Here is a 71,905-nt window from a genome sequence, read left to right as displayed (position 1 = left end):
TAAAACTTGAATGGTAATCCTCCGATCGGACGACAAAAGTTAGTGCTGGCAACCTAAATAACACAGGCGACTGCTCCGTGATGCAGGTCTGAACTGTCAGTCCGGCAGTAGCATAGTTCTATTATTATTATTATTATTATTATTATTATTATATGTCTTCACCAGCTGGATACACATATATATCAAAGCCACGTCTCACAGGGAAAGGTGGAGGTCTCGCTGCAGTTTTCCGATGTGGTTTGAAACTTAAAGAGATTGTTTTTCATGATGTCACATCCTGTGAATATCTGGCTTTGAAAACCTCCACTCCCACACCGATGTTGCTGATCTTAATCTATCGACCTCCCAAATCATCACCATCTCTTTTTCTGTCTGAACTGAATGAGCTGCTAACTGTCGCCTCATCTGTCTGTCCTGCTGTCATTCTTCTGGGTGACTTTAATATTCATGTTGACGCTAGTTGCTCCCTGACTGATGAGCTCTTGACTGTCTTTGAATGTTTTGGTTGAACTCAGCATGTTGACTTTCCCACACATAATCCTGGTCATATACTTGACTCGCTTCGCTCTACTGGTATAAAAATTGTATCTGTATCAGATTCTGATGGAGGTTTTACTGACCACAAGTTGATTGAGTGTTGTCTCAGTGTGCCTTCTTCTAAACTTCCTCTGCGTTCTACTGTCTCTTTCCGTAATCTTTCTTCTATTGATGTGCATTCTTTCTCTGCCTCTCTCCTCTCTTCTTTTTGTAAATTTGCTGAGGTTTCCTCTCCTATAGATGAAAGTCTTCCGGATTTACCCGGAAATCCGGATATTTGACAAAACTCTTGAAAATCTCCGGTTTTCCAAATGGAGAAATTTATTTTTCGGATTTTTCGCGTTCCATTTCATAGAAATTCGGTTTTGCGATCGCACGGCTTGTTTACGTTCGGCGACAGGTCGTTGCCGTTTTTGTAGTCTCACAATGCTTGCTGGTGTGTACGAGACCTTATATGCTTATATACATACCTCATGTCATGTGAACAAGATTTTATCGCGATATCGTGCTTTAGAAAATGCGGTCTTTCTTTTGTGTACCTTTCTATTGAGTGAGACAATTGAAGAGCCTCCTCTATTGAAATGTGTTTACCGATTCAGCAATAATAATGTACAAACAAGTTGACAGGTCGGCGGATATCCATAGCATAGAAGGAAAGGTAAAGAACAAGTTCAAATGGTCGTGGCTGGAGGAGAAAGATGCAAACGGTGACTTTTTATCGGACTGTGTGAGGAAAGTGGACAGGCCAGGATATGCATTATGCACGTGGTAAGTAATTTTTTCTTATTCTTAATTTGTTGGACTTGAGATCCATGTTGAGATTTAGAAAACTGTGAATGAATTCTTATTGACTTGACGTGACTGATAATGACCGCAAATAAAAGTAGTTATCAGTGAGCATGCGTGATATTGTAAACCATATCGGAGTATTGAAGTGTTAATGTTAGTAAAAATAAAAAATGAACCACACACTCAATATAAATGATATTATAATTCATTAGTATGCCATTTATTGGGATATAATTGGTTAGCTATATTTAATGAGTCATTTATGAATTTGTATACCTCTAAATATTAACATTTTAAGTGTGAGAGAATATATTTTTTCCATTTTTTGTTTTGAGCTGCTTAAATACGAGTCATCTGGGAAGAAAGACCTCCGAAGCCACAGTAAGCGTAAGAAGCACATTGAAGCTCGTAGACTGAAGAGAACAAACCAGACTCTTCCCGCAGTATTTCACAATGTAAATGCAATGGAGAAAGGAGCCACCAGTACTACTTGCACGATGCCTTCTGAGAATGTTCACAGTGCTGCTTCTTGCTCAGCCAGTCAGACGACTCCAGCAAAACCAATCATTAGTTTTCTTGATTGGAAATCAGACCAGGAGGCTTCTTTATTATCATTCATGGCAGAACATTCCCTACCACTGTCCATGTCTCCACATCTAATAAAGTTTGCTCAAGAGTTCTCTCGTGACACAAGAGTCACAAATGCCATGCCTATGGAACGAACCTTTTGGGGAAAGCGTAGGAGAAAACAAAACAGCTGTAAGGCTGTGGAACAACCGAAGAAGAAGAAGAGGGTCTAGATTTAATGGTGTCCGTTTCACAGCTGGTTTTCACTTACCCTAGCAGACTGTCTTCTTTGGCTTTTACAAAACTATGAACTTTGCAGTGCATTCCATGTCTCTCACTCACACACACACACACACACACACACACACACACACACACACACACACACACACACACACAGTTCAAACCAGTTAAGTTTTAGTGCATTATTAATAGTTTGAAATCTTTAAAGTGGCATGATAATAAGAAAATATTCTTTTTGATAATAGTTTGTGTTGAATAAGCTCAATTTTACAAGATAATGTGGCTGATTTATCTTTTCTGTTCTGAATGAGTTTACTGTTACAATTAATATATATCTGATTAATAAGACTGTTTTGATATTGAATCAATTCAATTTCATGAAAGTGTGAACTATTTAATATCAGTTTAATTATTATTTTCTAAACATATATGCAGTATTGCACATAAGATGTGACAGCATCACTTTATATAAGTTTTGACATCCAATAGTGAAAATTCTGAATTTAGAACAATGCACTCCTGAAAATTATTCATTAACTAAGGGAATAAAATTTTATATTTTTGACATGTTAATCATTAATGTACATGAAAGAAAAAGGCTTAAAAGTTATAACTTGTTTTAGTGAAAATAAGTACTAAAATGCACTAGAATGCAGGGGTTTGCGTGTTATGTTATTAAAATTTTTTTCGGGGGATGTTGCCCCCCCCCCCCCAATCTTAGTTTGACTTTCAGAAGTTCAGGATTTTTTTCTTTGCTCCACTTTCATCTCTACTCTCCTGATGATACAGTTTCTATTTATAATAATACTATATCTAACACACTTAATACTTTCACTCCCCTTAAAACTAGACAGGTCTCCGCAAATCGTGCCTCTCCTTGGTTCACCTCTGAGCTTAGGGCCATGAAGGCCAAGGGAAGGCGGCTAGAGCGCCTTTATAAGAAAACTGGCCTTACTATTCATCTTTCACTCTTCTCTGAACACATCGCAAAGTATAAGGATGCTGTTAATGCTGCCCGATCCTCTTACTACGCTAACATCATTAAGAGTGGCAGCTATAGACCCAAAACTCTGTTTAAAACAATAAATAAACTTCTTCAGCGTCCTTCCTCAACCACTCCCAGCTCCCCTGCTCAGTGTCAGGCTTTTTTGGATTTTTTCAAGTATAAAATTGACAGTATTTACCAACACTTTCATTCTGAAATTCATTCTTCTGTCTCGCAAGTAGCTCTTTCTCATAAAGCTGACTGCTGTCTCTCTGCTTTCTCTCCTGTTGATTCTTCTAAAGTATCGGAAATTATGACTCAGTCCTCCTCCTCCTCATGTCTGCTGGACCCTGCACCCACTGTACTTCTTAAATCCTGTGTATCTGCTATCTCCCCTTATATTGCTCATATGATTAATCAGTATTTTGCTTTAGGCACTGTTCCCATCTCCCTCAAAATTGCTTCTGTTACACCAATACTAAAGAAACCTGGTCTAGATTCTCTTTCACTGTCCAATTACAGACCCATTTCAAATCTCCCTTTCCTAGCTAAAGTAACAGCGAGTTGTAGCCTCTCAGCTTCATACTTTCCTTGCTCGTAATGATCTCTATGAACCCTTTCAGTCAGGCTTTCGCAATCTGCACAGCACTGAATCTGCTCTCTAAAGAGTTGTTAATGACCTCCTGCTCTCAACTGATGCTGGTCATCTCAATGTCCTTGCTCTCTTGGACCTCACAGCTGCCTTTGACACTGTACATCATGAGAGACTCATTTCCAGACTATCTTCTTTTGGTATTACTGGCTTAGCTTTAGCCTGGTTTCAGTCATATCTAGCAAACAGGCAACAGTTCATCTCTATTGGTGTTCATAAATCATCCACTGCTACTGTTGCTCAAGGTGTGCCTCAGGGTTCTGTCCTTGGTCCCCTTCTTTTTATATGTTTCTCCTATAGGCCAGATTATTTGTAACCATGGCCTTAACTTTCATTGTTATGCTGATGACATTCAAATCTACATCACTATCACCCCTTCCATACCCTCTGTCCAGCTGCTAAGGACTTGCATCACTGACCTTAAGCAATGGCTGCATAAGAACTGCCTTAAACTTAATGCTAGCAAAACGGAGGTTCTATTAGTAGGTACCAAAAGACAGGTTCTGAACTTCTCCAGTTTTACTATTGATGTTGATGGTGTGTCTATTAGTCCTTCCCAAGTTATAAAAAACCTTGGAGTTCTCTTTGACTCCACCCTTACTTTTGAACCCCATCTTGAACTAATTACTAAGAATGCTTTCTTTCACCTCCGCAATATTGCACATCTCCGCCCTTTTCTCTTGGAAACTGATGCCAAAATGTTGGTCAATGCGTTTATTTTTTCTCGTCTTGACTATTGCAGTTCTCTCTTTTATGGTCTCCCTGCCACATTGCTCAATCGCCTGCAGTCCATCCAAAACTCAGCAGCTAGAGTCCTCACACTCCCCAATCGCACTGCTCACATCACTCCTGTTTTACAGCAACTGCATTGGTTGCCAGCAGGGGCGATTTCTCAGAGACAACAAGGGAAGCCGAGCTTCCCCTTAAATTCTCTCCCCAAACTGCGGCATCTACGACGTTGAATTCTCATTAAAACAACAACTTGCATAACATAATATATGCCCAAGATTGTATTTACGTTCATAACTATCCTGTAACTTATTTGAGTGATGTCTGACGAACTTGCAGTTCGCTATGAGAATCACCTTTGCTGCCAGGCTGTAACCAGCGTTGCCAGATACTGCTGACATTTTCCAGCCAAAATATGTTCAAAACCCGCCAAAATCCACTTAAAACCGCCCAATCTGGCAACACTGGCTGTAACCTTTCTTATTTCAATGGGCTCTATGGCTGGCAGCCGGGTATCCGTTGCAGTCTATGAGAGGGCTCTGAACAGCCAATTTCGGCTAGTTGTTATTGGTTAAAATCGACAAAATCGTCACTTCCAGGGAACCCGGGCTTCTCTGGGACTAAACGAGACAGTGGGAGGGGCAAGAAGCCAGGCTGATGAAGGATTATTGGAGGTAGTGTTTGAAAGACATGAGGAGGGCGGGCTCTGTACTTCGGCGTCGGCGAGGAACACGGAAGTATGATCAGTCCCTAGCGGATGTCGAGAAAGTATAGTCGTGTGCCAAAGTGCTGTCCGAATTTCTTTTCATATAAACGTTTCTTCTCATTGATGTCTCTGTACATTACTCTGTAAATAAATGTAAATATTACTCGTTGTGCTCCATTAACTTTCATCCATTCTATCAGTTTGATCATTCGTGAATTCACTCGTTTCTTTCATTTGTAGTTCAATCTGGTTGTAGGCTAGCTTGAGCCTTATTGGGATCTGCAGTGCTTGCTGCTAACAGAAATTGGTGATGTCTCTGGAAAGCACAACCAACTGGCATGACAGGGTCACAGACCATTTTCTGGAAAAGGAGCGGAGGGCCGAATTTGTGTATAAATAGTGTTCATGTTCATGAATCTGAAGTGTGTATATTGTTCAGTAATGTTAAGAGAATGGTGGGCTCTGTGTTATAGGTTATACCTGGGTATAATATTCAAGGTTCTGTGTGTTGCATAGCCTACCTGGTTATGAATTTCCAGACTGTGTTGCAGAAGATGTTCAAGGATGTGTTGCACAGCTGGGTGTTGTGTTAAAGACTCTGTGTTGCATATCAGGGTATGATGTTCAAGGCTCTTCGTTGAATAGCCAGTGATTTTTGGATGTTTGATATTTTTGATTAAGGATATGAGGCACTAGCCTGGCAAGCCAGACTATAACATGAAATGTACAAGCAAAAATACTTTCTGCCACTAGGTAGGGTTGTCTAGTTCACTATGCTAATGGGGCACACCTTTCTATGCTTTGATATCCGGCCTACAGGTTTTACGATGAATGCGTAAAATGGGCTTCCCCTGTTTTAAAAACCAGCAGCTGCCACTGGTTGCCAGTTATCTCTCGGATCAAATACAAAATCTTGCTTTTAACCTATAAAGCTCTTCATGGTTTCGCCCCTTCCTATCTCTGTGAGCTAATTCATTTGTACTGTCCCTCCCGCTCCCTCAGATCTTCTGTCTGTGGACTTCTGACTGTCCCACGTATTAAACTGGCATCTATGGGTGGCAGATCATTCAGTGTTGCTGCTACTAAACTTTGGAACTCGTTACCACAATCGCTTCGTGACTGTTCCACTCTCTCTTCCTTCAAAGCTAACTTGAAAACTTTTCTCTTTTCCTCACACTACTCTTCCGAGTGTGGCTTTTTTTTTTGGTAACTCTTGTGTAAAGCATCCTTGGGTTTGTGAAAGGCGCTATATAAATTTAACTTTATTATTATTATTATTATTATGCAAAGTGAATCACGCATCGTGACATCTGACTCCTCCTCAAAACAAAGTTCACCTGTGTATATTGAAAATCGTGTTTTCCTGAACTGGTTCCTGAATAAAATGAATCCTACCAAGCGTCAGAGACATGGGCCCTGTACTACGAAGCGTGTTTTCTGGCTTACCAGGGTAACTTCGAGAGTAACTTGATCACGTGCAGCGTAACTTCCCGATTAACCCATACTACGAAAGTTGGCTATGTTCAAACCGAGGTATGCTGCCATGGCAACTTACGCTGCATCTCAAACCTGCTCATCTCAGGTTATGTTCTTGGTTAACCCGAGGTTTCCGATTAACCACACCCTTTTTAAACACCACCTCTCCACCAACATTTCCTCTAGAGACAATGCCAGCGTACCTGGATGACCCGTGCGATATTGGAGCGCAGATTAGAGATGGGATTTATGGCTCTTTGATCGCATCTTTGTGATCCGTTCTTTGAAAAGAGCCGTTCAAAAGACTGGCTCATTTGGCTCTTTTAAAATATTTATTCAGTTTTAAGAAGACAGCGTCTAAAGAAGCCAGATCCCTCTGCTTAGACAGTGACATCAATATTTCTGGACATACCTTTTATATAAAGCAACCTAGACTTACATTATTGTAACCCCTAAACGCTCATAAATAACCATTAAAAAACAATGAGGGCTTCAATGAATGTCCATGCAGAACGGCTTTTCTGTAAAAAAAAAAAGAACCCACCCAAGAACATAGTTACCAAGAACGCAAAAATATTTTATAAAAAACACTTGTTTTACAAAAATATTTAAGTCTGAGATACAAAATAGATACAACTACAATAAATATAACACAAGAACTAGTTATCACACAAGAACATTTTAATAGAAAAAAACAAACTTTCTATATTAAAAATATTGAAATTGTAACAAAAATAGATACAACTAAACAGTCAGATAAATAGATAAAGTTATAACAAGAACACAAGATTATTTTAATAGGAAAAAACAAACTATTAATGCAAAAAATATTATTATTAGAAAAATAGATACAACTAGACAAACAGATAAATAAATAAAATACACAAAAATAGAACAAACAAAATGACGATAGAATAAATTAAATGAACATCCGTGCAAAGTAGTTTTCCCACAATATTATCATTAATATCACACAACAACATTATAAACTATATACAAAACAATTTGAACTATTAGGCAAACAGATAAAACTTGAATAAATAAAAGGCAAATGAATGCTTGCTTGCACGCGCGCACACACCCCATTATGAATGATGTTTTTATATTTCATTTTCACCTGTTGCCAGGTGCGTTTGGCACTGCTGTTGCCTCTGAAATGTTCACAGGACATACACCAACTTAGTCAAAGGGACTGAACAGTCAGTCATCCTAATTCATGTGACTCTGTGCACATATCAGCTTAAGTAGGCGACTCCATGAATTTACCATACCAAATTTTATTCAGGATTTTTCGGACATTAAACAAGCTATATATGACTGGGGCCACGTCGAAGGACCATTTTCTGTGACTTGTGATTGATCATGAAGCTTTCTCTCATCCTATACTTCTGTTCTGGAACATGTAGAAGGGAGAATGTACTTACGCATTTACCCGATCGGCAATTCGTTGCCAACATGCTTGCCGCTCCTTATTGGCAGCCGCTGTGTTAGATTTTGCTCTTAATGTTGTTTTGAACTCCTCGTAGCTTTGCATGATGACAGCACATTCTTCCTCCGTGAAGTACGGCGACCGTGCCATTGTGAACAGTGGTGATTTGCGCTGATAACCTCCCCTTTAACGTGAACGCGCATTAACCCTGATTAGGTTAAACCAGGTTCAACAAATCAACTTCATAATTGGCGTCGTAGTACCGTTTAACCCCAAACAAGATAACCAGGTTTTGTAAACCCCGGTTTAGCGGGGGAACCCTGGGTTACTTCTGGGTAGGTTAACCTCCGTTCGTAGTACAGGGCCATGGACTGTATCCTCACTCTGCACTAAGAGAGCAGGGAACCAGTCTAAAGTAGCTCGTCTCGTTTCACGGGAAATGTGTTTAAGTTTTATTCATCAACATGACAATATATAAAAGTACAAAAAAGGTGTCGTAATTATACCAATTGGCTCAGGGCGACGAGGGTCAAGGACATCGTGTGCCAGCAGCGCGGTTGAAGTGGGCAGGTGTCAAACTTGAAACTTTTATATCACGATTGGAGTTAATAATAAACGATATCACTGAATAATGTTCCTTACCTCTAACCAGTATATATATTACCATTTTTTGTTGTTTTTGATGGTTTCATATATTTCGTAATAATATTTTTATTTTCTAAATATTTATCAACAAATTGCCATTGTGGCATGGGAGCCTGTGATTGGTGGACAGCCGACAAAGGGAGTCTCCCATTGGTTGTAAATCGTGGCATAAAAATCATAGATATCAAATATAAAAATCAGATATACACTGTTAATGAGAATAAACAGGTGATATTAAATCCTCATGACATTCTGAATAATAAAATTAATTTTACACTCATCATCTTTAAAGTCAGTATTAAACCAAGATGGGAATCTGTTGATGAAGTGTGTGTCATTGTGTCTCTGCAGGTTGTGTGATTGTGGTGTCTCAGATGAAGGCTGTGCTGCTCTGAGTTCAGCTCTGAGATCAAACCCCTCACACCTGAGAGACCTGAATCTGTCCTCTAATAAACTCAGAGACTCAGCAGTGAAGCGTCTCTGTGCTGTACTGAAGAATCCTCACTGTAAACTGGAGACACTGGGGTAAGATCATCTCTCTGAGAGTCACATGACCTGCTCCTCAGTAAGACCCATTCTCTAATAGTGAGACTGAAGCAGAGGTTTTAGCTTCATCATCACTGTCCTGAGGAGGAAGATTGTTTCTGTTCACTGCACACTGATGATTTGTCACAGAGTCTTTGGGTCAGATGGACGTATGTGAGAAGCTGCAGCACAAAATGGGACTTGATCCGACTGCGATGTGTCTGAACTCACTGTGAAATTTACTACAACACTGTAACGAATCCCACAAACTGCACCTGAGACTCAAACTAACTGCCCTCTGTGTGAGCTGCAGTGACATGGTGGAAATGATCTCAGGAATATAGAGTTTGAAACGAAAATGAGACGTTAATGCCAGAGAACTGATGCAGGAACAAAAATAAAGAGAGAAAAAAATTACATATAAATAAAAATGAAAAAGGAGCAGAAAAGAACTTCCAATAAATTCAAAACCATGGCAACAATACAGTTATTATTACAACCCCGATTCCAAAAAAGTTGGGACAAAGTACAAATTGTAAATAAAAACGGAATGCCATAATTTACAAATCTCAAAAACTGATATTGTATTCACAATAGAACATAGACAACATATCAAATGTCGAAAGTGAGACATTTTAAAATTTCATGCCAAATATTGACTCATTTGAAATTTCATGACAGCAACACATCTCAAAAAAGTTGGGACAGGGCAATAAGAGGCTGGAAAAGTTAAAGGTACAAAAAAGGAACAGCTGGAGGACCAAATTGCAACTCATTAGGTCAATTGGCAATAGGTCATTAACATGGCTGGGTATAAAAAGAGCGTCTTGGAGTGGCAGCGGCTCTCAGAAGTAAAGGTGGGAAGAGGATCACCAATCCCCCTAATTCTGCGCCAACAAATAGTGGCGCAATATCAGAAAGGAGTTCGACAGTGTAAAGTTACAAAGAGTTTGAACATATCATCATCTACAGTGCATAATATCATCAAAAGATTCAGAGAATCTGGAAGAATCTCTGTGCGTAAGGGTCAAGGCCGGAAAACCATACTGGGTGCCCATGATCTTCGGGCCCTTAGACGGCACTGCATCACATACAGGCATGCTTCTGTATTGGAAATCACAAAATGGGCTCAGGAATATTTCCAGAGAATATTATCTGTGAACACAATTCACCGTGCCATCCGCTGTTGCCAGCTAAAACTCTATAGTTCAAAGAAGAAGCCGTATCTAAACATGATCCAGAAGCGCAGACGTCTTCTCTGGGCCAAGGCTCATTTAAAATGGACTGTGGCAAAGTGGAAAACTGTTCTGTGGTCAGACAAATCAAAATTTGAAGTTCTTTATGGAAATCAGGGACGCCGTGTCATTCGGACTAAAGAGGAGAAGGACGACCCAAGTTGTTATCAGCGCTCAGTTCAGAAGCCTGCATCTCTGATGGTATGGGGTTGCATTAGTGCGTGTGGCATGGGCAGCTTACACATCTGGAAAGACACCATCAATACTGAAAGGCATATCCAGGTTCTAGAGCAACATATGCTCCCATCCAGATGACGTCTCTTTCAGGGAAGACCTTGCATTTTCCAACATGACAATGCCAAACCACATACTGCATCAATTACAGCATCATGGCTGCATAGAAGAAGGGTCCGGGTACTGAACTGGCCAGCCTGCAGTCCAGATCTTTCACCCATAGAAAACATTTGGCGCATCATAAAACGGAAGATACGACAAAAAAGACCTAAGACAGTTGAGCAACTAGAATCCTACATTAGACAAGAATGGGTTAACATTCCTATCCCTAAACTTGAGCAACTTGTCTCCTCAGTCCCCAGACGTTTACAGACTGTTGTAAAGAGAAAAGGGGATGTCTCACAGTGGGAAACATGGCCTTGTCCCAACTTTTTTGAGATGTGTTGTTGTCATGAAATTTAAAATCACCTAATTTTTCTCTTTAAATGATACATTTTCTCAGTTTAAACATTTGATATGTCATCTATGTTCTATTCTGAATAAAATATGGAATTTTGAAACTTCCACATCATTGCATTCTGTTTTTATTTACAGTTTGTACTTTGTCCCAACTTTTTTGGAATCGGGGTTGTAGTTAATAATAATAATAATTATAATAATAATAATAATAATAAATGTTAAAACAGTCAGTAATGTTTGAGTCCATCTCTGTCAGTGGTGATCGCTTTAAGACGCCACTGGAAGTCCAGCTTCCCCGAACATTTCATTCAAATGCAGCAATGAAACGTTTCCCAAAGTGTCGATTTTATTCCTCCGTCTTGGTGTAATTCAGTATCTGAGTGAATCAGATTGATGAAGGATCTCACTGCAGTGTGGCGCTGTTTGTTCATTAAACTCACACTGTTTCGTGGTGAACAGTGCAGTCTGTGTGAAAAGCCCCTGACACACACACACACACAGCTAACAGACCCCCACTAGAGCCTCGGCATCTATTAGTGTCTGTTAGGGCTTTGTGTACTCGCTGTTTTAATGGGCAGAAAGATGAAAGCTCATTGGACAACAGGCTTTAAACGTGTCGTTTTGAGCCCCGCCCAGACGCACGGCTTCACTGGGAGGGAATGGAGTGTGGGCGGGTCCGTTTTACACAGGAAAAAAACACATCTCTGTGGTTATTGGACAGTGTGCTTTTCCTTTGTCCCGCCTGGACACACGGCTTCTCCTTATTATGATTGGTAGATCTCTCAAATGGGCGGAACCTCATAACCAACTGCCAATCAGTAAATCAGGAATGAACATGATTGACATCTCAAACCTGAACATATTGGAGTCTGCAGTGGTGGAATAATTTGTAAATACTGCAAATAAATTGTACGTATAAAGTTCTGTTTGATTATTTGTATTTATTTCTGAAATTTGTTTCTGATTACAATGAGCGAGCGGTCACTTCCTCCTTCAGCAAGCAGCTTACACACACACACACACACACACACACACCCCTCTAATTTAAAGACACACAAAGTAAATCTTGATGTTCATAAACTGAGGCAGTGAAGTGTGTGTCATTGTGTCTCTGCAGGTTGTGGGGTTGTGGTGTCTCAGATGACGGCTGTGCTGCTCTCGCTTCAGCTCTGAGATCAAACCCCTCACACCTGAGAGAACTGAATCTGTCCGGAAATGAAATAAGCAACTCAGGAAAGAAGCTGCTCTCTGCTCTTAAGGATGATGAACATTACAAACTACAGACACTGAGGTGAGTCATCACCTTTTTTAGATAAATGTCGAAAAAAAGAATAATCATTTCAGCTTATTGTTATTTTTCTTTAATGTCAGTAAATATCACATGACCAGGCCATGGAATGAAACCAGTGTGAGAAATGTTCACCCTGCTGTCTCTGACTTCATCCTGCTGCTTTTGTCTGAATAAGATGATCTCGGCTTTTCCCTGTTTCTGATCAGCAGCACACTTTCTTCTCAACTCTCCTCTAAACTCAGTAAAATGATCATCTTTAATGCCACACGGCCACAAATATGTGATTTAAGGAGCCACTTGACTCACTCTGACACTCCTTCCTGCTCTCCACCTCCACACCGTGTCTTCTGTCGTTCCTGTAAACTTCACCTCGGCTTCTTCTTAAAGTCTGCACTTAAATCTACATGTAGAACAAGAGATCAAACCCACCGCAGTGTGAGTTACTGTTTAAAAAGCTCCAAAGCCTGTGATTGGAAAAGAGCAGTGATGGGAAACGTCTGCTCACTTTCCTGTTAGATCTTGTGGAAGTTCTCATTTGTTGGAGCTCAGTGTTAGAACACATATTATATAAGACTAAATAAATGTTGAATTAAATTATAAACAGGAGATAATAATGTTTCTCTTGGAGCAGAGATGATTCCATGCTGTTGGTCATGAAGTACCACAGTCCAGTGTGTGGGGATTAATCCAGATGTTTTTCTTTTATTTTCAGTGTGTGATGAACATCTGTGTGTGTGATGAAGACTCTGGTGTTCCTGCATTTCCATGTTGGGGAACAGACAGCACATTCATAAACACATCAGTCATTTAGTTCTAACAAATGAAAGCGACTCGGAGACGTGGTCAGTGTGTGTTCATGGTGCACAGTGAATCAGAAGGCACACAATTCTACACTGAATGTGGAACAACTTGTGATCTGCATGAAACTGCCTGGACCTCAGTCCCTTAAAAACCCTGAAAGAGCAGGTGGAAAAGCACAGGGACTCGATCTGAACCCAGTCAGTGGAAGAGGGAGCTGAAATGGACAGGAACAGTTTCAGGACATTGGTGGGATTCTCACCTGACAGGATCAGCATTTGGGGAGTTAATCTGAGGCCCCGAGGAGACTCACTACAAGGCACATTTATCACTTTGTCCTTTGGTTGGTGTTTAATGTAGTTTAGATCTTTTTGAAACAGGATCAGACCAAATCTGTTCATTTACTCTGATATCAGATGATCGAACCTGATATGGGATCAGTGCCATCCCTTTTACTGAAGTATACACTACTTCCAATCTATTGTATAATTGTATCAGTCATATACAATTTGAAGAACTGAATATATCCAGTGTAATTATTTGTGTTGTATCAAATTAGTTTATTGATTTAAAATGAAATTTTTTCACACACACAAAACAATCAACAGTTACTGAAAATAAACTCATGTCCAGCAACAAAATATATAAAAACTGATTTGGGTGCCGTGTTTATTTCTCGGTATTTCAGGTGTAATGGTGTTTTAAAACATATTCATTTAATTTTATATACAGTACAGTGAGATAATGTGAGGGCTTTGTGTGAATTCATCAAGTTTTCAAACAAAGTTATCGCCAAACGCCGTCTGGCATTGTGCGGCCATGTGTTTCGTCATGATCAACCTGCCACACAAGTTCTCTTGTGGGAGCCTGAGGCGAAGCACAAAGTCGGTCGACCATGTACCACCCTGAAAACGGTCCTCGAGCAAGAGACGGGGTTGAAGGAAGAACAACTCAGAGCAGCTATGCTCGACCAGCGGGTCTGGGATAGGATATCTTACCAAGTCACCGGCCCGCCGGATGACAGATGATGATGGTGTGAATTAATAGAAATTCAGTCCTAAAGTTGTCAGGGTGATTGTAGTCCTAAACAATCAGAATAAAATCGTTTGTATTAAGTGTCCTGAGCCATCTTCTAAGTGTATGTTTGTGCTGTCTTTAGTTGGGGCCGTCCTCCACAGGAGCCAAGTCATGAGAACCTCAGCTAGAAGTAGAGCATCAGAATGGATCAGTCAGGTCTGGAGAGCAGGAGATGCCGACATCACTCGCATCTCAGGAGTGACATGTAACTTGAGAGAAACAGAAACACAGATTGTTCGGTCTGTGCATCATCATGTCATGGTTAAAAACAGTGTATATTGTGTGCTGAGTGCAAGCAGGGATTCCAGCATGGCTAACTGTGGCAGTATAACTAAAACGGAGAGCCAGAAGGAAACACAGACATGACGGAGCCCTGGGACACAAAGCAGCCAGTCACTCCACCATCACGTGTGTGTGTGTGTGTGTGTGTGTGTGTACATACACTGCATGAGGTCTTGGCTGTTCCTGCCAGGTTATGTGCCAGAGCCAATCAGAGCAGCTCCAGTTTTGTGGACTTGACATCATCATCCTAAAACACACACAGCCATGGGCATAGCGGACACGGAGTACGTGGGGGACATGTCCCCCGCACTTCCCGTATTTGTGCCCTCTGTCCCCCGCACTTTTTACAGCCATTACAGCCACTCAATTCATGTTTAACACGTGGAAACGCGTTTTTCCGAGCCGCCTCTAAACGCATCATGAGCAGGCGGAGCTGAGGCGGCAAACAAACCCCGCTGTGGTGATCAGAGACGCTTTAGTAAATATTGTATGAGTATCTTTGGTATGATTCAGATCTGGGCAGCGCTTCTGTATGTTCAGCAAACCAGCCAAGAGGCTAAAGACTTTACACAGTTTTTTCCAAATAAACCGTGTAAGTTGAGTAATGCTGTTGAATGGAGATAATGTTGAGCTAAAAGATGACAAATAGATGTCAGTTTAGTTAGTTAAGCTAGCTAGCTAACTTAGAGGCGGTAGTAACTAGTTACATTTACTTGAGTAACTTTTTGGATAAATTGTACTCTTAAGAGTTGTTTTGTTGCAAAATACGTTTGACTTTTACTTGAGTAATATTATTCTAAAGTAACAATACTCTTACTTGAGTAACGTTACTATTTTGGCTACTCTAAGATGACTCACTTCTGGGTAGAAAATAAGAATATAAATGTATTTGTGTTCCTTTGACTTATTTTTGTAAAGATTTAATTTATTTTTGTGGTAGTTAAAGTTTAAAGTACATGAATTTGCTGATTATTATTACTGTATTCCTAATTCTATTTCAAAATGTTGCTTTCCACATATTTTTTAATCTTTATTGCCACAACAGAAAGAGCAGGGTGAGAGAGGAGACAGTGGACCAGAGGCCAACAGGAATGATTATGCAGGGTCACAGGTGAGAAGAGAATATAACTAGCTATGTCACTACTACTATTTTTAATTCTATTTATAAATTTTACTTTATAGGATTTATAGATTTTGATAGTATATAATTTTAAAGAACTAAAGTCGGTTCCCTGGTGCTGTGCTGTTTGTGGTTATGTGGTTCTTTAGCTGCTAAGGAGAGGTGCAACTGAATGCGACAGGATGATAAATCACTCAATAGACCTCTGAACAATTTGTCCCCCTCACTTCTAAAAATGATGGCTACGCCCCTGCACACAGCGTTTCGTAGACCGTATACTACAGATCTTATTCAGGTCTGGATTCTGACTGGTCAGAAGGGGTTGATTAATTTTCTATAAGAGCAGCTCTAAACCTGTGCTAGATGATGGAGTTTGAGCTCAGTTTTTTCAGAGGTCAGCACTTCCAGACAGAACACGAAATCATGGGTCTCATCCACCAAAAAGTTCTCCTACACACCAGGGATTACTACCGATCAATTCTATACAAATATCATGACAATCTCACCCTTTAAAGCTGCAGTCAGTAGGATTGAGAAGACAGTGGACTTGGCTTGAAAATTTGAACGAGGGCCACTTCCAGGTCTCTCCCCCTCCCTCTAATTTGCTTTGTATAAATGAAGTTGTCTGTAAATGAAAATAGGCACAGTTGCTTAGAAGGATGAACCATCTCGGTTTCACGGTGGTCCTTAAAAAACACACACACCAAAAAAAAAAAAAAATCAACATGAATACACACAGACAAAAGCTCTCCTGGTCCTAGCCACTCCCACTGACTTCCCAGTGATACCAGAACACATCCAGTAAATGTCCACACACCCATACACAGCAATAAACATGCATTAACATGCATCTGCACATTAGAGATCAATTATTACCAAATCTCAGGTGTAATTAGAATCAAGAGGAAGTTACTTGCAAATAAGTAAAAAGAGATGCCTTAAAGCGATGAACCAAAGTAACCGATCGAAGTGAAGGGGGCAGGTTAGTCCAGTCTGATGGAGATGTCAGTTTAAAGGCACTTCACCCAATTTCTTTAGACATTTTAGGAACAAAGAAAAAGATGCTCATGCCGATATGCCTTAGCCGATATGAAGACCTTTATTGAATTAAAAAAATGTTTAGATAAGCGGGATAGTTAAAGAAAATACATTTAAAAATAAGTTGCCAAATAATTTGCAACCAGCTTCACCAATAAAGTGGTGTTAACCAATTTAGCGTCTCATACGTGTAACAATGATGGGTTCGAACAGGACTTCTCAAAACAAATCTCCAGAGACTACAACTTCAAATTTAAAAAAAATTGGGACAGTATAGAAAATGCAAATTTAAAAAAGAAGTAATTTCTTAATGTACTTTGACTTGTATTTCATTGCAGACAGAATGAACCTGAGATATTTCATGGTTTGTTGGTCAACTTTATTTCATTTGTTAATATACATCCATTCCTGCATTTCAGACCTGCAACACATTCCAAAAAAAGCTGTGGCAGGGGCAATTCAGGGCTCGTAACAAGGTAACACAAATAATTATGTGATTTGAAACCAGTGATGACAACAGGTGACTGTAATCATGATTTGGTACAAAATCAGTATCCATGAAAGGCCAAGTCTTTTATGAGCCGAAATGGGCCGAGGATCTCCAGTTTGTCAACAAATGTGTGTGTCAAGGGTAAGGGCTGAAGCCTAAGCTGAACAGGTCTCCAATCCTTCAGATGGTACTGAATCAAGAACTGTCATTCATCTATAGCGGATAGAACCACATGGGCTCAGGATTACTCTGGCAAATCTTTGTCAAGCTCTACAATTATATCCACAGAGTTACATCTACAACTGCAAGGTTAAACTTTACTGTGTAAAAAGAAAGTCGTATGTTAATTGTGTCCAGAAGCGTCATTGACTTCTCTGGGCTCGGAAGCATCTGTGATGGATCATCACACAGCAGAAACATGTATTGTGGTCAGATGAATCAGTATTTCAGGTCTTTTTTGTAAGAAATGGACGCCATGTGCTCTGGACCAAAGACGAAAAGGACCATCTAGGCTGCTACCAGCAACAAGTCCAAAAGCCAGGGTGTGTCATGGTATGGCGTTGGGTCAGTGCCCTTGGCAAAGGTAACTTACACTTCTGTGATGGAGCATTAATGCAGAAAAGTCCACTGAAATTTTGGAGCAACATCTGCTGCCTTGAAGACGACATCTTTACCAGGGAGACTTCAACAGGACAATGCAAAACCACATTCTGCTCACATTACAAAAGGTGTGTGTGGCAGTGGGGGTGTGGCCTAGCATCAGTCTGTGAATGGAGGGCGTGGCCAGGAAAGGTGAGTGACAAAGTCAATGCACCTGTGGTCAATTAAGACACGAGGTGGTGCTCAAGCACCTGCCCCTCTGCCCTCTGTCCAAAAAAGTGCCCTTTTGAATTTGTTTTTTTTTTTTTTTTACAGTTTACTGAGGCCAATGTCGACATGATCTTTTAGAAAAGCTGCGGCATTAAAAGCGTGTGTGAAAATAATGTCCCGATGTGTGCCCCCTCCGCACACACACTGGACCTCTGTCTCTCTTGCTCTGTCACGTGAACAAGCGTGCAGTGCATGCAACGTGAGGTTACAGCAGCATAGCGTCCTGGAAGCCACGGCCTTGTCTAAGCGCAGACAACACATCGGGCAGTCAGTCAGCTCTTCCCCTGCCCCACCATAAGCTTGAGACAACAATGCCATTGCCACCAAAAAAGAAACGGGACATTGGAAGTTATTTCACCACCGCGACAGTAAGTATAGTGCGCCCAGAAGTTTGATATTTAGCTGTGTCACGCAACACAACTATTGCAGCGTTCAGTGAAGGCTTAGCTAAGTGTTCTATTTCCTCCTCCCCTCCCGTGTCTTTTTGGAGTGCTAGTTTTAACTCTCTGTAGTAGCCAACAGAATAAAGCCCTGGCAGATACATGCAATAAACACGGGAAGTCATGGAAAGATGCTGATAGCTCCCGTTTTCATTAGTTAGTTCGTGCTAGTGTAGCCTGGTGGCTATAAAGCTTGCCAGTTGTTGTCGCTAATTAATGAAAACTCTGTGCATGAAATTAGACAACAGAAGACAGATGCAAGCCTTGTGCAGGTTAAGAATCTGTGCTTTTGTCACTATAGTTTTCTTTTTGTCCAGTTTGAACTCAGTCATAGCATAATTTCTTTTCACCTGAGCTAAATACATCATGGCAACATGTAGGCGATATTCCAGCCCTCATGTTTGTTAAAAATGGGTTCATGAATCTTTTTCATGAACATTTTGTTTGATTACATAGGACACAAAGAAGTGTGGTGCCAACCAGGAGGAGGTTTCGACAGAGGAAGCAGAACCTACAGGTGGTCAGGTGAGGTGTAAAGTTAAGAACAAGCATAAGTAGGTCAGCAATGACACTGAATGTGATGTAGAATAGGTCGACTAATGTGTTTGGTGTATTTAAATAACATTACAGACATTCATACCCCTGTAAAAATCTGCAGATTACACTGCATTTAGATGGGTATAAAAGTTCTAAGCACTTATGTTTACATATTTAGTTTTGCCAGTTGATAAACACAGATGCACATAAGCATGCAACCAACACTGCAATAGAGATTTTTATTTAATTTTTATATAGTGCAAGATATTTGTTCTTTTCTGGATATTTTTCTCTTAAAAATGCACAATATCCCAATAATGTAGAGATTGCATCATTTACCTGAAGTGCAAGAAGTTCTTTGTTCTTATCTGGATTTGTGTTTGCTGTATAATACAGAAGATCCCAATAATAGTTATTTATTTTGATCTTACCTGGAATGTTTCTCTTAACTGCATAAGAGGACAAAATGCAAAATGTATGCTGAATTTGGAAAAGGAATGAGTAAAGTGTTCTTGAACTGTTCCGCTGAGTAGGAGTGTGATTGTGTACATGTAATGTATGATCAAGTTATGGGTGGATTGGGGGGGGGGGGGGGGGGGAGTAAGTTGTAATGTCCCTACCAAAGCTTAGACCAAACCTACGCCCTTGACTTCAATGGAATTTGGGAGCTATGCGCTTTCAATATCAAAAGTGCAAGACGGTTATTGGACAAATACTGCGAAAAAGCCCACCTACGGACTCCGAGCCTCACAGTGGGAGGGACATGGCAGTTTTTCTTTGATTGACAGCTCGTTTCAAATATAGACAGGCAGCGGTGAATCTCAGTTCAGGCCCATGCGGATTCGCAAGTGCTGTGGTGTATTGTAAGAGATCGGCTTACATTTCGATTTCATTCATTACATATGGTTTCTACCAGCTTTTTTAGTTTGTATATATTTTCATTGTAAATAAAGTGTAAATATAGGTGTTGTCAAATTTGCTATCTTAGTTCCAGAAATTTCGTTTATTTGAGTGACTGAACTTGAACTTGAGGGGGCTAGTCAGCTAGCAAGAAAGCTGTGCACGGATGCCAAGCATTGCTGATTTAATTTTGGCAAAGCCATTTGCCAGTCTTCCTTTCGAGGAAAAAATTAAAATTAAAGAGCAGGGTAGACCAACGCCTCAAATTGACTTGGTGAAAAAGGTAGGGAATAATACTCGTTCCTTTCAGCTCTCCTGGTACGAGAAAGTGAATTGGCTAACAGCAAGTGACCCACATCAACAACAGCAAATAGGCTACTTTAGTAATATGTCATGGATGGACCAAAAATATAGAATCTATTTAAAATGTTTATGCTGAGTATATTATATTGGAATATATATTTCTCTGGATATGAATTAAACACAGCTACAATTTGGAAAACATTTTTAAACAAAAACACAGCCGAGAACATTTCACACTACAGACCTGGATTAAATGTGAAGGGTTATCAAAATTGTCAATAGAACATTTCTCAGTCAAAATAAGTAAAAAATAGGGAAAGTGTCATTGAATGAAATGTGTGGCACCCAGCTCTATGTTTGGCTCCCCAAGGTCAGTGCTTGTGCTTATTCCAGAACACTCTGCTGTTACTGCTGAGGTTCCTGACAAAGAGCTGCTTTCAATAATGATCAATTTTTAAACAACATGCCACAATTTTAAAATATAAAATGTTAAAATATACACCCCCCCCAACACCACCATCATGTATATTGGACAGTAGGCTAATGGGCCAAAAGAACCTGTTATTTCACAGTTTGTGACACTGCCAACAATCAGCCAGATCAGAGGCAAGAGTATGGGCAAAATTTATGTGTTTTTTTCTTTTTTCTTTTAAAATCTGGAAATATCGTAACCGACCAGCCTCCCCTGTTTGAGAGACTACCAGCCACCACTGCTGCATACTTAGAAACTAGACAGTCTCTAATGTTTAAAATGGCTATGCCTAGCCCTACTACCCTGGCCTAGTCTATGACAGTGTTTTATCTTTCTGGCTCATATATGCCTTTGAAAGGCCAATCCATAGTAGGGATGGCGAAAACTAAAAAAAAATCTTGACCGACCACCGAGCCTCATTAGCCGGTTAAAGTCAGTTAACCTATGAGTTTAAACAGCGATGCAAACGGCAGATGCCGCTTTTTTCACGACTGAATCGCGCAGATCCGATTTTTTTTTTTTTAGGGGGGGCGTTGGAGTGTTTACTGTTTTTCAGACAAAAACATCAGAGACTCAGATTGTTTTGCAGGTCAAGGGGCCCACAGGGCCCCTCCTGGGAAAAAAAACAGGGGCCCATTTCTACAATGGGGGGCCCAGTGATTATCCTTCAGTTGAAGCGACCCTAGTGAGCGAAGCGAGCCCAATGAACAGCTGGGGCAGCCCAGGGGCTGTTTTTTTCTTCTCAGTTCTGTTTTTTTTGGTATTAGGAGCCATATGAAGCAATGTAGATGACAAAAATCAATGCTTCAACCAAATATATTGAGATATTGTTTAATCAGTGGCAATATTTTGGAATTCAACCACAGGCCACTATATATCACATCTATATTATCTCATCTCATCTCATCATCTCTAGCCGCTTTATCCTTCTACAGGGTCGCAGGCGAGCTGGAGCCTATCCCAGCTGACTACGGGCGAAAGGCGGGGTACACCCTGGACAAGTCGCCAGGTCATCACAGGGCTGACACATAGACACAGACAACCATTCACACTCACATTCACACCTACGGTCAATTTAGAGTCACCAGTTAACCTAACCTGCATGTCTTTGGACTGTGGGGGAAACCGGAGCACCCGGAGGAAACCCACGCGGACACGGGGAGAACATGCAAACTCCGCACAGAAAGGCCCTCGCCAGCCACGGGGCTCGAACCCGGACCTTCTTGCTGTGAGGCGACAGCGCTAACCACTACACCACCGTGCCGCCCTATATTATCTCCTCCTTGTAAATTATAATTGATTTTATTAACTTGTTTTCAGTTTGGTGTAGGTCTATAGTAGTAGTAGTAGTAGTCACCAGTGGCAGTAGTAGTAGCTGTTGTAGTAGTTGATGTTGCAGTAGTAGTAGTCACCAGTGGCAGTAGTAGTAGCTGTTGTAGTAGTTGATGTTGCAATAGTAGTAGTCACCAGTGGCAGTAGTAGTAGCTGTTGTAGTAGGTGATGTTGCAGTAGTAGTCACCAGTGGCAGTAGTAGTACAGTGGTGCTTGAAAGTTTGTGAACCCTTTAGAATTTTCTATATTTCTGCATAAATATGACCTAAAACATCATCAGATTTTCACACAAGTCCTAAAAGTCGATAAAGAGAACTCAGTTAAACAAATGAGACAAAAATATTATACTTGGTCATTTATTTATTGAGGAAAATGATCCAATATTACATATCTGTGAGTGGCAAAAGTATGTGAACCTTTGCTTTCAGTATCTGGTGTGACCCCCTTGTGCAGCAATAACTGCAACTAAACGTTTCCAGTAACTGTTGATCAGTCCTGCACACCGGCTTGGAGGAATTTTAGCCCGTTCCTCCGTACAGAACAGCTTCAACTCTGGGATGTTGGTGGGTTTCCTCACATGAACTGCTCGCTTCAGGTCCGTCCACAACATTTCGATTGGATTAAGGTCAGGACTTTGACTTGGCCATTCCAAAACATTAACTTTATTCTTCTTTAATCATTCTTTGGTAGAACAACTTGTGTGCTTAGGGTCGTTGTCTTGCTGCATGACCCACCTTCTCTTGAGATTCAGTTCATGGACAGATGTCCTGACATTTTCCTTTAGAATTCGCTGGTATAATTTAGAATTCATTGTTCCATCAATGATGGCAAGCCATCCTGGCCCAGATGCAGCAAGACAGGCCCAAACCATGATACTACCACCACCATGTTTCACAGATGGGATAAGGTTCTTATGCTGGAATGCAGTGTTTTCCTTTCTCCAAACATAATGCTTCTCATTTAAACCAAAAAATTCTGTTTTGGTCTCATCCATCCACAAAACATTTTTCCAATAGCCTTCTGGCTTGTCCATGTGATCTTTAGCAAACTGCAGACGAGCAGCAATGTTCTTTTTGGAGAGCAGTGGCTTTCTCCTTGCAACCCTACCATGCACACTATTGTTGTTCAGTGTTCTCCTGATGGTGGACTCATGAACATTAACATTAGCCAATGCGAGAGAGGCCTTCAGTTACCCTGGGGTCCTTTGTGACCTCACTGACTATTACACGCCTTGCTCTTCGAGTGATCTTTGTTGGTCGCCCACTCCTGGGGAGGGTAACAATGGTCTTGAATTTCCTCCATTTGTACACAATCTGTCTGACTGGGGATTAGTGGAGTCCAAACTCTTTAGAGATGGTTTTATAACCTTTTCCAGCCTGATGAGCATCAACAACGCTTTTTCTGAGCTCCTCAGAAATCTCCTTTGTTCGTGCCATGATACACTTCCACAAACACGTGTTGTGAAGCTCAGACTTTGATAGATCCCTGTTCTTTAAATAAAACAGGGTGCCCACTCACACCTGATTGTCATCCCATTGATTGAAAACACCTGACTCTAATTTCACCTTCAAATGAACTGCTAATCCTAGAGGTTCCCAGAGGAAAAGAAAATTTAAAAAGAGATCTCAAACATATTTCATTTACTTCTCCTAGACAACTATGAGATCTGTGTGACACCAAACTGAGACTAAGGGTTATTTCTCCTGTGTCTCATCTTTTTCTCCAGAGCAATAAGATGCACTAAATCTCAATTTAGTCTCCTTTTAAGTTTCAGATGAGATCTCAACAAGCTCTAATATAATTCTCAGAGTTTCTCGACTTAGATCAATGTTTTGGTTGTTTTTAATCATGTTGACTTTATTGTAATCCACATGATTTTTTTAAAATTATGTATTACTGTACTCAGAATGAATTGATTGAAAATGTATGATTGTAGGCTGCAAAGACCTTCTGCTTTTATATTAATTATATTTTCTATGAATAATTTTAAATATTCCAATGCATGTAATTCAGGTTTTTTTTCATGAACCACATAAAAGGCAGGCTTTCGTCTAAACCGGGGAACAGGGGCGCTGCGCCCTCTTACTCTCGGCGTGCGCCCTCTTACTCTCGGCGTGCGCCCTCTTACCGAAATGCTGATTGAACCCCAAGTCACACTTAGGCCATGCACTTGTATGCTACTGCACAACATGCAATCTCTCAAAACGATCTTTTCTCCGTGAAAACATCCCAACAACACCACGTGACAATGTGTCTGATCATCAAATACGTTATAATTACTCCATAAATATTCCAATCATAGTAGATACACTGCCAGACGGTGCAAAAACGATCCGAATTGGCGTTTTCCAGACTGAGGCGCCATGTTTGTTTACTTGTCGCAGCTGCTCTCGCGAGATTTGACATGGGTTACATACAAGGTCAGCTGACTTGTAGAGCGAGATTTCTCGAGACTGAATGACCTTTCACCCACCGGCGTGGGAGCTTTTGACAGAAGTAGTTCGCGAGTTGTTTTTGTTGACACTTGGGCATTTAAAGATGTCACCCCGCGGCACGAAACGGAAGAAAGCCAAAGACTGTCTGGGGCAGAAGATGATTACTTCTTTCTTTTTCAATGTTGACAGACAATTTGTTACAATTTCCCTCTCAGATAGCCTCAGAATGTCCCATTGTAGCCTCAATTTTTCAAAGGCTTCGCACGGCGGGGGGGGACAACCGGCACCATCCCCCCCCCCCCCCCCCGCTTTGCTCCCTCGCCATGGTGAGCACCCTCATACTAAATTTTTCTAGAAAAAAACCTGAAAAGGTAAAATAAAAACAGTAATTTATTGGTAATTTGAGAGCAATAAAGTTACTATTTCAACAAAGTCCAATATCAGAATATAGCACTTTTTATCACTTAAAAATACTACAACCACTACCATTGCCTCCAATAGCGAACACATTTGTGAAAATAGTTAGGAAAATAACTATCAAAACAGTAAACAGAAAGCCACACTTTTGACATTTGCATTGCGGAAATTTATTTTACAAAATGCCAACAAAAACCAGTATAACAATATGTTTCACTGGACATCTCAAAAGCAATAATCTAACAATATTAGTACATGGAAGATTGCACTTATCACAGTCTTTCAAGATCATAAAACTATATTAGCATCCAACAATGTAGCTTTTAAGACCAAGAAAATACATTTCAGCTGTATCAAAGTTTAACTGCCAAAAACTCAGACCATTAGTGGCGTCAATGTAGTATATTCAGATGTCTGTATCTTCTCATGTTAAGCCCCAAAGTGACCTATTTGTGTGGCAGTAGATTAATAAAACTATTGAGATCACTGACATTTGTCTTGGTATGGCATCACAATACTATCTGCCCATCAACTTGAGACTTTACATTTTCAGTAAGGAATTTCTACTAGTTGGAAAAATCATGAGCTCTTCTGTTCACAATAAGATCATGTCTTTGAGTTCATAATATGTTTAGTCCCTTTCAAGTTTGTTAGGGAAATGTGCAGCAAACACAATACCAGGCATTGAGGACAAATCAATGAACATCAACTTTCCCAAAATACTTTCAAGTCCAACTACTGTCCTTTTTACAGGAACTTCCAAGAGGCTCACAATATGGAAACATGTCCCACCTGTCAAAGTGTCCCTTAGAAGATTTATGCCTGCAACTTCAAATTCATTCACAAATACAAGATTTATCTCATTTTGACCTTCACTGGTTTCTTTGTAGGAACACAATAATTCAATCTGGCCATATTTGATCTGCATACCATCACAAAATAACACTGTGGAATTGTTCCGTCTTTTGGCTTTGACATACTGCTTGGAAGTGTAAACCGTTTTCCCTATTTGAGCTCTGTTATATGCCTTGACAACATTAGTATATAAAACCTGACCAAGAAACTGTTCCAGAAGAGACATATCATCAGTCTCAAGACATCTGTTGAATGATGCCCCTATCATGGCCACACTATTGACAATATTAGTATCTTGATAACTAATGCCATTTGTCATTCTGGCCAAAAACTCGGTAGCTACTGTGTTCAGCTTTATGTTTTGTGTGATGCTAGGGAGAGATTGTATAGTCTTTACAGCATTAACCATTTGGACAGGTATATTCTGGGTCCCATGTATAAGACGAAGTAAGTACCCATTTTTGTCTTCAAAGTGAAAGCAAGAGTGTGTCCACAGAGGTCCAAGAGCTCTTACACTATCTGCTAAATGGACAAGTAAGTGGATATTGGCTGTCATGTATCGTTCACCATAAAGTCCACTCATTTGAGAACAGAAATTCCAAAGTAGTTTTTCAGCATGATCTATTTGCACAGGGGTTATTGTCTCCATCATAAGAATGAAGATCGCTTCACTAAGGAGCAGGAAATGGTTGTAGTACAGGCCTGCAAGAATGCCCCGAAATACAACTGGCCCGAAAAACAGCAAAATGGACCGATACTCAGATGCTTTAAAGAACATTCTGTGAGAGGACACAGAACGAGGAAATCTGATCAAAAATGGCGGTCTTATTTCTTTCATGCGTTTGTCAACTTCTCTGACTGATCTAACCATACTGAATGCACATCGGGAAAACTCTGTGGAAAACCACAAAAACATCAATAGACGCATTACTCCCAGTAGTACAGAGTGCATATAGTCTATACCTGTACCCAAGACCAAATCATAGTTTTTTAGTCTACTGAGAAAGGTAGGTCCCTTCACCCCACGTACAATGCTGTTGGAATCATAGGCCATCTTGGCATTATCTACAAACCCCTTGTGGGTACGAGGCAGGCCTTTTGGATCTGTCCTCTGGAAAGGAAAGGCATGGACATGACCTCTTTCTCCTGTCTTTACTGTTTGACCTGGCTGTTCACACTTTAGACACCCAAACTGTCCATTGAATTGAACAGTATTAAGTACCAATGCTTTTGCAGGCAAATCGCAGGTCCCTGCAATGGTAAAGGCTTTGCATATGAAAGGCTCTTGAGCTCCTGCAAACTGAACAGAAATTCCATCTCTTTCGATTTTGTTCAGAGTGTCACATAGTGGTTCAAGGAATGTCAACATTGACGGCTTTGAGTCCCCAAACCAAAGACCTGCAAATATCATGTTTTCTTGTTTAGTGCGTTCAACAAAGTTTAACTCGTTTATGACACAATAAAAAGGCCACACAGAAAACTTTGAAGACTTAAAAATGGGTATGCCATCAGTGTTCCACATTAAAGAAATGTTTCTGGAATCACTGAGAGGCCCATTACAAGTAGTCAATTTCTGATAGGCTTCTCCGTCATATATGTCCTCAATACTGTCATGACACTTTTTATGTCTATTAAACCTGAACATAAGTTTTTCTTCAAAACCTTCCTTAGCAAACAATCTCTTCACCTGTGCTTCAATGGGAACCTCAATGAAATAGGAAGTTGACCCCTCCATCAACACATTGGCTTCACAGGTTTTACACTGGTTCTCTGTACTCTCAACAGTCATGAAGCATGCACTACAGTATTTGTGCAAAAGCGGAGAGGAGGAATCATCAAAAAATTTTTTAAATTTGTGTAAATTCTGAAGACATTCAGTCTGGATATCAGAGGGGCAGTGCAGAGAGATTAGTGTAAGCAAGTCACTGAGAGCTTTTCCTGTTATTTTGTGTCTATTTGCAAAAGTCATTATGAGGAGAAGACTCTCTGCAACAGAAATTGGCGCATCTCTGTAAATTGGACGATCTCCAGTGTTTGTAGGGCTTTTGGGTTCTGTTCCCTCCCCTTGGTTTAGCTCTAAACCATCCTCAAATGATAGGTCATCATCAAATGACAGGTCATCGTCAAATAACACATTTTCATCTAAAGTCCCTTCTTCAACAAATTCAGGTAGGTGATCAACAAATGTATCTATGTGAAAAGGCTGTTCAGGCTCTGATTCAACATTAAGTCCAGAGTGATGCATCTCACTTGTGTGTCCATTGCACTGGGATGGATGGTTGGTGTTATGGAGGTCACACAAATTTGTGTTCGAAGAGTCTTCCAGATTCACAACGTCATCAGCTTCCAGATTAGCGGAACTGGTCTCTTGCTCGGTGCGGCAGTCATCTGACCTCGAGTTTGTTGATTCTAGAAAAAAAATTCCCAATGTATTTAGCAAATTTTTTTTCTTATAGCAATGACTCATTTACACCAATTGTTGAAAAGCAGTATTGGCGCATTTATAGCTTACTAGACTAGACATGTTTATTTTTCACTATATTTCTGCTAAACACATTACTAATTACTAGATTATTAAAGTGTTATAGTCACCTGAGCTGCCAGTAAAACCTTGACTAACCAAGTGAGGTTCACAAGTCTCACATAAGTAACAGTGATTTATTGGATACATTAACTTTTCTTTGAAATAACACTGCAGTCGATCAAAATTTAAAGCTTTACAACATGCAATTTCTTACATGTCTAACAGAGTTGTTTACATTTTTGCACATTCGTTACCTCTGTTCTCCAGTCCTTGTGTGTCCGGCTGAAAACAGAGAATAATACATTTAACATATTTAATACTTGCATGCAATTTTATTAGGCATACCTGGGTAAAATCAATGCAGTATATGACAAATCCTGCTATAAATCCCCCTTTCATGTGGATTAAAATGTTAATATTTTATTGAATCTGTTTGAGAGGTGATACTTCAAAACTATAAGTAAATTACACATATATTTACATGTACTGTGTACCGGAGGTGGGCTGATTATTGACACGGCCGATTACCAGATATGATATTAACCATTTATCTGACTATCTGCATCAGTTAAATCATTTAGATAAATTAATTAAAAAATGTGGTGCTTTGGCTCTGATGCTTCATACAATCTGTAAGGTAAATAAAAACTACAGTAATCAGATAAATGTAGTGGAGTAAAAAATAAAATATTTGTCTCCAAAATGTAGTGGAGTGGAAATATTAAGTGGCAAGTTCAGTACCAACACTTGAGTAAATGTACTTATATCCAATCAGTGATTGGATATAAGTACATTTACTCAAGTGACAATAAACAAATAATAAAATGTAAATTTCCTTACCTTTCTTCTGTATCTTTTGCAAATATTTTGTTGGCTCTTCACTCTTCTCCTCCAGCGTGAGTTGTGCCTCTGTGCCATTTTCAAATGAAAATCAAACGAGTTGCATTTGGCGCGAACAAGTTGTGAACTTTTAACCCAGTAGATGATGCAGCCCTAACGTCAACATTTCATTGGGAGAGAGCGCCATCAGTCACAAATGCTGCATCATGATTGGTCAATTGACATCGGTCTGACTGACGTAAAGTCTTACGTTAATGGTTGGAGTGCGGGAAGGAGAGCTGGAGGAAGAACCGTTACAGGACGTAAAAGAAGGTAAGCGACATCTTTGTCAAGCGTAATTTGGGTAAAACTTTGTAAAAATTTAGATGGCGTGTGTTTATGTTGGTTCAGATACTTTTTTTTTTTGAAGAAACTGGTCGGCATATGTAGCAAATAGTGAAGCTAGCTAGTGAGGCTATAGGCCTCACTAGCTAGCTTCATGTGCTAGCTTCATGGCCACATGTGGCCATGAACTTGTTATGATTAGCTAACATTAACTGGTAACTTATTGCGGTAATATCTTTATGTAAAGAATATGCACTTTGGGATTATTTTTTTTCACAAACAGTGAAGTGAGTAATACTGAACTCCATTGAAAAAAACTTCAAATTAACACAACGATGATTGTGATGGATCGCCTGCTAGCCGGTCATTTAAGTTACATTGTTACCGAAATTAGTCCATATTTACCTACAAAATATGTGCCGAATTACATTGAAGTGGCTAATGAATATTATTTTTTCAGTATTATCCATGTTGTTTATCCTAAGACTGCTCTAAACAAGACTTGTTGTAAATGGTGTATGTTTATAAGGGAGCAGGCAGCTGGACAGAGTTCAGTATCTCCAGCACACACCTCCAGCGTTTCAGAGCAGGTCATACTGCTTATTGTTTCATGACTTAAACATAATTTTATATACTTATTCATGTGTTAATTCTTCAGATTTCTGTGGGTGGTTAATCATATTTTATATATATATATATATATATATATATATATATATATATATATATATATATATATATATATATAATAATTAGCAAACAAGACAGCAAGTCTGATTTGGTGATCAAATCTTACCATAAAAGTATGATTTTTGGCAATTAAGATATTTGCATTGGAGCCTCATGCATATTTAAAGTGCTTGCTGTGGCCAAAATTGTAATGTGTTGAAATTTAAGAGGATATGTCCTCTTAAAGACCATGTTTTTCAGTTCCTGAGTTGTCTGATATGGTTACAGTAACACATCTCTGTATCCAAATGTTTCAACAAGATGCTGTACCAAATTATGAGATATGACATGATAAAACTAAATAAGACATTGAACCACCTTTTTAAATAATTAAAATGTATTATACTTTTATGTATTTAACAGAATGGATGGCCCAGCAGGAAATGCCAAAAAAGAGATGCCAAAAAAAGAGATGCCCAAAAGAGTGCGATACCCACCGAAGAAGTTGCGTTTTTATGAACCAGACCCTGGCTCACCCAAAGATGACTCCGATGGTAATTATTTCACTACACGGCTTAGCTAATTTTTGGCGTGATTGTCATTTCTAACTTACTTTGGACACTATAATAACCAAAATCTTTGACAGTCTCTAGTCTCTTATAACTGGGATTATTATTATCAATATATTGGCAGCTTCAGCCACAAACATTGATTTACAGGATTTTTTTAACTAAATGTCAAGAAAGGCGAGAGTAACCCCCACTTGAAACTGTATACATTTTAGTGACAGAATTTTACAACTCTATTGGTCAAATTATCACTACGTTTGGGGCTGGGAAATTGATTTAAAAAACGTTATTTCTAGGGGTGCAACGGATCAAAAACTCACGGTTCGGATCGTTTCGCAGATCAGAGTCACGGATCGGATCATTTTTCGGATCAGCAAAAAAAAAAGACAAAAATAACTTTGTCTTTTGTTTATTATGTTAAACACTTACGGTCGAGTTAGTACATGGTAAAAGTAATTAGGAAACGTAACAATAGCACTTTGTTTATTTGCAGAGATGAGAATTTTCCGTGGAGCCGCGGAATTCCAAGTTTTTCCCGCTGAAAATGTCATTTTTGTGAAACGTGTAAATCTGTTGAGAAAATTTCGGGGGGTCGGCGCGAGGCTTGTGGTGGCACAAGCAGGCAGGACCGACCGCCCACCAGCATCTTTCACAGGAATGAGAATTTTCCGCCAATTGGCGGATTCCCGACTTTTTCAGACCAAAATGATCGTTTTTGAGATCGATGTAAATCCGTTGAGAAATTTTCGGGGTGTGTGTGTATGGTTAACGATCTGTGGTCACCTTATAACGCAGACATCCTGAGTCTCCCGCATATTGATAGCGGCTCCCTGATGCCCGCAAATTGGAGAATATCTCCCAGAATCTAGAGCAAGCGAGCAAGAGCGTGCATGCGCAACATTGTCTACCTCGCACATCTTAGAATGTGCGCATATGACAGAGTGCGAGAGAGAGACTGCGTGTGTGCCTGTTCATGTAGCGCATGCTAGACAAAGAGCATCCTGATTGGGTTACTCAGCAAAATAAGCCAATCAGCTTTCAGTATGGGCGGGCTTTTATCCCTTTTCTTGAGGACCGACGTTTTCAGTTGAGTCAGTGCAGCCTACAGGATCGGCATGGCAGAGAGAGCGCGCGCCCCAAAAAATGAAAATACAAAACCCACTTCACCTCAGATTACACAGAAGAATCTCCCTGTCTAATAATCTCCCTGTCTAATAAGGGTAGAAAATAATGACAGTTTCGCACGATGTACTGTTTGCAGCAGTGGTTTCAGCATTGCCCATGGTGGCTTAAATGATTGTAAAGGACATGTTGAGGTGAGGAGTGTCATTTCATGTGCATTATATTTAGGTCTACAACAGGCTGTCATGAAAAGACCAAACTTACTGAAGATTTCCGTAAAGTAACAATGTATGAATATACATCATATATATCACATATATATATCAAATACACGTCATATATAAGTGTGTATCTTTTATAAATGGGGTTAGCTTATCTAATGTAGCATGTTGGGGAGAATTATAGTATCATATCTATATTTCTGATAAAATTTTAGGTATGATACCGTGTATAACTTATTGCTCATTTCATGGGGGGGGATTGTTGGCGTGTGCCGCGCGGGAGCGTCTGGCCAAATTTTTTAGGCTGAGATGAACTTATAGTTTTTGATTTAAAAAAAATTTCCAATATGTAATGCCTATTGTACATGCCTGTTCTTTAATTCAAAATCACCATCTTGATTTTCAGATTAACCATATGGTATCTGTATTACATTACACAACATCCTGTCCAGATAAAACCTAGTTAGTACACACAACAGTTGAAAGGGAAGTGATAAGTGATGTTGAATGTTGCCTGCTTAATATGCAAGAGCTCCTGCTACCATGATAACATCAGAAGAAAGCTTAAGAGAATTATATGATAGAACTTTTCTCTGGTTTGCACTTCATTGTAAAGTATTAGAGTATTCAAAGACTTGAATAGCTAAAGTGCAGAAATATAATACTGTAGAGCTCGTTTATATTAAAAGGTGCATTGATTTTTTTTTTAAATCATCAAATGTGAATTGATTAAAAACAAGTCTCTTGTACCATATTAATCATTTTCACCTGGTAGTCCACCAAGTAGGGGAATTTATTTCCAAATAAATTGCAACTATTTGCTGATAAAATTAATGGTTTTGGGGTAATAAAAAAAATAGCCAAAAATCATTAGCTCCCGCCCCCTGGGCCCCCACAGGGGCTCTGCCCCTGGGCCTCGCTGGGTGCTTGCGGCCCCCAAACCTCTGTCTTTTTTCAGACTTTTTAAATATTTTTCATTCTCATCCCTGCTTTCGGCAACGCTCATCGCAAAATTAGTTGCAGCTGTGATAACGGAAATTGTCATTGCTTTCTTCAATATTTATGCTAACGACAACTCACGACGATTTCCGGCAACGTTTTGGCGCTAGTTTCATCTCACTTCTACAGTTCACGGAGAAACAAGCTATACGTACACGGTTTTGATCACTTCTTAAGTTCTAGTTATTTTGGTTAGTTTTCAAAGTTATTTCGCCAATATGGCGAAAGTTTTGGACCGCAAAAATGAGGATCGTACCAGGGAAATTGAATGAGATAAAGAACTGTTTCTGATGGGCATGGCTCAATAGTAGCGTTACCGTGCAGATAGGGACACAAACTGTGACGACGTGCCTGACGGAACATATCCGAAAAGTGGACGTGCCGGGAAAGGTTCTGTGTATTCTGTGCTCAGATATGATCAATTATGGAAACAGAGGAGCTAGAAACATCCAGGAGCACATCAAAACAAAAAAGCACAAAGGTACGTTTTACTTAAATTGTCAAAGATAGAGTCAGGAGGAATCTAATATATCGTTACGGTTACCTCCATTATCGCTCACGATATATATTTATTATCTTAAAGTTTATAAACGTTTTAAACCATCATTGAATTTGAAAACATTCATATATAAGGCACACCCCCCTTTGAAACCCCCCCCATGCACGCTTTGCGTGCGTTATGTCTGCCCTTGGCAGACATTTCAGAGTTTTTTTTAAATGTCCCATTCTCATCCCTGTATTTGATTTATGACCAGTTATGGTCACAATTCATAAATTATCGTATTATCAAGTTATTGATTAATCATATAGGGTTAACAAAACCTCGGGGCACCACCTTCCTGAAGCTATGTCCTTGGGAGGCGAAAGGAATCTCCTAGGAAGCTTAACAATAATTGTATAACCCAAATTAATCAATATTACAAGATAATAAAGTCTCGTTATTAAAAGCAGTCTCATAAACTTTAGTAGTCTCAATTCTCAATGGTAGGATCTATAAGAGTCAGTCAAAGACATATAAATTTAGATTTTGGTACAAAGAAAGCTAGGTTATTAAAATAACACACACAACACAAAGTAAACAAAGAGTACGATCTTAAGTTGTTACAGCCTAACCTCAGCAGCGGTGTTATAGCAGTCCTGACATCGGTTCTTCGTCTAGCTTGATCGTAGTTACTTCTTCCTGCACCATGACTAAGGTTTTAGCAGCTGCTATCTGGCTTTTATCTACAATTTATGTTGGCGGACTTACAGGCGTGTCTGCTTGAGGAAAGGTGAGGAAACATGCAACCAGGTGTTTGTTTACCTGGAGGAGGCGGACATCTTGGAGAAATTAGTAGAAATAACCGCATGCATAGAATCTTGTTGATGTTGTTGATAATAAAATCCATACAATAATCATTAAATAATGAAATAGAATAAAAACAAAGTGAAAAGATAGAATACAGAGTGCATGATTTAAATCAAATACATTGTTATTGTAAAGTGTCACATGAGTGAAGAAGTGTGAAGCAATTGCAAAAAGAATAAAGTTAATGCTAGTTGAAGGCTAAAGTGAAGAGATGAATTTTTATCTTTGCTAAGGTCTAAGAGGATTATAATTGAGACCAATAAGATATAGTAGCATGTTTAAGTAAGATTGATTTTTAGCCTGTACTGGTTTACTCAAAATCTCCTTTACTTACTCTATGTTCATTTTCAGGACTTTTTGTATTTTTGACCTTTGAAGATGGATACACGGCAAAGATATTTAATGTCTGTGATATACTAAGCAAAGATGATAAACCCACTGCCTGCCTTAGAGATCTGAAGCCAGGGGAAGAAGTACTTGCAAGATGGTCCGACAGCAAGTTCTACCGCGCCACAGTGGACTTCGTTGGAACAGATAACAAGACAGTGGATGCCAAGAAGGCCACAAAGAAAGACATGAAAAAAAGAGATGCAGCTGCTCAAAGATTCTACAACCTTCCATCACTACCTCAAGCAGGTCAGTCCACCTCTGTACAGGATCATCCAAATACTGTGGCCCACAATGTCATCCAGCCTCCAACTACCTGGCCAGTGTACCAACCTCAACCTATCGAGTCATCTTTACCTATCCAGCCACAGCACCAGCCTGTAACTGCCTGGCCACAGTACCAGGTTCCAGTTTCCCAGTCATCGCCACACACGCATCCATGTTACCAGCATCCACCTATCCAGCCACTCCACCAGTATGCACCCACTCTGTCTCCAGTCACACATTGTTCCAACCTTTCGCAGTATCCAAAGCATCACCAACCTCACACGGCACTGCCCACATCTTCAGACCTGTCACAACAACCTGTTTTGGTGGATTTGGATCACCGAAGACAGCCACCAGCTCCTACTGTAACACCCAAAGAAAGCTTTCTCAAAATGTTGTACAGTCCTAATAAAAACCAAAAACCTGCTGTTCTTGGGGATCAGAGCCAGCCTAGTACGTCTGAACATGAGACTTCTTCAAGCTCGTCATCTGCAGATACTTTAATCATCGAGCGTGATCCACTTCCAGAATATGGAGAGCCAGTTTTCAGTTTGCCTGAATCAAGAGAAGACAGATCATGGAAGCCATGCAGGGCATGCAAGCCAGAGGTGGAAAAATTAGTGGAGGAGAAGGCCAAACTGCAGGATGTGCTGTGCGGTATAAGTAAGTACATTTTGTCTCTCTGTTGCAGTTAATTGTTCCTTTAACACTATTACTTTTTTCTCTCACAATTTTCCTAATGTACCAAATTAAACTAAAACTTAAAAGCTTTTAACAATTTGGTAAAAATCTTTGCCCATCATGAAATCTCTTGATTTTTTTTAAAACTAGTCTCTTCCTTTTCTTTAGTTTATTTTTGCTGCTGTGTCCCTGTAAGGTAATTCATATTTTGTGTCACAGGTGGTGAGCACCTCGAGGCATTAAAAAGCTTTCTGAACAAAGTGGAACAGATCCAACCTCAGGCTGGTGTTGGGGCTCCAGAACACAGATCTGGGAAGCAAGAGCTGTATCCAGAAAGTGGCCTATTCGTGTCTTCTACCCGCCTGGCTGCAATACATGCAGAAGCAAAGAAGGACTGCCTCCGATTGTTCCATCTTCTTTTTGATGAGTTCTTTACTGCAGCAGAGTGCCGAAATGCTGTGGCCTTTGGGAAGCACGGGAAGGTGCCAGATGGGAAGACAGTCCTGGATAAGTTCAAGGTCAATGGGATTCTAAGTAAGTACATTGCTTATTGTTAACAATTTATGGAAATATGGAAAGGTTGTGGAAATCCATTATTAAAAATACATAACAAAGAAGCACAAATTATTTTCAAAAATGAATTTGTCGTAATTCTACTTTTTATTTCTAGTTTGTTTCCCTTCTTTCTTCTGCCCCTTCTCACATTCATCACAATATCTGGCCAAATTTGGCATAGTTTCTGATGTGTTGGAACCCCATGTATCACATAGCTACATTTAATGTTTTGATTGTTTCAGTGACCTCACAGTTTTACTGAATTTTCTCATGTGAACCATAGAGATATTTCAATGTGAATTTTGTGATATCGGGATAAAAATAGCTCTCAATACTGTAGGGCTGTAACAATACACCCAACTCACGATTCGATTCGTATCACGATTTTTGACCCACGATTCGATACACCCACAATTTTTTTAAATATGTTTTTTTAAAGTAGTAAATTTGACTTATTAACATTTACTTACTTACATTAACTATTTAATAACAAATAATTCAGACCACTGCAGAGAATGAGTAATATGTATGCAAAAACGAACAAATGTATATCCAAAGATTGTTTTATTTCTCAAAATAATACTGTTGAGCCGGAAGCTCTGTTTTTTTTTGGTTCTGAAAGTCATTTTTTCAAATCGTGTAAATCCGTTAAGATTTTTTTTGGGGGGGTGTAGGGGTGGCTGTCTCTCTCTCATAGGGCCAATGATTTTCTGTGATTGCGGAAAACAGATGGAAATTACGGAATTTTTATAGTGAAACATTGCTCGCGTGTCAAAGTGTAACTGCCGCAGAAGGCTTCTGCGTAACTGCCGCTAACGCCCAAGCAGACATGCCTTTCCGGTCAAGGCAGCTTTGTCGGTGATTGTGATTGGCTTGTGGCACACCTAGCCAGCCAATGAGCTGCTTGTTTACAGATTCACTCCCCGCGTCGCAACCAAAATGGCGACTGCTTAAAAGAAACGAATGCTCTGGTGGCCAAGGACGCCATATGGTTGCCAGTGGCGAGTGTGGACGTTGCGTGACTCGCAGAAGATTGTCGCAGGTCGGCGAAAAAACGACTTACTAATAGATATAAAAAATAAAAGTAATTTAAGTAAGTTTAAAATGTAATTTAAATAAAAAGTAAAGTATTCATAAATTGAAGTTTGGAAGCACCTCTGTTTTGAGGCTGAGGAGAAGTTTGAAAGGGTGTACCGCGATTCTGCCTTCTTGTATCTCGACACGGATCGTGGCTCTGCATATCGCGATTTCAATACGCATATTGTTACAGCCCTACAATACTGTCATCATAACTGCTGTTACATTATGAAATTTGTAATTTGTGCTTTCTTTTCTGTTTTTTCTTGCAGCTTACATCATGCGCTGTAGTACCCTGGATGGATGGACACCTGTGGAGAAAAGTAAGGTCAAAAAAGGCTTCATAAACAAATGCCGCATCAGGGCCACAACACTGTAAAGTATTGGATGTGGCACACTGAGACATTTGTTGAAATGACCATGTTGAAAAAAAACCCCTGTATACAAATGCTGCATGAGGGCCTTAAGACTCTAAAGTTGTTAAATGTTGTGCAATGTGCACTGTTGTAAAGTTGTGCTGATACTGCTTAAAACACTGGAGACCTTGTTACTGTTTTAAAAACATAGGTTTACTGAAAAGGGACACATTTATTGTTCAGGTTTTATAATGACAATGTGAGAATAGCATTTGCTGTCTTTCAATGTTAACTTTATTGTAAACATTGTTATTGTTAACATTATTACAGCTACTTGAAATACTCAAAATACTCCGTCATTGTACTTAACAATTGAGTCCTGCTGTTTTGAATTTGAATAAAGATTCAGATCATTTTATTCATTCAGCTCATTTGCTTCATTCAGCTCATTTGCTATAGAATTATAAAGCCTGATGGTTTTATATATATATATATATATATATATATATATATATATATATATATATATATATATATATATATATATATGAGGTGTGCGCGCCATATTGCTCCATAGTAGCTCCAGTATTGCTCATTTTCTTCTCCAAGAAGAAATAAAGGAGCCATTAAAAACACTGAATTGAGATTAGCAAGGTATCTCCCTTAAGTCTCGAGTATGACTCCCTCTAATTACTCTGTCTCACCTATTGCTCCTAGTGAATTTTAGGAGAAACATATGAGAAACATTTTAGACAAAATAGAAACTAAAATGAGGCTGAGATGAGAATCTGAAATTTGTCTCCTGAGCTATAGAAGAGCAAGCTTTGAGCAGTAAAATTTTCCTCTGGGTTCACATACTTTTGCCACTCACAGATATGTAATATTGGATCATGTTCCTCAATAAATAAATGACCAAGTATAATATTTTTGTCTCATTTGTTTAACTGGGTTCTCTTGATCTACTTTTAGGAGTTGTGTGAAAATCTGATGATGTTTTAGGTCATATTTATGCAGAAATATAGAAAATTCTAAAGGGTTCACAAACTTTCAAGCACCACTGTAGCTGTTGTAGTAGTTGATGTTGCAGTAGTAGTAGTCACCAGTGGCAGTAGTAGTAGCTGTTGTAGTAGGTGATGTTGCAGTAGTAGTAGTCACCAGTGGCAGTAGTAATAGCTGTTGTAGTAGTTGATTTTGCAGTAGTAGTAGTCACCAGTGGCAGTAGTAGTAGCTATTGCAGTAGTTGATGTTGCAGTAGTAGTAGTCACCAGTGGCAGTAGTAGTAGCTGTTGCAGTAGTTGATGTTGCAGTAGTAGTAGTCACCAGTGGCAGTAGTAGTAGCTGTTGTAGTAGTTGATGTTGCAGTAGTAGTAATCACCAGTGGCAGTAGTAGTAGCTGTTGTAGTAGTTGATGTTGCAGTAGTAGTAGTCACCAGTGGCGGCAGTAGTAGTAGCTGTTGCAGTAGTTGATGTTGCAGTAGTAGTAGTCACCAGTGGCAGTAGTAGTAGCTGTTGTAGTAGTTGATGTTGCAGTAGTAGTAATCACCAGTGGCAGTAGTAGTAGCTGTTGTAGTAGTTGATGTTGCAGTAGTAGTAGTCACCAGTGGCGGCAGTAGTAGTAGCTGTTGCAGTAGTTGATGTTGCAGTAGTAGTAGTCACCAGTGGCAGTAGTAGTAGCTGTTGTAGTAGTTGATGTGGCAGTAGTAGTAGCTGTTGCAGTAGTTGATGTTGCAGTAGTAGTAGTAGTCACCAGTGGCAGTAGTAGTAGCTGTTGTAGTAGGTGATGTTGCAGTAGTAGTAGTCACCAGTGGCAGTAGTAGTTGATGTTGCAGTAGTAGTAGTCACCAGTGGCAGTAGTAGTAGCTGTTGTAGTAATTGATGTTGCAGTAGTAGTACTCACCAGTGGCAGTAGTAGTAGCTGTTGCAGTAGTTGATGTTGCAGTAGTAGTAGTAGTCACCAGTGGCAGTTGTAGTAGTTGATGCAGTAGTAGTAGTCACCAGTGGCAGTAGTAGTAGCTGTTGCAGTAGTTGATGTTGCAGTAGTAGTAGTCACCAGTGGCAGTAGTAGTAGCTGTTGCAGTAGTTGATGTTGCAGTAGTAGTAGTCACCAGTGGCAGTAGTAGTAGCTGTTGTAGTAATTGATGTTGCAGTAGTAGTAGTCACCAGTGGCAGTAGTAGTAGCTGTTGTAGTAGTTGATGTTGCAGTAGTAGTAGTCACCAGTGGCAGTAGTAGTAGCTGTTGCAGTAGTTGATGTTGCAGTAGTAGTAGTCACCAGTGGCAGTAGTAGTAGCTGTTGCAGTAGTTGATGTTGCAGTAGTAGTAGTCACCAGTGGCAGTAGTAGTAGCTGTTGTAGTAGTTGATGTTGCAGTAGTAGTAGTCACCAGTGGCAGTAGTAGTAGCTGTTGTAGTAGTTGATGTTGCAGTAGTAGTAGTCACCAGTGGCAGTAGTAGTAGCTGTTGTAGTAGTTGATGTTGCAGTAGTAGTAGTCACCAGTGGCAGTAGTAGTAGCTGTTGTAGTAGTTGATGTTGCAGTAGTAGTAGTCACCAGTGGCAGTAGTAGTAGTTGATGTTGCAGTAGTAGTAGTTGTTGTTGTTGTAAATCTAGTATGACTAATTACCTTGGGTATCAGGGGTATCAGTTTTTTCAGGTGAATGTACTCTCTTTCTGCCGAAGAATGACAAAATAGATGTATTTTTCTTTTTTTCTTATCCATGTTTTCTTGTCTCTTTCGAATATTCGTATATAGACCCAGGGTGTCCGCGGAGTCTAAAAAAGTCTAAAATTACACATTTTCAATTTTAGGCCTAAAAAAGTCTAAAATACAGAGATATTTTGCACTGTTGGTCTAAAATTTCATTTGGGTAATTTAAGACCTAGGTAAATCTTCCCGGAAGTTCCTTTCAGCACCTAGATGTCACCCGGGATTGGTTGGCATCTTGGTGCTGAAAGGAACTTCCGGGAAGATTTTCTAGTTTCGGTTGTGTTGCCAGATTGGGTGGTTTTAAGTGCGTTTTAGCGGGTTTTGAACATATTTTGGGCTGGAAAACGTCAGCAGTATCTGGCAACACTGCGAAGATTTTCTAGTTTCGGTTTACAGCGCTGACTCAGTTCGTGCAGTCACTGGTGCTGCATAGGCTACCATGTAAGCTCTGTCAATTTCAGCGACAAATTAAAAATGGAAGTGGATGAATTGGTTCCTAAAAGAATTAGTAAGGGGTCAGTCATCTGGCATTTTTTTGGATATCATGAGGAGGACGTGGAACAGCAAATGCCAGTTTGTAAAGTGTGCAAAAAAACCCTGTCATCACGAAAGGCAGCAGCACGACAAATATGTTCCATCACCTAAAACTCACCCGGTACAGTATGAAGAGTCTCTTCGGGTGTATTCAGACCAGGATAGTTCGATAGTTCACTTGCTTTGGTCCGAACCAAATGTTTTTTTTATTTTTTCATTTTGGTGCGGTTCGCTTTCACACTGTACATTTTAGTAAGTGGACCAAAATCTGTCAACAAAGCCACGCGCCCTGAGGTCGTTCAGTTATTGGTCAGAGACGACATGCGCACAAAGCGTTAAGTTCAAAAGTAGTTATGGAGGCTTTCTGTGCTGTTATTCTTTTTAATGTCATCAAAGCTACATGTTTTTTCCAGTTTTTACTGTTTTCACAATTGTGGGATTACTATGCTGTTGTACAAGTAATTTATCAACGACGACTTCAAAGGGCAAGGCGGCTACGGAGGATAGCGCTGATGAGCACACATCATGTTGTGACAGTTCTGGCTCTTCACACAAGACGGAGGAGGTATGTGTCGGGATATTCGCCTTATCCATCGTAATAGATGAATTTCTTTTTTGCGTCGCTAGTACCGCCACTTTTTGAAAGGATGTCCCTGATTTTAATGTAGGTCTGACAGAGTTTCTTCACTTTTAGCCGACATTGTTCTGGGGAGCGCGTGAACCCCTTCTCCTTCATTTTCTCACTGAATACAGCAAACACGTTGGCATTTTTGTGTGTTCTCTCCAAAAGCTCAGATATGTGGACATCTGCCCATATATCCACAAGGGTACGCGTTTCTTCTTCGGCCCACGTTTGCCCCTACTCATTTTTTGTACTCTGTAGTCTAGCCTACCACTGGTCTGAATGACTGAATGACTGTTGTAAGGTTCCCTTGACAACCGAAACAGTGTTTGCACTTTGTGGTGGAGTGTCAAGACTCTGTTTCCCATAATGCTCGACAAACGATGGAAGCTCCCGAGGTACAAAAAAGCAAAACTGTCAGATTAGGTCCGGTCTGCTTTCACACCTCCAAAAAGGTCCGCACCAGAGTTCCTTTGGTCCGGACCGAGTCCGACCTTGCAGCTCGGTCTCGGTCCGCTTGTTTGGTCCGGACCAGAGTTCGGTGGTTTGTATTCAGACCAACCCAAAAGGTCCAGACCAAGGGAAATTTGGGTCGTTTGGTCCTTTGGTCCGGACCAAACAACGTAGGTGTGAATACGCCCTTAAACTCCAAACTACTTTCCCACAAGCTAAAACCCCCACGAGCTAAACAAATGACCATAGCGGCCTCGTTCTCCAAAGCCACCCCATATGAGAAACCGAGTCAGAGATGGAGAGCTATAACAGATGCAATCACTAACGTCATTGCCGAAGACGTGATCACAATTAGTATAGTGGAAAAACCAGGCTTCCAAAAATTACTAAACACACTCGATCCCAAATATGAGTTGCCTGGTCGCAGACATTTTACAGAGAAGGCAATACCGGAATTATACACATCTGAGAGGCAGAGCCAGAAAACATTCAGTTCAAAAGTGTGCAAAGAGAAAAATGATGTTTTGCAGATCTCTCTCTTCTCTCCCTCAATCTCTCTCTCTATTGTGAATGTTCCAATGGTTCTCAGTAGTCAGGTTAATAGCTTGGAGATCTATTTTTTTTTTAAAATAATTTAATGAATGAGCACTTTTCTTATTTAGGCTAAATGTCTTTCTCAGTGTTGAGCTTGCACTTTATTGGTTTGAGCTCTGAGCAGCTCTGTATTGTGTTGCCCCTTTGTTGCAATTTTCAAGATTGTTTTTGCAGTTTGTGCCACATCTTTGTTGAATAAAAATAGTCTTATTTCAATTCAATTGTGATTAATCATGAACATGACAATTTAAAATGTGTTGTTGAAAACCACCTGTAAAGTTAACCAAGAATGTTATTTAACCTGCAGGGATTGTAGTGAAAACAGTAAAGAGTAAAAGTTAGATTTCATGGGGTCCTTTAAAGGAGATTTAAATATATTAAAATATATATCGTATATCGTGAAATGGAGAAAATGTATCGGGATATTCATTTTTTCCCATATCGCACAGCCCTATTGTCACGGTTTGTAGCAAAATGGGCAAATGCAAGTTTAATGACTGCTGGCTTGAACGCAATGATTCCGTAGACTGGTTAAAACGTGTACCAAACAATCCGTTTGAGGCGTACTGCACATTGTGCAAAAGAACACTCAAACTCAGCACCCTGGGTGTAAAGGCACCGGAATCGCACGCGAAAGCGGAGAAGCACCAGGCTGCCCATAAAAGTCTGCAACAATCGCATGCCATCACTCAATTTTGTTCACCGTTGTCAGGTCCAAGCACATCTCGAGACGGTGTATCAGCTAACTCCGTGCAAACTGTAACACTACAACATACAAACCGTACGGAATTGAATGCCTCATCCTCAAGTGATTTGCGGGATGTCTTTGGCTCCACTGCAACTTAGTTCCTCATTAATGCAAGAGCGCACCCTAGGGATGTAATGAGTTCATTGGTGAATGATAATAAATTTTGTTATTTTGAAAGTAATTCAGGCTCTCCCAATTTTCTTTATTTTTTTTTGTGCCGTATAAGTCTTAAATTTAACCTGCTATGGTCTTAAAAAGGTCTTAAAAAGTCTTAAATTGAACTTGTTCAAGCCTGCAGACACCCTGTAGACCGTAAGACGCCACCTAGCGAAAGACTTGGATCAGGTTTTACTCGCTTGGGACGCTACAAACTGGGCGGCGTAAATACACGAACGGGTCCGAACAGGTCCGACGTATATTCAATATGGCGGCGGTCAAAACAAATTCATCCGATGCTGAAATCTATTGAATATCCAGATAATTATGTTGGACGTTGCATATTTGTGCAAGATTTTCGATGTTGAGACCATGAAGTCAAGTAATACCAGTCCCCCCAGGATTTCGCGGGCCTTTTTTGTGATTGTTGCGGGCTAAAATGTCTGATGTTGTGGGGGGTTTTCGAAAAATTGCGATGAAAGTTGCGGTGTTTTTTAGGTTTTTGTTGCGATTACATTGCAGGAGGAAGTGAAAGTTGCGAGAAATTGTTGCGATTTTCTCTTTTTGTGATTAAAATTGAGTGATATGTTAAATATTAAGTTATTACTGAAAAACTATTGATTAAAAAAACAAAGACACTGAGAAATGGTCCTATAAACAACTTTACCAATATAAAAGATTACCAGGACTACAAAAATGCCGAAAAATAGGCTTTACTTATCCAAATGCACCTGTTGGTTCAAAAGTTAAAGTGCATAGAACCTCACAGCACAACATGAAGTTACCTTAAAATATAATATAAATGCCTCAGCTTTCATGTAAGAAAAAAAAACTATTAATACTAGTACTGTGTGCAGGCAGTCTCTCCTGAAAACTAAATTAAACAATAATTATAAACTAATAAAATAAATGGCTCAGGCTTCAGAGAAGAAAAAAACAATTTGAACAGAATCTCACAGTATGATGCTGAAGCTGCCTAAACAATGGAAAATAAAATACCATTTTGGCAAAAATGTTGGCATCCATTAATTTCTTGTATTAAGTAAAAAAAATAATGTAAAGTGCACACAGTCCTTCACTGTAAACATAACACACTTTCAGTAACAGAATTTAAGCCTACATAAACACTGACTCGCACATGCTGCTTCTCTTGAATGGAAACACGGAAGTAAGCAGTGTTGCCAGATACTGCTGACATTTTCCAGCCCAAAATATGTTCAAAACCCGCCAAAATGCACTTGAATCCCCCAACTGGATGGGAAACTGCCCAGTCTGGCAACACTGGAAGTAAGGCGGAAGGTAGTTTGTCGACTTCACCTCAAGACGACGCCAACGATTGGTCAAATTTGTGGGAAAGTTGCGGTGATTGGATATAATTGCAACACCGCCCTGAATTCGCGGGGATTGGTTGAATTTGCATTGAAGTTGCAAATCGCAACATCGCGAAATCCTGGAGGGTCTGTAATACACCACGAAACGTTCCAAATAGGGTATAAAATGCTCGCGTCCATATTGGCCCCTGCCCCGCTCGACAATGCGTTCATTATTCGAAATAGTGCGTCTTAGACGCGGGCGCGCCAACAATCTGAGTCTCTGAAACATACATATTTACAACCCTGTCATTACCTGGAACTCAGTTTAGATTTAGAACATTCTTAAGATAAAACGTCCTGCATAGTCTCTTTATGATAAACGTCTTAATGCTACTTACCCATGAGGTTATCAAGTAGACATTCTTCTTCGGGACCTTCCAGAGGTATAGTTGGGATACGCATCCCGCAACAAAATATTTATAAGCTTCCAGGCTCTTGTAAGCTTTGAGGGCTTTGCCAGTGTAACACGAGTCACGATTAACGAGCTCCGATTCGCAGCTCCGAATTTCCCTGAACAAGGTTTGTGGCAAGTTGTACGGATCTGCAATCCCCAACCTGGAACACCTTTCCACGTAACGCTGCCTCACGTCACCTTCAAGATGCTGAACAAACTTAGACAAGTAATCGCGCGATGTAGATGGGGTATTTTCCGAATTTTCTTGGGAATTACTCCCTGGATCCATTACACTCGCGCAAGGTAAACTATCCTGAAGCCGTCCAATATGGCGGAGTAGGCGGAGTAAACACGGACGGGTCACGTGACTGCACATCCTCTATAGCGCATTTCATACACAGTGGCAGTTCAATGTGCTTTACAGAGGTAAAGGCAAAACAGTAAACAATAGAAAATGAAATTACATAAAATAAAGGGGGAAGAAGAGAGAAAAAAACTAAGAATTAAACAATAGTAGAAATAAACTAATAAAATGAAGTAAAAGTTCAGTAAAAAACAGCAGAATAAAATAGAATAAAAGTTAAGTAAAGTTTAAAACATGCAAAGACTGTAAAAGTTTAAAACATGTAAAGATGATGATATTTATCAGCAGGGGCGGTCCTGGGGGCGGGCCGACCGGGCAGCTGCCCGGGGCGGCATGAGCGCGGGCGCGAAAAAAACAACAACAAAAAACCGGTCCCAAAAAAAAAGGTCCCCCCAAAAAAAACCCCCGAAAAAAAAACAAGACGGGCGGTGTGTGTGTGTGTGTGTGAACATTTTGGATGGGGAAGCCCAATACCAAAGTTGCGCAGGTGACGTCATCAGCGTGTGTGTGCCTAACTTGTCGTAGCCCCATAATATGCACAATCCCGCCAGCGGAACGTTGTACTAGTCATCAAAAAGACTTTACTACCATAGTACTACACTACTATGACATTACACAGAGTCTTAAGTAATACATTACGACTTGATCATTGCCATTCTGGTAACAGCAAATTTATAACGGGCCGTGTCCGCGACGTACAACACACGACGAGAAATGTTTAAACGACCATGTAAAGCTGTTAGTGTTGTGACGTTCGCGAACGAACCGATTCTTTTGAACGGCTCCTAGGCATGAACGATGAGAACCGAGTCTCGAGCTGGGGGAGCTGTTCTTTTTTGCCCAAGGACAAGAAGTAGGCTAAACAGCGTTTGCCTTTTATTTATTCAAGTTTTATCTGTTTGCCTGGGGAGTAAATCACTCTAGGATCGCCACTGTTTATCAGTTAGCAGAAAGCATCTGAGAACAGCTTGGTCTTTAGTCTAGATTTGAAGCTGCCAACAGCAGGAGCATTTTTGATGTCCTCTGGCAGTTGGTTCCATGGCTGCACTGCATAGTAGCTAAAAGCTGCTTCACCACACTGTTTTAACAACAGGTTTTACCAGTAAATTTTTCTGCTGCGATCTGGTAGATCTGATTGGGTTAGGCCGCTGCAACATGTGGAAGCCACACAAAACTGGACGTGTTATTCATCTAATTGTTGGGAAAAACACACAAAGAGGATAAGCTATTCATCAAACTGGACGTTATTTATGCATGCATGTGTATTAAAGCTAGACTGCCTTTCAGAATTTTCCCGACACCCAATTATTTTTGTTTAGTGGACCGAAAGCTACTGAATTTGAATCACAGACTTCCAATTTTATGAGGTTTTTTTTTTTAAATAGAACAATTAATGGGCGGCACGGTGGTGTAGTGGTTAGCACTGTCGCCTCACAGCAAGAAGGTCCGGGTTCGAGCCCCGTGGCTGGCGAGGGCCTTTCTGTGCGGAGTTTGCATGTTCTCCCCGTGTCCGCGTGGGTTTCCTCCGGGTGCTCTGGTTTCCCCCACAGTCCAAAGACATGCAGGTTAGGTTAACTGGTGACTCTAAATTGACCATAGGTGTGAATGTGAATGGTTGTCTGTGTCTATGTGTCAGCCCTGTGATGACCTGGCGACTTGTCCAGGGTGTACCCCGCCTTTCGCCCGTAGTCAGCTGGGATAGGTTCCAGCTTGTCTGCGACCCTGGAGAACAGGATAAAGCGGCTAGAGATAATGAGATGAGAACAATTAATGAATTTGGGGCCACGTGACCCTAAATTCTCCGCTATTTTTTTCCTCCTTCACCATGACCCTATTCAAGCTACTACGTCATGCATCATGTGGTACAAATTTGAAACTGGAGGGAACAATGGAGGATGTGAATGAAACATGAAAGACCGACTACAGTAACAGAAAGCGAGAAGAAAAAAAAACATTGTTACGAAGGAAAGGAAACTAATAAATATCGGTGGTCAGCGAGCACCTCGGTGTGATCAGCTGTTTGTTTAGCTACAGAATGATGGAACTGTCAGTGCGCGGTCAAAGGTAAACCTGTAGATGGCAGTAATGCAACACTGTGGATGCCAGCTGTTGTAAAACCCAAAAGAAGAAGAAGGTAAACCTGCACATGGACTTCCTGTGGCTGCTTGACTGCGTGAAGCAAGCTATTTCATGCACATTATTTGCTAGGGAATCCCCTCAAATTAAAGAACTTCCCAGCCGCAGAATGGCCTGGTTTTTTTTTTTTTAGATATTACAGAAATAAACATATATCATAATGACCAAATTTCCGATGGAACTAAATTTCACCGATTTTATGAAATCGAAAGGCAGTCTCGTTTTCAGGTTATGAAAAATAAAACTTACCAAAACTTAAATGAAACTTTTTAGCATAATAGAAGAATATAACTTAAAAAGTTCATTCATTAATTTTTCCAATAAACCTCTTCTATGTTCTGACTTGCTTTTTTGTTATATGCACCTGAGCGTGTTGATCTTATGATGTTAAAAGCAAAGTTGTTTCTACATTTGGGAACTTGCTGAGATACATATTTGTTTATCATGCTTGCAACTGGTTTTGGCTGGTTTCAGTTTAATCCTTGAAACTTGTCTTCACTCACACATCTACTCTCCGTTTTTCCATCGAGCTAACCTAATCAGTAATGTAATACTCTATCACCCATTGAAGCTACCCAATCACACACAGACAACTCGGCTTCTTGAATCACATCTTCCAATCATATCATTACCCCACACTCTTAAATGTGAATATATACTCATGTTTGTCTCTCAATAAACTGAGGAACATCTCTGAACAGCTGTGTCTGCGTCAGTGACTGTTACTCCGGGATCGAGCCATGAGGCAGAATCTCCCAGGCTGCAGAGGACTACATTTCTACATCATACTTTGTCAATTCAACTTCCTTCATGAGAGACAAATCAAAACTTATCACTTGTTCAGTAAAAAGGGGAGAAAAAAGAAATGCTGCAGTGATACAGTGACTTGCACAAGTATTCATCCCTCTTGGTGTTTGTCCTGTTTTGTCACATTACAAGATGGAATTAAAATGGATTTTTGGAGTGTTAGCACCATTTGATTTACACAGCATGCCTACCACTTAAAAGGTAAAAATTGTTGTTTTCTTGTGGCACAAACAATAATTAAGATGAAAAAACAGAACCGTGGATTGTGCATAGGTATTCACCCCCTTTCGTATGAAACCCCTAAATAAGAGCTGATCCAACCAATTCACAATTCACAACCAATTCAAGCAGGGGCGGACTTACCATTAGGCAAACCAAGGCGGTTGCCTAGGGCCCCCAAAATTTGGGGGCCCCTAACAGTCAGCCCCGTCACGGTAAACACCAAACAATATATATGTAATCTTAATTTGTCTCTGATATTAAGTAGTCAACGATATAAATGGAAAAACACACCAAAAAAGCATCAGAATATCGAATTCATGCGTATATAGTATTTGTCCCAGCACCCCCCCCGGTTGTTTTATATTGGACTCGCCCATGATCTGACGACGTAGACAGGTGCGCAATGGAAACTCAAACCAAAGCAGCGGGAACTGTAAACAAGATGAAGCGCAGTTATGAGAGTGGTTGCGCTAAATGAAAAAAAAGGGCACAAAGCAAAAATAATGCAGCTGCACTTCTGAAACTAACTACATTTTTCAAATCACCTGAGTCTGCTACAGCCTCAACCTCCGCTGTTGAGGAATGTGTTCGTGTAGTTTGGGTTCCATACTTCTGCACACCACCTTTCTATGAAGACTTTGGAGAAGCCAGCAATAAGTAGGACTTTCTTTCTCATATGATTATGACTAGGGTTGCCACCTGTGTCTGACAAAAATCCTGGACATTTCGACCATCCAATCGACCTTTTTGCTTGTAAGCAACGGCGCCCTTCACACATCTAAATCAAGACAAAAATTGCCCTTCTACGCTGAAATTGTATTGCTCTAATTAGTAAAAATGACACTTTTGCTAGTTATTTGTTTAGTTAATTGCTTTACATAATATAGCAGGTCTTCATTATTTTGGTTTATTTCCAACAGTTTTTGGTTGTGGACACCTGGGGGCAGTAGTGGGCACAGGTAAAAGGGGAATACATAATTAAGTTCTGTTTGTTTGCTTATGTGGAATAAAAATCTCATCTCATCTCATTATCTCTAGCCGCTTTATCCTGTTCTACAGGGTCGCAGGCAAGCTGGAGCCTATCCCAGCTGACTACGGGCGAAAGGCGGGGTACACCCTGGACAAGTCGCCAGGTCATCACAGGGCTGACACATAGACACAGACAACCACTCACACCCACATTCACACCCACAGTCAATTTAGAGTCACCAGTTAACCTAACCTGCATGTCTTTGGACTGTGGGGGAAACCGGAGCACCCGGAGGAAACCCACGCGGACACGGGGAGAACATGCAAACTCCACACAGAAAGGCCCTCGCCGGCCACGGGGCTCGAACCCGGACCTTCTTGCTGTGAGGCGACAGCGCTAACCACTACACCACCGTGCCGCCTGGAATAAAAATAAATAATCTAATTTTTTATTGTATCTGAGAATACCTGAATGTAAGGTGTAGTGTCAAACAGCTTACCTGATTGCTTAGTGTGGTGTGTGCTTTGCTTGTGCTTGCCTGTGCCTCTGCTGCTCTTGGCTAAACAAATACATAGGAGGACATATAACTGGGCACATACAGTACATACAGGAGTAGGCAGATAAGACTATTTGGATTTCATTTAATTCACCAAAACCTTACCTAATCTTCCATTTATATATATTTCTGTAGGTTTTAGCTTCTGGACGTTGCTCTCCTCAACTTCAAAGACCAGATTTTCACACATCCAGCGTCACTGTCCATCAACATCTCTCATTTGATGGAGTGAGGAATTCTCTCTCAGATCTGAAAAAGAGACTCGGGGAATTCTGTGAGGAGGAATTCAGCAAAATCCCTCCACATGGTAAGAGGAGCTGTTCCTGCTGGAGAAACACAGTGATGTGTTATTTCTTAGCGATGCTCCTGCTTTCTTTTCTGCAGACACTTTATTCACCCGACACTTTGAACTAAAACACTGATTTAAAATTGTGCTGACTCTGTCAGTTACTGGGTGGGGTTAGGTTTCCCCTAGTGGTAGTTTTAGGCACTGCAGCTTTAATTTGTAGTCGCTTCCTGTTATATGCACGAGGCACTTCTTGTTTCAACTATGCCTGTTACAAGCCATTACAAATGTGCTCCTCCAGAGATTCAGCTGTTTTAACCTTGGAGTGGAACCAACAGTGAGTTGTTGTAGTCGTTTAAGATCACTGTGGTGTTGAAAGTGATGATCAAAATGTTTAATTTAAGTTAAAACGAGATTGTTGTTAATTATGCTAATCGCTAATCATTGTTAGCAGTGCTAGTTAGCCACACTGCTGAGTCATTTAGCTTATTGTTAAGCCTCATTTACAACATGCTATACATTGTGTTTTGTGTGAAACGTCAAAGGCCTTTCAGAGACTTTGAGGCTGTTTGCAACACCCTGACATTTTCAAGTATTTCAACTAACTGTAACCCAGCAAGCAAGCCCGTGCAGGCCCCCTTTGGGCCCACCATGGGCCATATTAGGGGCCCCCTGCGGGCTGCCCGCACAGGGCCCGTGAGGCTTTGCTCATTGGCAAAGTACTGGCCCCTCAGTATGGGCCCCATACGGGCAGCCCACACCTAGCCCTAAATAAGCCCACACAGGTCCTGAATGGGCTGCCCTCACTCTGCCCTAAGCATAGCCCTCTCCTGGCCGGCAGAAAACACACATTGATATTTTTATATATATTAATATTTATGATATTTCATTCTACAATGTGTGCACACAAAAACTTAAAAAATGTATAGATTATTTAAAGAATTCTATAATTGACTTGATAAATACTTTGTCCTTCCTAGACCCATTCAATATCAAAATGTGTGTGTGTTTGAATAGTAATTTCTATAGTGTTTATTATTTATTGTGTTTCTGACAATACATAATAATGTTTAAAAAATGTGAAATAGTCAAAATTTCAGAGTCCAAGTTTTAATAAATAATTTCACATAAATAAATAAATGAATAAATAAATAAATTTGAACAAATACATACAGTTCATCAAACGCTTTTGCACACCTCTGTAAATTGACAGGTGCGTATATAGGTTAACATCCCAGTGAGGTTGTCATTCAAAAGTAAAGAATATCTTCCACCACTAACAACACACACACACACACACGCGCGCGCGCGCGCACACACACACACACACACACACACACACACATTAAACGTCCTGTGCTGCAACTCGAATGTACCGCTGCCTACGGCCACCCGCCCTATCTCGGGCATTCCGGAACCACACCTTCACCTCGTCCTCAATCTGTGCTGCTGGTGGGGAGTCCATTGAGCCTCTCCTAACAGCATCTGTATAGATGGGCAAAATGTTTTCAAGATAAGAGGAATGTTTGGTTATTTGCAAAATCAGCACTTTTGATATATTTGATTTGAAGTTCATTTCAAAGGTCCAGCGTGTAATTTTAGCAGTTTGTTTAGTTTAAAACTGGAAGAGTGAGTGCAATATGGACCAGGGTGCTAGATAAACAGAGAACAAGCACAGTAGGAATTACTTAAAATGCACATTGTACAGGACAGATTCTAAAAAGTTGGGACAATTGGAATTTTTGTGAATAAAACAAAACACTTTTTAAACATTCAATCTACACATAAGATGGAGGAAAAATATTGTTTCGTGGGAAATATGTATTCATTTATTTGATACATGCAACAGATTTTTAAAAATGTGACGGCAAATTATTTTGTTGTTATTCACAAAATAAAATTTCACTTTGGAATCCAATTTGTAGATGAAGAGAATCCAGTGTCTTAAGTGCCAGTCAAAGAGTGATGATCAGCCAATTTTATCGTAGGAGATTAAAAAAAACTTACCTACAACTACCCTCTTTAATTTTAGGTCCCGGAATGCCCTTTTGTCATTGCACCCATTCCAATTGATGGTCATGGCCAATGAATGGCCGAAAACGGTGGCCAGGACCCTCCTGGTTGTGGCCTGGACAGTGGCACCACCAATTGTCCCCAGATAAGCAGTCTAAAGGAAAGAAAAGTAAAGATTAGCTCATCTGCTCCCACAATAATGGACATTATAAGCCATTTTCATAGATTTAATGTGGACATAAAAAAACAAGCTGATACAACACAAACTACTGAATCAAAAGTCCCACTTGTGCACATTTTTCAAAAGCATCATAACACACGCCATCAGTTAAGGTAACTCCATATATCATCACTTATAACTTCTTGATCATAGAGAGGAATTCGCCTCAGACCTTTACTATAATACCTTTTCAAAGAACTTAAAGGGGCTGCAACTTAGAAACCAATATACATACCAATTCTTTTTTGGTAGGGGCTGTCCTCCAGTTTTTCCTCCAGTCCATTGAGGTCCTGGAAGTTCTGGAGAGGTAGCTCCAAGTTGTCTGGCAGCTTTGCGTGTTTGTTGCTGCCTGATCTGGCCAACATTGTCACCGTCCGCTCCAATGCAGACAGCCTATCCTTAATCTCCTCCAGCGTAGAGACCAAATATCTCTCAAGGCCTGAAAGGAAAAAGACACTGAACTGAGTGGCTTTTGTGCTTGAGAGAAGCTTACAGTCAGGATAGTGCTATCATGCTAACATGTTTTCTAAAGATTTTTCAAAAGGTATCATGATTTATGTCTTTTGCTTTGTATCCAAATGCGAATAGATGAATGAACACCAATTTTCAATGAGCTATGATAAATAATACAGAATGTAAGGGGAAAAATATAAAATGTGTACAAACGGATGAATATGCAATAAAAAAGACCCTCCAGTTTACTCCTAACTGATCTTGAATCCATCAAACCATTTCTATTTTTAGAACTGTCTACATCCAAAATAACTTCAGTCACTGCTTCACTGTCCATCAGAGCTCAATTCTCAATCCAAGTTAAGTCTGATATAGACAGCTATAGGGACATTTAAGTGGCTTGATGGATGCAATAGCAGTAAAAGTTTTGGACTCAATACCAGTTGAACACTTAAGGTATATCTGCATAACCTACCTGAGGATAATGATGGCTGCCTTGCAGGTGGGTAAATAGGGAGGGGTGGACTAAGTTGGTCGTCCACTTGTTCAGATGGATTTCCTGCAAAGATGAGAAAAAAACTGTTACACATGTGTGTCAAACAAAATTGTTTTTGACGTGGTTGCAGTCAGTCACACTAAACAAGATGATACATATCTTTTGTGTGTGTGTGTGTGTGTATTGGGGCGTGGGGTATGGGAAAAAGTTGTAAATAATGCCTACTTGAGGATGATGATGGCTGCCTCAAAGGGGGGTGAATTGGGAGGGGTTGAGGTGGGCTCAACAGCTGGGTGTCCATGTGATGGGCTTGGCCTGAGTGTGAACTTGCTGCAAAGATGAGAAAAAAAAGTTTCTGTTACACTGTGCCTCAGAGAATTGTCTTTTGATGCGACTACAGTCATTCACACAGATATTAAAGAAGACATTTCTTTGTGTGTGCATGAGGGAGATTTATAGGCCTAGAGTTTATGGGGAAAATGTGTAAATGTGCATAGCCTACATGAGGACAATGATGGCTGCCTCACTGGTGAAGGTGGTGGGGGTGGGCTCATAAGAGTCAGGTTCATCGCTGCTGGTGGAACTGGTGGCAATGGTCTACTTGGTCCAGGCTCAGGCAGGGTGATGTAACGTTTCGTTGGTCTGCACAAAGAAACAGGATAACTTTAGTTGTTTGTTTTCTCATTCATAATTTACCTACCCAGCTCCTTGTTGTGAATAACATGGCATAGGCGTCGTGCTCCAACTCCCCAGCCGTTGTAAATCAAGCGTAAACCCACGGCCTCTCGTGGCTTATTGCTTAAATTAATGAGGGGAATGTCTCATCTCATCTCATTATCTGTAGCCGCTTTATCCTTCTGCAGGGTCGCAGGCAAGCTGGAGCCTATCCCAGCTGACTACGGGCGAAAGGCGGGGTACACCCTGGACAAGTCGCCAGGTCATCACAGGGCTGACACATAGACACAGACAACCATTCACACTCACATTCACACCTACGGTCAATTTAGAGTCACCAGTTAACCTAACCTAACCTGCATGTCTTTGGACTGTGGGGGAAACCGGAGCACCCGGAGGAAACCCACGCGGACACGGGGAGAACATGCAAACTCCACACAGAAAGGCCCTCGCCGGCCCCGGGGCTCGAACCCAGGACCTTCTTGCTGTGAGGCGACAGCGCTAACCACTACACCACCGTGCCGCCCTGAGGGGAATGTTTGCTCTCCAAATCTTAAATTGGTTGGTTGCTTTTTCACGGTGCTCCTCTGAACAAAGCCTAACCAAATCTAATTCATAACTTTTCAATAAAGAAAGTGTGTTCAGACTTTAATGGTCCTGACAGAATTATTATCATCTACTTCAATAATTGGCACAATTTAACCCAATGTCTTCTACAGTGGCACAACTCAAACTTACTGTCTTGAACGCTGGCATCTCTCCAACTCCTCAGGCTCACTGGCGACAGCTAAATGTGTTTCTGCCATTTTGGCCTTTTTTCTCGCCTTTTCATAGTCATCTGTAAAGGCAAAAGTTTGTCAGACCCAAATTTATATACCATATCAATTCATCAGGCATCACTGCTTCTGACATTCCTGTTGTAACCCTGTGGAAAAATGGATAAACTGTTTTTTAAGTGAGAATAAACTTTTCACCAACCATTAAGGGGAAAAAGAAATTACAAACTGTTCAGATTAATGTTTGCATTCAGCATTATTTTCAATTCTTGAAAAAAGGAGAGTCCTACCTGCAGTGCCCAAAACTGTGATGGTGTGGGTGGTCCACGCTGGTCCAGGGACTGCATGTGTTAATAGAGCCATTTTAAATTTATTTGGATCTGCATAAGGTGGCCAGAAGGTCATCGAATTGTCACCATTAGTCCAGCTGTTGCTTACAATCCCAACAGAGTTGTCAAGGAACTCCACAACAAAATACATGATTGGCCTGAAAGTAAAAAAATAATAATAATAAAAAAAAGATAAAAAAAACTGTCAGGTGGGGGGGGTGGCTAATTACTGTGGAGGAGAGGAATGGCTGCCCACTCTGATGTCATTGGTATCAAAACATACTTTTGGGTGACATCTGACAAGCGATACATTTGATCTGTATTTTCTAGATTACTGGCTTTATAAAAGCCAATGTCCTTTGAGTCCATGGGGCTGAAGAACAGTGACTCTAGTTTCAAAAACCTCCTAAAAATGATGTACGTTTTTTGTGTTCTCTCATCGCAGAGTATGTTCTGTACAAGTCCCAGATTGCCTTGAGCCATGACACAGTTGTCACCAACAGTTGTGGCAACACTGAAAAGTTCAAAAACTGCCTTTCTGTATTGGGTGCAGTGAGGCAAGGTGGCAATTGTTGGTCCACATGTATGTTTGATTTTCAGTATTGTCTTTGAGTTTTTGAGTTTTCTGGGTTTCATAAAGGCTCTTTCCAATGTGATGTGCCGGTGTAGTTGTTGTAAGACAAATTGGGGTTTCCTGCAAACTTTTTTTAATTTCCTCATGTAGTTTTCAAATGGAAAGGCTGATACTCCATCCAATGCTCCATATCTCCTCACATCATCAGCTAGATGGCATAAATTATGCACATTGTACACCAATTCATTTGCTCCGTATAATTGTTCAAATTCATTCAAAAAATGAGACATTAGAGCGTCAGCAAAGTCACAATAGTATTTGCAGAGAGCAGGGGAGAGCATGAGGTACATGGCAATGGAGAGATTTAGGAAATTGGTGTATTGGGAAGATGGAAGGATGCCTTGCAAAACAATTGGGCCTGTATAAAGAAGGAACTGGCGGTATTCAGTTGCTTTCCATCTGTCAATTTCTGACAAACTTCTTGGCTTTCTTTGAAATTCAATTGGGATGTGTTGTCTTAGCTGTACCAGTCTTGCAGAGATCGCCATCACTGCCTGAGAACCCAGCCTACACGACAAATATCCTTTCATCCAAAAACGCATCAGTTTTCGAGTGACGCCTAGACAAACAAGATGCATGTAATCCAGGATGAACATTGTTATCATGCCTAGATTAATTCGAGTAAGGGGGGAGTCGCCCTTGTGGTGGTCCTCATCCACTTTTCTCAAAAACTGGTCATCTGTGCGAGGCACAGCTGTTTTCTCAGGGAAAGTCATATGGTTGTGGACATAGACTCCCTCTTGAGTGCAACGCTCACATCCAAAATACCCATTGTGCCCTTTGATGTTTTTTAGAAATGACCTCGCGGGAGCGTCACAGACGAAACAGTCAATTCTTAAAAAGAAGGTCTTTCCAGCCATGTGAAACCCCTTCTCAAGCTGTGCTACCTCCTCCACAAAATCATGCAAATATTCCTCTAAATCTAGAGGCTTTGTCTTGCCACAAAACATTCCAATGACAAAGGGATCCTTATCAAATGGCACTTTGCCCAAGATTGGCCACAACTGCAAAGCTGAGCTCTTATATAATGGCAAACCATCCACATTAACTTGTAAATTAATCATCTCACTAACATTGTGGAGAGCATCTGTTGCGATTGTCTGGAGGTATTTGAGAATGCCAATGTGTAAATACTCCCCTCCTTTTATGTTCTTTACATTGGCTGCTATTTTAGCTGTTTTTAGCAGGGTTCGAGCTTGCTTTGGCAGGCTTGGATGGAACTCCTGTAGCACACTAAGAAGATCAGAAAAGGTGTTCTGTGGCACATTGTTCCTCAGAGCCCAGTCACAAAGAACATTTGTCAATTTTGAACATTCATCTTCACTATCTTCATCAGTTTCACAAACATCCTCTGAGTCACTGTCTTCATAGTCACCATCTGAGGTCATGCCATCAACTCTCTTATCGTTACAGTCATCAAATGAACTTGTGCAGTCCATGAAAACATCGTCTTCCTCCTCAGCACTGTCATTCGGGGCCTGACTGATGTCACGGTCAACAGCATCCAAAATATCTCCTCCATTGTCAGAATGTGACTCAAAAGACTGAAGGATTCTTAATGTGCGTCTGCGTTTAGTCCAATAACTCCTGGATGCCATGTTCCTGTAAGCAGATCAAATTTGGGCTACAGGACTATCATCATAGGCAGCACCATTCCAATCCCATTCCTTCAGACATACACTGTAATATGACAACATTTATGTTTAATGCACTTTTCATAATTTCAATTGAGATTCACATCGTGTTTAAAACAGCCTATTTCTGTCTGTGTGCTAGCTTGGCCTACTAGTATACAATATACTTATATATAGGTTATACACTGGGGTGAACATTGGTAAAGTGGGACCACTGGTAAAGTGGGACAGCTGAGGTTTTTTCATGAATATCTCCTTTGTGGTTCAGCCTTAGCAATTTAAAACCATTGTTGAATAATCCCTGGAATGTAAGGGGTTAAATATTCGGTCAACATGCATATCTGTTTTGTATGGAGAATGCTGGTGACCGAAAATGTTTTTTCACTGTTGGTGGCACTTTTTGCACTGCTTGCTTGAGTGCGCAAGTTCCACTTCTTGCTACTGGGGATCAGGGAAATGTGCGATTGGTTAGATCAGGTATGACGCATCATCATCTGGCGCGAGGTTGAAGTGTACAGTCAGTGCTTAGTGCGTCGTGCATCTCATTCTTGGGCAGGATTATGTTGGCGACAGTCAGACACGAGCCTATGCTCAGGCAGCGCACAAAGCAGCTTCTGAACCATTGAAACGGTAAGTTCTGTTGATTATCCTTCAATTAGCCTACATGTAACCTCAGCACTGTTAATATATTACTGTGGTAAATTTTAATTGGGGATTTTTCGTCAAAATTCAGGCGGACCATCAACCAGAGGCGAACTAAGCATAACGGCATCCTATTCAGCCAAACGGTAAAGTATGCTTATTATTTAGTTGTGTAAGCAATAACACGTAGACGGAATTTGGAAACAATCCACTAATGTAATATTGTTGTATTGTGTAATTTCTACGATGGTCGGTGGTTTAATGTCGAATCAACACCACGTGGCTGAGTAACTAGCCAGCAGAGTTATCACATGGCAACAAGCCAGTAGCCAGCTACAGGCCTAGCCTCGGGCTGTCGCTAATGCCTTATCAATTGTAATGTGTTATACAGGTTGATGGATGATGGACAATGACAGGTTTCAGATCGGTAAGTTCATTTTTTTAAGCTTAAGTAGAATATTTAAGACGTCGATAACAACGTAGCATGGACCGACATGTCCCCGGGGTGGCTCCGATAGCCATTTACCCCTTTGATAACCGTTGGCTTCATCTGTGTTCTGTTGTGTAGGGCTACCACTTATTTAGGGTTTTAAATTCAAATGGTTTTTCATTTTAAGGGAGCCAGGCAGGGTGACTAACAAGCAGATTTGTTGAACTCACAGCCGTCAATATTCTCAGTAGGTTACTACGGCTTGGATCGAATGTAACTACGGGTGAAAGGTGGGGTGCGCGCGTGCCCTCTTTGCTGGACATTAGCTAGTCAGGCTAGCATACAGTAACAGAGTTGGCTAACCGCCAACGAATGCGTTGATACAATGGTGGCTATCGCTGTGGACATCTTAAATGTTTATAGAGACAATATCGGATCGCTGTGAATAAATATAGTTGGCAATTATTGAAATCCAAGCTGAACACAATAGTTTTATCCTCCGTCTAAACGTAGGTTTTCAAAACCTTCACTTTGACAACAACGTCAACTCATTCTTTATAATGAGATAAAAAAATAGTTTAATTTTTTACTCACCTCAGAGACGAATCGATGGAAAGCTACACCTAACTATTCGCCTTATATTACACTAAAACTACGATTACTACTATTATTACAACAACTGAATCACTAGAACTACTATTATTTACAACTGTACAACTATCTAAAACTAAACACTGTGACAAAACTACACTATGAAATACAAAAAAACTAACCTATTTACTAAATCTAAGAACTAAATGATTACTAGTGATTAAAACTAATTCTAAATATATACAGTGAAATTATGAAATGTATCAAAACCGCTAACTAACGCACTAACAAATCGACCGTCTCCGTCTCGACTCTGGATACCCAACAGTTAAACTATCACCTGGTTACGAGTCTTAAACTGTACAGGTGAGCACGAGCCCTTTTTCTGTTATTTTACGTCATGACGGGGCAGTGAAAGTGCTTTCAGACGTCCTTTACCGTGTTAAAATGTCTGGTGGACAGAGCATGTACAACGTACGTTTGGTACCATTGTAGAGCTTACATAGGGCATTCAATGGTATATTAAATTATGTGAAAATAGTTGATCTACAAGTGCATTTAAACGCACCACGGAAAGAGAGGGAGAGAAAGAGAGGGGAGAGATGGGAGGCACAGGGGCAGGAAGGAGGAGCAAACAAGGGGGAGAGAGAGACACATGTGGTGTGCTGTGTATGTGGCCTTATGTTACTTACCTGACAGAGCTATTCATATGATCTAGGTTATATTCATGTTGTCCATTCTATATGTTAATGTTGGCGTTTAAGATCAAAGTCAGAGATGCAAAATATGTGTACATAGCATTACATTAACATTACATTACATGGCATTTGGCAGATGCTTTTTAAACCCAAAGCGACTTACAATCAAGGACATAAGCAATGGCATACAATGCAGTAAGGATACAGAGCTCATCTACAAGTGCATTTTAACGAACCACGAGAAGGGAGGGAGAGAAAGAGAGGGGGGAGGGATGAGGGAGTGAGGGAGAGAGAAATTTACAATTCAGTGAATTTATATCACTTATAATTAGTTGTCTGTTTTCTATCATGAACATGTTCCGTCGGTTGCTCCAGTTATGTATGGGAAAGATCTATAAGGCACCCAAAGCAGAATTATTGCTAAATTTTGATGTGAAAATCACAGTTAATGTAAACAGTCATTACCCATAAATAGGTTATCAATTTATGGAATGGAATGGTTACATTATGTGGAAGCATTCAACGTTCATAAGGTCTCTTCTCCTCTCAACCCCTGGGGGTCCTGGGTGTGTTAGGCTGCATAGATGTATTTAAATAATTAAATAATTGTCTTGAGTTTTAAAGTTCATGGAGTACAAAATTAATTTTATATAATATGTATTTTATCCTTCTGCATTTAGAATGTTGCCTGGACTACTGATGACCATTCCATGGCCTTCTGGCCATCTTATGCAGATCCCAATCAAAATGGCATTACTGATGCATGAAGTCCTTGGACCATCGTGGACCACCCACACCATTGTAATTTTGGGCACTGCAGGTAGGACTTTACTTCTTTTTTTCAAGAATTGAAAATAATGCTGAATGCAAACATTAATCCGAACAGTTTGTAATTTCTTTTTCCCCTTAACTGATTCAGTGCCAGCCATTTTCAAATTTGGTCACGTCCCAGTGCCAGGGTTTTTTGAGCATTTCAGTGTTTTTCCAAGACCCACAGAAAATTCAGTTCTATGTTCATGTCAACAACAAACATACCAAACTAAACTTCAGACTTTCCTTATCACCAGAAAAAAAAAAACGTTTGTTTGTACCTCTTTCCATTCTTTAGTAATTGCCTGGAGAACATGGGTGGGTTTAACTAAACGCTGATTTCTGACCAAAATGCTGAGAAAATCGGCCTTTTGTAACAAGCAACATTTCAAGCAGAAACTGTCTTTGATTATAGGCCTAATTGTTTTAGGTAGCTCGATGGCTCACCCTTATTAGCGCGTTATCTTGTCATGCTGTCTGACACATATGCTGTTTGTGTTTTCCTTATATAGACAGTGCGTCTTCTTCGCCTTTTCTCTGATCACATGCCACTCGCACTAAAACAAATGCCGCCTTGATTGTTGCTGCGTAATATAAACTTTCTGATCAAGTGGCGGAGGGAGAAGCTATGTATTCCATGGGGGGCAGGAGGGATAGTAAAAAAAACTAACGTCGCGGAACGAAATTTACACTATGTTCTGCTGATCCAGTGTGAGCTGATTGTCAACATACACGCTGACTTGTTTTTTGTATCGGGCTAGCAGTGTGTTAACTATCTGTGAGCAACCCAGCAGCAAGCCAGGTCCAGTCTCTAGGCTGTTTACGTCAATCAGACATCTTTCAGACAAGGTTAGATGATCACATATTCACACTCATACTGCTACTGCGGCCCACAGAATGGGTTCCCTTGTGATTACAACTTGGATTTTTTTGACACAAGCTAGATCAGATGATTACCCCACCTCCCCTATAAAAAAACGCAATTGACTCGATAACGCGTCATTGGCACGGGGCGTTACCATTCGTAATGACGCATTTTTGAGTCATTGGCATCAAAGGAGTTAATGGCTGGTGAAAAGTTAATTCTCACTTTAAAAACAGGTTCGTGTCCGACTGTCGCCAACGTAATCCTCTTTTAAGAGAAATTCAGTGAATCGCCCATCACCACCTGGCTTGCTCTACCTTTCTGGTTTATGTAGTTATAATGACTCTTACTTCATATCTGATTTCACGTGTGTTCATTCAATTTGCACTCTCCTCCTCTCTCTCTCAGGACGTACCTAAGGCGTGGGACTAGTAGAACATAAACGGCACCAACTACGTCAGCACATCCCCCAGTATTGTGGCTCCTGCTGGGCAAACGGCAGCAGCAGTGCCATGGTAGGTAACACGCACAGCCATGTGATTTAACCTGGAGGCTGACTAATCTACTTCCTGTTTCAAGGCCACACTTGTGCAGTCTTTGTTCACTTGCTTGTTTCTGTAGGAGGCTGAATCAGCTCTTCTGTAAATCCTGTTACCTGCAGGAAGAGCTCTTATTGTGTGTGTGTGGTGTGAGGAGCATGTGTGTTTAATCAAAGTACACAGGCTTAAAACTGCATTGTTTCCTCTTAAAATAGGATTAAGAAAGTTAGAAATGATTATCTTTAATGATGTAATGACAACGAAAAAGAATGGTTGAAACTTACACTTACCCTCCCTTGTGTGCCTTTTTATCCAACGTTGTCCAAGAAAGGAAATGATGGAAAAGCAATCCCCTCTTTGTGCTTCGTTTCACAGGTGCTGGTCTTCGCTGGATTTGCCACGCTTTGTTTTTTACTCACCTAAGACAGTAATTGCTCCATATCTGATGTCATTGGTATCAAAACATATTTTTGGCGACATCTGACAAGTGATACATTTGATCTGTATTTTCTAGATGACTGGCTTTATAAAATCCAATGTCCTTTGAGTCCATGGGGCTGAAGAACAGTGACTAGTTTCAAAAACCTCCTAAAAAGTTATGTACGTTTTTTTTGTGTTCCCTCATCGCGAGTGAGGCAAGGTGGCAATTGTTGGTCCACATGTATGTTTGATTTTCAATATTGTCTTTGAGTTTTCTGGGTTTCATGAAGGCTCTTTCCAATGTGATGTGCCGGTTGTTGTAAAACCAATTGGGGTTTCCTGCAAACTTTTTTAATTTCGTGTAGTTTTCAAATGGAAAGGCTGATACTCCATTCAATGTTCCATATCTCCTGACATCATAAGCTAGATGGCATAAATTATGCACATTATACACCAATTCATTTGCTCCATATAATTGTTCAAATTCATTCAAAAAATGGGACTGAGATTGGTAATAAAGAGATTGAGGAAATTGGTGCATTGGGAAGATGGAACGATGCCTTACAAAACAATTGGGCACAGAAGGAACTCAATTTCTGACAAACGTCTTGGCTTTGAAATTCAATTAGGATGTGTTATCTTAGCTGCACCAGTCTTGCAGACATAGCCATCACTGCCTGAGAAACCAGCTTACAAAACAGATCTCCTTTCATCCAAAAACGCATCAGTTTTCGAGTGACGCCTAGACAAACGAGATGCATGTAATCCAGGATGAACATTGTTATCATGCCTAGATTAATTCGAGTAAGGGGGGAGTCGCCCTTGTGGTGGTCCTCATCCACTTTTCTCAAAAACTGGTCATCTGTGCGGGGCACAGCTGTCTTAGGGAAAGTCATATGGTTGTGTATCAAATGGCACTTTGCCGAAGATTGGCTACAACTGCAAAGCTGAGCTCTTATACAAGGGCAAAGCATCCACATTAACTTGTAAACCAATCAACTCGCTAACATTGTGGAGGGCATCTGTTGGTATTGTCTGGAGGTGTTTAGGAATGCAAATGTGTAAATATTCCGCTCCATAGGCTGCTATTTTAGCTGTTTTTAGCAGGGTTCGAGCTTGCTTTGGCAGGCTTGGATGGAACTCCTGTAGCACACTAAGAAGATCAGAGGTGTTCTGTGGCGCATCGTTCCTCAGATCCCAGTCACAAAGAACATTTGTCAATTTTGAACATTCATCTTCACTATCTTCATCAGTTTCACAAACATCCTCTGAGTCACTGTTTTCATAGTCACCATCTGAGGTCATACCATCAACCCTCTTATTGTTAGTAATCAAATGTTTTCTCAAAAGTCAGTTTTTTTTTTTTTTTTTTTTTTTAAGGATCCCTCAGGCCAGCAGAAAGACATACTCATCTTCCCCTTCAACACACAATTTCACATTTAATAATAAAAACCCATGCACAACTATTTTTGTATTGTGTTGTACCTTCAAGAGGTTATTTGAAATTATTTTAAGTAGAAAAACTGAAATAGTGGGTAGCATCAAAGCAAGGTTTACAGGTATGGAAATTTCAGACACTTTAAGGCAGTCTGAAAAGGCTTATTCACTCACCTGAAAATGTAAGTTTAATGACAATGCTTTTTATATTCTGGAAGATGACCATTAGTGTGGTGAAGTCATGTGATTTAATTTCACTCCATTCAAATCTTCATCTAAAATGGATTTTATTGGTACTGTCTAAACACATGTCATTTTGGTTCATTATTATGAGTTTGAAAATGTTTGAACCATTTGATGACGTAGCTCAGAGATAAAAGCCTACTTGCACACTACTAAACACGGCAATAATTTACCAAGGTGATATATTGATAGCCACCAAAAGGGTTAACCTGCAGCCCATTCACGTCCACAAATGATGCCTATTACACTACCAGTAAGGTGAAACAAATTGCAATTAGTATGACTTAGTTTGGTGACATTTTTTCTATAGATATCAGTCTGTTCTATGGAAAGAAATAAATGGGAGGCATTCACGGGTTCTGGTTGCAAGAAAGGAGCGAAGACACCGTTAAAGGGTGAGAATATGTTATACATCGGCATCAATGGTTATAGGGATTAGGACTACATTTCTTCAGCTAGGACTACTTGAAGAAACCGCGTAGCCTAGTGTGCAATGTCCTATAGTGCTGAAATTCTTGCTGTGGCATTATCAGTTGAAGCAAATGTAAGTATTTTATTTCAGAAAGCCATCACTGGTTTTACTTGGAAATTGATTTAATGAGGCTTACTGAATTGTCTGGGCGCCTTTGTGTTGCATAGCGGCCATAATCAGGCTGTTTGTGAATACCGCTCTAATCGTTGTCTGAAGGTTGTTGATGTCAGGAGGGGTGTATACCAAACCACACAGCAACAGTGAACAGTCGACATAGTTAAACTTGCAAAACAATCGATGTAGCTGCTATGCTATGTAAAATCATAAGTCAGTCTGTATTCTGCTTCTTGTCTGTGATGGAATGTGTCAAAATGTAAACAATGGCGTCACAAACGATTCGCCTGTGGGCTGCCCACAGAAAGCCCGCATCGGCCCAATTAAGAAACGACATATGGGCCCAAATGGGCTAGCCCGCATTGGGCCAGTAGTGGTATTCCTGGGGCAATCGGGTAATTGCGGGCAGCCCACAGCTAGCCCGTGGCTGGGGTTCTGACGTGGGCAAGCCCTCGCTGGCCCTGTGTGGGCTAGGTTAGGGCTGGCCCTAGCCCACACTGCCCGAGGAAAGCCCACACGGGCCCCGTACAGGCTTGTTTGCTGGGAAATGATGTCATCAAAAAGTTCTCACCTTGTAATGCTGTCAATTTTTCGCACGAAGGCTTGAAAAAGCGAATTAATGTCATCGGCGCGGAATGATATTTTGGCACCGCGGAATAAGATTTCGCTACAGAACAGGTTCCACGGTTGCTGACGTATCCCCATTTCGTAAACAAGAGACCACCATGGCAGCCGCCACAGCCTCGTCTAGCAGCAGTGGAGGAGAGGAAAGTTTGGAAATAACAGCAAAAAGGAGAAAACTTCTTGCACGTAAGCAGTGCTATATGCATATAGCTTCTGTGAAGCACAGAGTGACCCAGGAATTTACCTTCAAACGGTGGAATACATACCGGGACAGTATCCGACAGTGGCTGCAGTTGAGCGGTGAGAACAGGAGACTAGCCGAAAACTACAAACACTGTTTAGATTTAGAGTTTGACAAGATACCCGAGGATGCTGCCTTCCACCCTGCATGTTACCGCAGGTTTACGGACAAACTTGCTATTGAACGAGCGGGAAAGCGTATGGTGCGCGAGAAAGAAGGGGGAGATGAAACTCAAGACGCCGCAAGACCCCCCGAAGCTGCCCCCCCCTCCGAAGCTGGCCCCTCAACATCGGGCAGCACTAAGAGTCTTAGATCCAGGTCAGCACTGCCTATGTCCAGCTCAGGTCCCGTCCTTCCTGCCCTGTGCATTATATGTAAAAAAAACCCTCAAATTTGTCTTAAAGGGAGGCAAACGACAAAGGGAAGCTCTTTCAAAAGCTGAGACCTTAACAGCAGGTAAGCAAACCCACCCATCCCCCCCCCCCCACACACACACACACTCACACAAAGGGTCACAATCACTGATCAACCCCCCTGCCCCCACACACACAAAGGGTCACTATCACTGATGACTATCTACAGTGCTATCTCCCTCTGCAAGTGTGTTTGCATGCATGGATGTTATGTTTCAATGTTTGTATGCATGTAACATATGTGTGCCTTTATGTGAATATGCTACTGGCAAACTTAAATTCCTATGTGGTAATAAGCATGTCTTTCTGTCTGGCAAGGCAAGTTGCAGACTGCTGCTGAGACTAAAGATGACCACAGTATTCTGGTACACATTAAGGACAAAGACTGTGTGGCTCTGGAGGTGCAGTACCACAAGAGCTGCTACCAGCAGTACACCAGATTTCTGAATGAGCCTGCTAGACAAGAGAAGGACAAGTAAGCCATGTACTAACTTCTCATACATGACCATAGAATGCTACTTGCTACTGTTCAATGTGAAGACAATTAGTCACAGCACTGTGTGTGTGTGTGTGTGTGTGTGTGTGTGTGTGTGTCTTCCCCCCTCTCTCTTTCTCTGTCACTGACACCTAGGTCATTGCCTGGATGCTGACCCCTGCCTTTTTGCACCGTGCCACAGGACTTTTATATATTTATATATATATATATATATATTTTTTTTTTGTATATATAAATTTGCATTTGTAATGTGTATATATCATTGTTTTGTTGTTTACATTTTCTATTAAAGTTTGCAATTTGCCACATAGTTCTGTTGTATGATGACTCAGTCTTGCATCTTCTTTGTTGCCGCTGCTGCAGGTGCATAGTGCTGCCTAGTGTGTTTACCTACCTCTACTGTGCCGCTGCATAGGTAGTGAATATTTGAATCCCTGCCATTGTGCCTCTGAACTGAGCAATAGAACTGCAATATTATATATAGGTTGTATTATTATTATTATTATTATTATTATTATTGTGTATTATTATTCCTATGGACTCTTCTCCTTCCTGCACAATTTCTTAAATCTTGATCTGAAATCACACGCATTGCCTATATATTATATATGCCATTTTATGGCTAATCCATGGTGTGTATAGCCCACAATGACGAGTCAATACTCTATTCCATTACTGCCTGTGTAACATTGTAGGTCTGTTTTTCAAGCCAATTGTTTTATGGTTGATCAGTACTTTATAGTTAATAACCTAAGAGAATGAATACATGAATGGTCCTAGTCATAGACCATTACACCATATTTTGTACTATAATAATGGTGATAATAAAAATTATTTTTATTCTAATAATATAAACACTTCAATATACCACATATGCAATATTGTCTTAGTGATGTATTTAAAGCACTATTTAGGAATTAGAAGACATTTCACCCACTTTGGAGGGTGTTTGAGACTTTTTCTACTAATGTGACTGTAATTACGCAAGCTGTCAGCTGATCTGTGGTCAAAAATCGGCAACGCGATTGGTCCAGACCGGTCACGTGATGTCCCGACACGTCATTTTTAGAGGAAAATAGTTCGCCACGCGATCGCTCGGTGTGAGGAATTGACAGGATTATAAGGTGAGAACTTTTTTCGCCACACTTTCTAGTACTCATTCTTAGTTTTAAAATAAATATTTCGTAGTTCGGAGACGTCGGAGCGAGATGAAACGAAAACGGGGTTCACCTTACGGCCTATCTTTCACAATGCTTTTTATTTGGTTTAAATTCAGGTAAACTTCACTTCACTTCACTTTAACAATATAGGTTCTCGCGTGCATTTGAACCAATGCTTGTGCATTACATGCCACATATGCCTCGAAAATAATGGTAAATCAACAATGTTGGGTACTCAGCAACCGGCAGATAAAGCGTGAGGGCGCATTAGGCAACTCAAAAATGGTTAAATGAAATGTAGGCTAAAGCAAGTGTTCGATTCTGCTTAGAATATTGGCATATGCATACACCTCTTCTAAGTTATATATTTAACAACAATTATTTAACATCAAATATAACTTCTAGGCCTATGTGTTCATAACCACAATGTGCGCACGCCTGTGGAAATGCACGGTGTGACAGCGAGATGAAATAGGCTGGATGAGGAAATAACGCGCAACAGCACATTTGGGATCTGTTCATCTAAAATTGTTAATAACTGGGATGTAAAGCAATGTCCGGTTCTTCTTAGAATTAAGACATACACCACATCTATACCGGGTAAATTGCGAGATTTCACATGACATCAAAAAGCTGAATTGACATCGCAAACTATCGACACATTATAGGCCTAGCATAGACTGATAAAATCGACAAACAGGGTTATCATACTCCATATCTTTCGTAACCTACCAGCTGGTCTTGAGAACATATCTGTCAATTTGGCACATTTTGCTGCCACCTCCTTCCTTTTTTTAAGCTTCGCCCTTTCGGTTCCACCTGGCCTCTTTCTGCGCTCCATCACTGACGCGCGCTGTTTCGCGCCAATGTTGTTTAAGTTCCCCGCAGTACAGAGGAGGAGTCTTGGACCAAACCAACTGCAATAGAGGGGAGGGGAGAATTTCCTGATTTGGTAGCGCCTATTTAATCTGCTGCGATGCTGTCGGCATCTGGGCTGCCATGTGAAAATGCAGAGTGCAGTTGAATTGATGATTAATGCAAGAATAAGATCAGTGACCAAAATTAGTGAAAATTATTTTCCCCATGCTCCAAGCAGGCCACCATTGATGGTTTGGGCCGGGGATGGTCCCGGCTAAATATAGGGCCACCCCGGCATTGATTCTATGTCATTTCCACTGTCACTGTGTTAGCAGTTTGATGCTAAATGTTATTACAGTGTAATTTAGGTATTTTCTTATTAATTTTTCAACACATCTGAGGTAAATGTTGACGTTCGGGATGATTCAATGTAATTTCCACTGTCACTGTGTTAGCAGTTTGATGCTAAATGTTATTACAATGTAATTTAGGTATTTTCTTATTAATTTTTCAACACATCTGAGGTAAATGTTGACATTCGGGATGATTCTATGTAATTTCCACTGTCACTGTGTTAGCAGTTTGATGCTAAATGTTATTGCAGTGTAATTTAGGTATTTTCTTATTAATTTTTCGACATATCTGAGGTAAAAGTTGATGTTCTGGATGCCTCTATATCATTTCCACTGTCACTGTGTTAGCAGTTTGATGGTAAGTGTAATTACAGTGTAATTTAAGTATTTTTGTAATAATTTTTCAACACATCTGAGGTAAAAGTTGACGTTCTGGATGACTCTGTCATTTCCACTGGCACTGTGTTAGCAGTTTGATGCTAAATGTTATTACAGTGTAATTTAGGTATTTGCTTATTAATTTTTCAACACATCTGAGGTAAATGTTGACGTTCTGGATGATGCTGTGTCATTTCCACTGTCACTGTGTTAGCAGTTTGATGCTAAGTGTAATTACAGTGTAATTTAAGTATTTTTGTAATAATTTTTCAACACATCTGAGGTAAATGTTGACGTTCGGGATGATTCTGTGTCATTTCCACTGTCGCTGTGTTAGCAGTTTGATGCTAAGTGTAATTACAGTGTAATTTAAGTATTTTCGTAAAAATTTTTCAACACATCTGAGGTAAAAGTTGACGTTCTGGATGACTCTGTCATTTCCACTGGCACTGTGTTAGCAGTTTGATGCTAAATGTTATTACAGTGTAATTTAGGTATTTGCTTATTAATTTTTCAACACATCTGAGGTAAATGTTGACGTTCTGGATGATGCTGTGTCATTTCCACTGTCACTGTGTTAGCAGTTTGATGCTAAGTGTAATTACAGTGTAATTTAAGTATTTTTGTAATAATTTTTCAACACATCTGAGGTAAATGTTGACGTTCGGGATGATTCTATGTCATTTCCACTGTCACTGTGTTAGCAGTTTGATGCTAAATGTTATTGCAGTGTAATTTTGGTATTTTCTTATTAATTTTTCGACATATCTGAGGTAAAAGTTGATGTTCTGGATGCCTCTATATCATTTCCACTGTCACTGTGTTAGCAATTTGATGCTAAGTGTAATTACAGTGTAATTTAAGTATTTTCGTAATAATTTTTCAACACCTCTGAAGTAAATGTTGACTTTCTGGATGACTCTATGTCCTTTCCACTGTCACTGTGTTAGTACTGTAGTTTGATGCTAACCCAGATAGCAAAAGGGCGTTGATTCGACGGGGAATCATCGGCATGTTCTTCGACCATACGTCGTCGAATCATCGTGGATCACCGGCATTGATTCAACACCGCTTTGCTCATACGAGTTTGCGTTGAAACGACGTTGAAAAGTGGATGGTGGCCGACAGAGAATAGACCCCCTTTCACCCTTTATTCAACTACGGATTTCGGTCGATTTACAGTTTAATTTTCGGCGATGATTCATCCAACTTTACTTCCTGTTTTATGTACAACAGGAAGGCTACAAATTAAGCAAAACAGGCTAAATTAAACTAGCTAACAATAAAGCATCGGGGCTCTTGCCTAGGATGAACACACACATGCATACTTTAACCATGAAAGTGAAACTTAATTTATATCAATGTGCGTAGGCTATGTACAACAGGATATAAAAATGCATGCAACAGTGCACCTCTCCTAATGTTTGTCAAGCTATCTAATGAGGCATAACTTTTAACATTTATAAGGAACAGAACACACTTGAACAAGTTCTTAGAAACATTTTATGATTTATTTATAATTTATAATTGTGGCCTATTCCTCCTGCGGCGCAGACACCTGTACATGGAAACAGAAAAACATAACCAAAATTAATTTGATGCAGCATTGATAAAGAAAGTCAGCAGTAGGCTATGGGTTGATGGGTTTGACCCATATGATAAGACTCGGGGCAAGGGAGAATGGATTTTTTTATTTCATAATTTATTTTTAATTTACTACTTATCTGTTTTTATTTATATATATTTGAATTATTTGGACATGGGGAAAAACTATATTTAAAATCCAAAGAGGGATGGAGGGAGGAAAATTAAAACAAAAGAAAGAAATGAAATATAGAGTATATTTGATAAAATTAAGGATGTTTTTATTCAGTAAACATTGAAAAAAATGTTCTACAACACTCTAGCCTAGTGACTTACCAGTAACAAAATAGACTTGAAGTATTCAGATCCGCTCTGCATAAAGCAGCTAAATCCTCTCTCTGTCTCCTGGCAGAAAGCTCCTTGGTTTGCTTGTGTCTCAATCACAGCTGGTATTCTGTAGAAAGACTTCTTTTCACTTTTCCCATCAGCTTTGTTAGAACACCCTAAAGGCCAATTTATGCTGACAACCCAGTCCTCGCAGATGGTGTCGCAGACGGTCTCGCAGACAGTGTCTGCATAGCCC

General features: G+C 40.3%; 4 protein-coding genes across 11 annotated transcripts in view; 2 read left to right on the top strand and 2 right to left on the bottom strand.

Moving 5' to 3' along the window:
- The window catches only part of LOC132870554 (NACHT, LRR and PYD domains-containing protein 3-like), a 524,974-nt gene extending 511,015 nt beyond the window's left edge, over positions 1 to 13,959 (top strand). For all 6 annotated transcript variants that reach the window (XM_060904231.1, XM_060904235.1, XM_060904236.1 and 3 more), the window contains 3 exons: positions 9,110 to 9,283; positions 12,329 to 12,502; positions 13,215 to 13,959. In XM_060904231.1, the coding sequence (XP_060760214.1) occupies positions 9,110 to 9,283; positions 12,329 to 12,502; positions 13,215 to 13,221 (355 nt within the window). In that variant the 3' untranslated portion in view covers positions 13,222 to 13,959. The remainder of the gene's footprint in view (positions 1 to 9,109; positions 9,284 to 12,328; positions 12,503 to 13,214) is intronic.
- Positions 13,960 to 25,291: 11,332 nt separating this feature from the next.
- Positions 25,292 to 28,825, bottom strand: LOC132870344 (uncharacterized). Its single transcript, XM_060903975.1, has 2 exons — positions 28,647 to 28,825; positions 25,292 to 28,277 (listed from the first exon to the last, which is right to left on the bottom strand). Exons 1-2 carry the CDS (start codon positions 28,789 to 28,791, stop codon positions 25,645 to 25,647), a joined length of 2,778 nt encoding a protein of 925 aa, XP_060759958.1. The 5' UTR covers positions 28,792 to 28,825; the 3' UTR covers positions 25,292 to 25,644.
- A 360-nt stretch (positions 28,826 to 29,185) lies between these two features.
- Positions 29,186 to 37,875, top strand: LOC132870343 (RNA-binding protein 33-like). 3 transcript variants are annotated; one of them, XM_060903972.1, is made up of 6 exons: positions 29,408 to 29,544; positions 30,086 to 30,146; positions 30,649 to 30,779; positions 34,836 to 35,801; positions 36,039 to 36,353; positions 37,724 to 37,875. In XM_060903972.1, the coding sequence occupies exons 1-6, from the start codon at positions 29,487 to 29,489 to the stop codon at positions 37,828 to 37,830; spliced, it is 1,638 nt and encodes a 545-aa protein (XP_060759955.1). In that variant the 5' UTR covers positions 29,408 to 29,486; the 3' UTR covers positions 37,831 to 37,875. The 3 variants fall into 3 exon arrangements, with proteins under 3 accessions (XP_060759956.1, XP_060759955.1, XP_060759957.1); XM_060903974.1 differs by having other exon boundaries at positions 29,452 to 29,657; positions 29,703 to 30,146; positions 37,724 to 37,874; XM_060903973.1 differs by lacking the exon at positions 30,086 to 30,146 and having other exon boundaries at positions 29,186 to 29,544.
- Positions 37,876 to 53,172: 15,297 nt separating this feature from the next.
- Positions 53,173 to 55,862, bottom strand: LOC132870265 (YLP motif-containing protein 1-like). Its single transcript, XM_060903905.1, has 6 exons — positions 55,648 to 55,862; positions 55,320 to 55,419; positions 54,409 to 54,548; positions 54,132 to 54,236; positions 53,886 to 53,969; positions 53,173 to 53,396 (listed from the first exon to the last, which is right to left on the bottom strand). The coding sequence occupies exons 1-6, from the start codon at positions 55,835 to 55,837 to the stop codon at positions 53,173 to 53,175; spliced, it is 843 nt and encodes a 280-aa protein (XP_060759888.1). The 5' UTR covers positions 55,838 to 55,862.
- Positions 55,863 to 71,905: the final 16,043 nt, after the last annotated feature.

This window comes from Neoarius graeffei, chromosome 22 (genome assembly GCF_027579695.1).
Source record: "Neoarius graeffei isolate fNeoGra1 chromosome 22, fNeoGra1.pri, whole genome shotgun sequence".
Taxonomy (NCBI): domain Eukaryota; kingdom Metazoa; phylum Chordata; class Actinopteri; order Siluriformes; family Ariidae; genus Neoarius; species Neoarius graeffei.
Note: the sequence above shows the minus strand (reverse complement) of the source record. Positions and strands in the feature narration are given on the sequence as shown.

Excerpts from the sequence above, each read along its gene's own strand:
- LOC132870344 (XM_060903975.1), bottom strand. The coding sequence starts at position 28,791 with ATGAAAGGGGGATTTATAGCAGGATTTGTCATATACTGCATTGATTTT. Across the intron at positions 28,278-28,646 it reads ACAAGGACTGGAGAACAGAG|AATCAACAAACTCGAGGTCA; the intron begins GTAACGAATGTG and ends TTTTTTTTCTAG.
- LOC132870343 (XM_060903972.1), top strand. The coding sequence starts at position 29,487 with ATGGTTGGAGTGCGGGAAGGAGAGCTGGAGGAAGAACCGTTACAGGAC. Across the intron at positions 30,780-34,835 it reads ACCCAAAGATGACTCCGATG|GACTTTTTGTATTTTTGACC; the intron begins GTAATTATTTCA and ends GTTCATTTTCAG. Across the intron at positions 35,802-36,038 it reads GGATGTGCTGTGCGGTATAA|GTGGTGAGCACCTCGAGGCA; the intron begins GTAAGTACATTT and ends TTTGTGTCACAG.
- LOC132870265 (XM_060903905.1), bottom strand. The coding sequence starts at position 55,837 with ATGTATTTTGTTGTGGAGTTCCTTGACAACTCTGTTGGGATTGTAAGC. Across the intron at positions 55,420-55,647 it reads CACAGTTTTGGGCACTGCAG|ATGACTATGAAAAGGCGAGA; the intron begins GTAGGACTCTCC and ends TTGCCTTTACAG. Across the intron at positions 53,397-53,885 it reads GCAGCCATCATTATCCTCAG|GCCTTGAGAGATATTTGGTC; the intron begins GTAGGTTATGCA and ends TTTTCCTTTCAG.